The following is a 72089-nucleotide window of genomic DNA, read 5'->3' as shown; positions in this document are numbered from 1 at the left end:
ACAACTTCCTTGAGGTAGATATCTGCGAGAGTGGAGAACGTATCCGTTTCCTTAATAGCCAGGAAGTGTGCAGACTTGGTGAGTCGATCCACGATCACCCATATTGTGTCGTTCCCACGCTGAGATCTAGGTAGGCCTGTAACGAAATCCATGGAAATTTCTTCCCATTTCCACTGTGGTATCTTGGGTTGTTGAAGTAAATCTGAGGGTTTCTGGTATTCAACCTTGACTCTCGCACAGGTTAAGCATTTTCCAACATAGGTGGCGATGTGGGCTTTCATACTAGGCCACCAATAAGTAGCGCTGATGTCGTGGTACATTTTATCCGACCCTGGATGTACCGAATAGCGAGACTTGTGAGCTTCATCCATTACAAGCTCGCGTAAACCGCCATAAAGTGGGACCCAAATACGCCCCGTTACATAGTAAGCGCCGTCTTCCCTTTGTTCCATGCATTGCCTTGTGCCGCGTAAGGCTTCAGCTTTGACATTTTCGGGTTTCAGTGCTTCTAACTGAGCAGCTCGTATCCGTGCAGGAAGACTGGACTGAATAGTAAGCTGCAGCGCTCGCACGCGCTTAGGTAGAGTGTCTTTCCGGCTGAGGGCATCAGCCACAACATTGGCCTTGCCTGGATGATACTTGATGGCGCATTCGTAGTCGTTCAGTAACTCGACCCATCGTCTTTGATGCATATTCAAATCCTTCTGCTTAAGGATATGCTCGAGACTCCTGTGATCGGTGTAAATCGTGCACCTGGTACCGTACAGGTAGTGTCGCCATATCTTAAGCGCGAAAACAACAGCTCCCAGCTCTAAATCGTGCGTCGTGTAGTTGCGCTCGTGAACCTTGAGTTGACGAGAGGCGTAAGCGATAACCTTGTCGCGCTGCATTAACACACATCCCAGTCCCCGAATGGATGCATCACAATAAACCACGAAGTCGTCTGTGCCCTCTGGCAATGAGAGGATAGGTGCATTGCAAAGTCTATCCTTTAGGTGCTGAAAAGCAGTCTCCTGGGGCTCTCCCCAGCGATAGGTAACACCCTTCTGTGTCAGTAGCGTAAGTGGTTGCGTGATCTTTGAAAAGTCTCTAATAAACCGTCTGTAGTAACCTGCCAAACCCAAGAATTGGCGTATTTCTGTCGGTGTACGCGGTGCAGGCTAATTTCTGATCGAATCAACCTTGGATGGATCGACATGAATCCCATCCTTGTTCACCACATGGCCTAGAAAGTGGACTTCACGAAGCCAGAAGTCGCATTTTGAAAACTTTGCGTACAGTTGCTCTTTTCGAAGAAGTTCCAAGTTAAGACGTAAGTGCTGCTCGTGTTCCTCCCGACTCTTGGAGTAGATCATAATGGCGTCGATGAAGGCAATGACGAACTTGTCAAGGTAGGGTTTGCACACCCTGTTCATAAGATCCATGAAAAACTGCAGGCGAGCTCTGAAAGCTGTCTTGGAGACGTCCTCATCCCGGACTCTCAGCTGATGATAATCAGCCTGTAGATCAACCTTGGAGTAGTAACTCGACCCTTACAACTGGGCGAATAAGTCATTAATGCGTGGAAAAGGATAACGGTTCTTCACTGTGATCTTGTTCAATTCACGGTAATCAATTTCACATCCTGAAGGTGCCATCCTTCTTTTTCACCGATAATTGGTATCTAATAGTTCTTGTAGCTCCCAAGGCGAAGAGATAGGTCGGATAAATCCCATATCCAAGATTCCTGGTAGCTGTGTCGATAGTTCTTCCGATTCTAGTGGAGCTAAGCGATACGGTGCTCGAGCTATGGGTGCTGCTCCTGGAGCGAGCTCGATTTGAAATTCGTCCTGATGATGCGGCGGTAGACCAGGTAAATCCTTGCGAGACACCTGAGGAAAGTCGCGTACAACTGAATGGTCTTCGCCAAAGTTGCGGTGTGGCCCTTCCGCAAACATTCCTGAGCCTTCAAGAAAGAGGTGATGCCAACCACGGCACCACTCTTGTCGCCTTGAGCTTCGAGAGGTTCTTGACCAGAACGAGGAATGCGAACAATCTTTTCTTTGTATAGGATTCCTGCTTGCTGTTGCTGCTGGCGATTCCGGTGTGCAAGCCGTGGGCTCCTGAATTCCTTAGCTTCTGCTGTGCTCAGGCGATCACTATTCTTGTGCTGCTGTTGTGCTTGAGACCGAGCGGTAGCTGAACCCTTGCTGGAATACCCATCCCATTTCCGCTTGTTGTCACTAGGAGTAGCGGGAGTAGCAGAAGTGGTAGCGATAGTAATAGCGCTGATACAACTAGGTAGCCTGTTCTGTTCCACTGCCTGATCCGTGAGGCGATGAGCAAGACACTGAATGTCTTGGATTTTGTCGAGGTTAGCCGATGTAGCTTGGCTCTGAATCTCTGAGGCTAGACCCTTGAGGTACAATTCGATACGCTTGTTTGGAGGGTCCACCATGGTTGGACACAAGATGGCCAGTCCGTTCTATCGTTTCGTATGAGCTTCAATTTCTGACCCCATCATTTTCAAATGGTAAGGCTCCACTTCCAACTTGTGGATGTCATCACGCGTGTAGTATTCCCTTTTAATGTGTTCTTTGAATTCGTTCCAGGGGGTGGCGTTAGCAGCTGCCAACCCTAGTATCTGTACTTGCGCGTTCCACCTGGTTAGCGCGATTCCTACCAAAGTACCCGTGTCGTACTTGACCCTGCGAGCCTCAGGGCGTTCACACATGAAGTTCTTGAATGTGCCACTGAATGTGCTTGGACGACAGTCCATGATGTTCTGGAATGTGCAGAGAGGTTGATGTGCGTTCTGACCCGTTGCGTGAGAAAGATAGGTCAAGGTTAAGCGCGAGAGTTGGGTCACGAGAGTAGGATCTAACGACCTAGGATAGGTCTGGGATAGCAGGTTATACCTCCTGCTTGTGCGGCTGCAAGTGCCGCAGCAACTTGTTCGTTAATGAGAGCCGTCAACTGGGCTTGAGTCATGTCAACACGTCCAGACATGATCGAACAGTAAAGGTAGCATAAGTAAGAATGGTTCACGAATAGTGCGATGACAGAAGAGTGTAAGCACGTATGTGTTCTCAAGCAATAACAAGTTGTGAGCAAAGTAATGTAAGCATACTACGAGCAAAGTTCTATGCAGTTCTAGCAAGCAGGTAATAAACATAAACCTTATTACCTAGGATGTCGAGTCTTGCACGTGGAGCGAAGCGTCGTTGTGGATCGTTGAGAGCCCTGTTCTGGTTATAGTCTGGTTTTAATAAAAAACGTTTTTCCATATTAAAACCAAGTTCTCTATAACCAATGGCTCTGATACCAATCTGTCACACCCCCAAAAATCCACCTGCGGAGTATCACCGCTTGGGAGCGTGACTGACCAGGATCAAGCCACCAATCATACAGAACATTGTATAAAGTAAAAGTAATCACATTATAATCCAAACCATTTCCATATGAAAGGTGTTTCCAAAACATAAGTAAGTTAACATTATTTAGCGGAAGCGTATTATTGTAAAACCCATAGCAAATAAGTATCAGACATCAAAAGTGTTTAACAAGGTGATCACGATCCAAGCCCCACAACGACCAGCTCCTCCGTGTGCAAGCTCCAAGTACCTAACGATCAGCAAGGCATGTAACAGAATGATCAACAAACTAGTTGAGCGAGTTCACATAAAGGAAATGCGTAATAGTAAGTTCATTTGTATAGGTGGCTCTACTGGGCCGTTTGTATATTTTACTGTGGTGGTGTTCCACGTTTTCCTGTGGTGGTGTTCCACGTTTTCCTGTGGTGGTGTTCCACGTTTTCCTGTGGTGGTGTTCCACGTTTTCCTGTGGTGGTGTTCCACGTTACTGTGTGGTGGTGTTCCACGTTACTGTGTGGTGGTGTTCCACGTTACTGTGTGGTGGTGTTCCACGTTACTGTGTGGTGGTGTTCCACGTTACTGTGTGGTGGTGTTCCACGTTACTGTGTGGTGGTGTTCCACGTTACTGTGTGGTGGTGTTCCACGTTACTGTGTGGTGGTGTTCCACGTTACTGTGTGGTGGTGTTCCACGTTGTATAACCACTAGACTACTTGTAACTATAGGTATCCTTCACAACCGAGGATAGTAAAGTAGTAGTCTAGGCATAGTGTCAATAAAGTATCTAATCAACCTTTCAATCCCATTCCCAACACCCCGGGAATCCCATGCCTTGGTAAGAGTGTGAACTCACCTTGGTTTGCTCGGTATGCTAGATTATGCACTCACAAGTAATTAGTCACGTCCTATTGTATGCACGTATAACAAATCAGTTCATGTTCGCAATGATACGCATGCAATTTAATGTTCACATAACAGTCAGTTTGCATAACGGCACAACACGTATTACTTCACGTATACAAATGTTAACGTTCATCAAGCATGGCATGCCAAATAAATCAAACATATAATTCCATCTTTCAAAGTACATTCATAACCAAGCATCTTTCGATCCACCCTTCTCTTTCGACACATTAGTTATCTCAGTTATCTTTCGGACCGAAGGTTATGTTTCGAACCTATTGTCATCTTTCGATCACACACATATCTTTCGGTCAACATGTATCTTTCGGTCAACAGATATCTTTCGGTCACAACTATGTTTCGACTACAAGCATCTTTCGACAATAACTATGTTTCGAGTAGACAAGTATCTTTCGACATAAGCAGTTACGTTTTCATAATCAGTTACGCTTATCACGCAGCCAGTTACAGGAACAGAAACCCTAATCATCTACAGCCGTCATCATCAATCATGCATGCCCAAACAAATAACAACAAGTACCAAATCTTAACAGTACATCTACATAACGAGTATCATACGAGCACGATTCCATAATCAACATCATCACAATATATATCCGATTAGCATACACCTCCGATTAGCACCTATATCCGATTAACATTCATATTCAATTAACATACGTGTCTGGTTAACGTACAAACATATAGCAATACTATCATACATATCCGGTTATCATAGCCGATCCACAAAACATCATGAAAACAGGTACGATTGACACTACTAACAATATATTGCCAAACAATTTATTAATCACGAAATCAAGGCATCATAAACAACATCACATACTAACCGGAAATCTGGATTATGGGAGGAAATCCTTCGAACAGAGAGCAGGTCTGCTATATGCCGTCACACTCACACACAATGGAACTAGGGTTTGAAAATAATCTGCCGACTACATGCATCACGTATATAAATGGTTTCACAGGAATGGGCCAAGCCCATTAGAAAGGCTGGGCCGAAAGATGTCGAAGGATAGGATCCTTGGTCGAAGGATATGTTTCGAGATCCTTCGGACCGAAAGTTGATCCTTCGAATCGAAGGATATGTTTCGTGGTCCTTCGAATCCTTCGAACTGTGTGCCAGGTTTCGTGATCTAGACTAAGTGTATTAAATAATAATTTCTAATATTATCTTTTACAACAACAAGTAGTTACATGTATGCACAATGACAACACGTTTCATTAAAACACAACGCGTACAATTACAAGTCCAACAAGACAACTACTAAACAGTCAAAGTCAACGCGCATTTAATGCGAAAGTGAAAGTCAGAAACTCGAGTTGTCACACCTTTATTACACACTAGTATGGGAAGCCCCCACTAGCTATACTTATGCATTACATTATGAACTTACTTTCTGTGAACTCGCTCAACTAGTTTGTTGATTATTTGCTGCATGCCTTGCAGGACCTTAGGTATACTTGGAGCTTGCACCAGAGGAGAGGCGGGTTGTTGTGGACAAGAACTCGTGAATGCTTATTAAACACTTTTACATTCACACATTGATACTTATGTTTTTGGGTTTTACATTTAATGCTTCCGCTACATATACAACATTTGGTTTTGGAACATCAATCGTATCTTTGATTATTATTAAATGCTATGTTTGATATGATTGGTGGCTTGATCCTGGTCAGTCACGCTCCCAAGCGGTGGTATTCCGCGGGTGGATTTTGGGGGTGTGACAGATTGGTATCAGAGCCATTGGTTATAGAGAACTTGGTTTTAATATGGGAAAACGTTTTTTATTAAAACCGGACTATAACCAGTACAGTGCTCTCAACGATCCACAACGACGCTTCGCTCCACGTGCAAGACTCGACATACTAGGTAATAAGGTTTATGTTTATTGCCTGTTTGCTAGAACTGCTTAGAACTTTGCTCGCATTACGCTTAGATACACATGCTTTGATTTCATGAGAACGCCTATATGCCTACGCTTTTCTGTCATCGCCTTACTCGCGAACCATTCTTACGTATGTTACTTGTTACTATGAAGATCATGTCTGGACGAATCAATATGACACAAGCCCAGTTAGAGGCTCTTGTTCAAGCCCAAGTTGCTGCGGCAGTTGCAGCAGCTCAAGCAGGTAGTATATCCTGCAGTATAGGCACACACTAGGATCTTTAGATCCTACATTAACTCTCGTATTTAACTTCGTCCTATTCGTACACAATAGGTCAACACGCGCAGCAGCCAGTCTGCACTTTCAAGAATTTCATGGACTGTCGTCCAAACTCTTTCAGCGGCACAGAAGGAGCGGTTGGACTCCTCCACTGGTTCGAGAAGCTAGAATCAGTATTCGAAATGTGCGAGTGCCCTGAGGCTCGCAAGGTCAAGTTTGCCACCGGTACTTTGGAAGGAATAGCATTGACTTGGTGGAACGCCCAAGTTCAGATCTTAGGGTTGGCAGCTGCTAACGCCACCCCATGGAACGATTTCAAGGAACTCATCAAGCGTGAGTATTGCACGCGGGAAGATATTCACAAGCTGGAAGACGAGCTGTATAACTTGAAGATGGTTGGATCGGAAATCGAGGCGTATACTAAACGGTCTAATGAGCTGGCCGTTCTGTGTCCAACTATGGTGGACCCTCCCTACAAGCGCATTGAGTTGTATCTCAAGGGTTTGGCGCCAGAAATTCAGAGCCACGTGACGTCGGCTAATCTCGAAAACATCCAGGAAATCCAACGCCTAGCTCACCGCATCACTGATCAGGCAGTGGATCAGAATAAACTGCCCAAGCGTGTTAATGCTACTGCTAACGTCACCACCTCAGTTACTCCTGCTACATCTGGTGACAGTAAAAGAAAATGGGATGGGGATTCCAGCAAAGGTTCAGCATCTGTTCAGCCACAAGCTCAGCAACAGAAGATCGATCACTATCAGAGTCCCAGTCAGCAATCCTCTAGTGGTCACAGACAGAGGAGATATCAGGGTAGTCAACCCAGGTGCCACAACTGCAACAGGCATCACCACGGCCCATGTAACAAGGGTCGTTGTCAAAGGTGTCTTAAGATGGGTCACGAGGCCAAAGACTGCAGGAGCCCTCGTCCTGCGAATCAGAATCAGCAGCCTCAGCAACCAGCTCCACAGAACCAGCAGCAGCAGCAGCCACAGCGTGGAAACCGGGGGTGTTTCCAGTGTGGGGCTGAAGGTCATTTCAAACGCGATTGCCCTCAGTTGAACCAGAACCGCAACAACAACAACAACCAGGGCAATGGGCATAACAACGGGGGAAACAACAACAACAACGGCAATGAAGCTCGTGGTCGTGCTTTTGTGCTAGGTCGAGGCGACGCAGTGAACGATCCCAACGTTGTCATGGGTAAGTTTCTCCTTGACAATATTTACGTTACTGTTTTATTTGATTCGGGTGCGGATACAAGCTATATGTCTGTGAAAATGTGTCAACTGCTAAAACGTGCACCAACACTTTTACCCACCAAACATGTAGTAGAATTAGCTAACGGTAAAAGTCTAGAAGCCACGCACGTAGTTCAAGGTTGTAATCTTATCCTAGCTGGTCAAGCTTTCTCTGTCGATCTCATTCCCATAGTTTTGGGTAGCTTCGACGTCGTGATTGGGATGGATTGGTTATCCCAACACCAGGCAGAAATCTTATGCAGCGAAAAGGTTATTCGCATTCCTCGTTCGGGTCAGGAACCTCTAGAAGTTCAAGGCGACAAGAGTGGTGCTGTGGTTGGCATCATCTCTTTCTTGAAGGCTCAGACGTGCTTACGTAAAGGCCACGCAGCCATTCTGGCTCTCGTTACAGACGCATCAGCAAAGGAAAAGAAATTGGAGGATATTCCAATTGTACGCGATTACCCTCAGGTGTTTCCTGAAGACTTACCTGGCTTACCGCCTCATCGTCAGGTCGAATTTCAGATCGAGCTCGCTCCAGGAGCAGCACCCATAGCTCGCGCACCATATCGCCTAGCTCCATCGGAATTGGAGGAATTGTCAAAGCAATTACAAGAGCTCTTGGAAAAGGGTTTCATTCGACCAAGCTCTTCGCCTTGGGGAGCTCCAGTGCTTTTCGTGAAAAAGAAGGATGGTACGTTCAGGATGTGTATAGACTACAGGGAACTGAACAAGGTGACGGTGAAGAACCGTTATCCTCTTCCACGCATAGACGATTTATTCGACCAGTTGCAAGGGTCGTGTTACTACTCGAAGATAGACTTGAGGTCTGGTTACCATCAGCTGAGAGTCCGGGATGAGGACGTCTCCAAGACAGCTTTCAGAACTCGTTACGGTCACTACGAGTTTCTCGTCATGCCATTTGGGTTAACGAACGCGCCTGCTGTATTTATGGATCTTATGAACAGGGTGTGCAAACCCTATCTCGACAAGTTCGTCATAGTATTTATCGACGACATTCTGATTTACTCCAAGAGTCGGGAGGAACACGAGCAGCATCTTCGTCTTATTTTGGAACTCCTTCGGAAGGAACAGTTGTACGCCAAGCTTTCTAAATGCGACTTCTGGCTTCGTGAAGTCCACTTCTTAGGTCACGTAGTGAACAAGGATGGGATCCATGTCGATCCATCCAAGGTAGACTCGATCAGAAACTGGCCTGCACCACGTACGCCAACGGAAATACGCCAATTCTTGGGTCTGGCAGGTTACTACCGACGGTTTATTAGAGACTTTTCGAAGATTGCTCAGCCGCTTACGTTACTGACACAGAAGGGTGTTACCTACCGCTGGGGAGAGCCCCAGGAGACTGCTTTTCAGCACCTAAAGGATAGACTTTGCAGTGCACCTATCCTCTCATTGCCAGAAGGCACAGACGACTTCGTGGTTTATTGTGATGCATCCATTCGGGGACTGGGATGTGTGTTAATGCAGCGCGACAAGGTTATCGCTTACGCTTCTCGTCAACTCAAGGTTCACGAACGGAACTACACGACGCACGATTTAGAGCTGGGAGCTGTTGTTTTCGCGCTTAAGATATGGCGACACTACCTGTACGGTACCAGGTGCACGATTTACACCGATCACAGGAGTCTCGAGCATATTCTTAAGCAGAAGGATTTGAACATGCGTCAACGACGATGGGTCGAGTTACTTAATGACTACGAATGCGCTATCAAGTATCATCCAGGCAAAGCCAATGTCGTGGCTGATGCCCTTAGTCGAAAGGACACTTTACCGAAGCGCGTGCGAGCGCTACAGCTTACGATCCAGTCTAGCCTTCCTGCACAGATACGAAATGCTCAGACAGAAGCACTGAAGCCCGAAAACGTCAAGGCTGAAGTCTTACGCGGCTCACGACAACAGATGGAACAGAAGGCTGACGGTGCTTACTATGTAACGGGCCGGATTTGGGTCCCTCTCTATGGCGGTTTACGCGAACTTGTAATGGATGAAGCTCACAAGTCTCGCTATTCGGTACATCCAGGGTCGGATAAAATGTACCACGATATCAGCACTACTTATTGGTGGCCTAGTATGAAGGCCCACATCGCTACGTACGTTGGAAAGTGCTTGACCTGTGCAAGAGTCAAGGTCGAATATCAGAAACCAGCTGGCCTACTGCAGCAGCCTAAGATACCTCAGTGGAAATGGGAAGAAATTTCCATGGATTTTGTTACGGGTTTACCTAGATCCCAGCGTGGGAACGATACAATATGGGTCATAGTTGATCGACTCACCAAGTCTGCACACTTCCTGCCGATTAAGGAAACGGATAAGTTCTCCACTCTCGCAGACGTATATCTTAAAGAAGTTGTCTCGAGGCACGGGGTGCCCACATCTATCATTTCGGATCGCGATGCACGATTCACGTCAGAACTATGGCAAGCGATGCATAAATCTTTCGGCTCACGATTAGACATGAGCACAGCATACCACCCTCAGACGGATGGGCAGTCTGAGCGAACGATCCAAACGCTTGAAGACATGCTTCGGGCATGCGTTATCGATTTCGGCAACGGCTGGGAAAAGCATCTCCCTTTAGTGGAGTTCTCATACAATAATAGTTATCACACTAGCATCCAAGCCGCTCCATTCGAGGCATTGTACGGGCGTAAATGCCGGTCACCCCTCTGTTGGGCAGAGGTGGGGGATAGTCAGATTACGGGTCCAGAGATTGTAGTGGACGCCACAGAAAAGATTGCACAGATACGACAACGCATGGCGGCAGCACGCGACCGTCAGAAAGCCTACGCGGACAAGCGTAGAAAGCCATTGGAATTTGAGGTCGGGGACCGGGTCTTATTGAAAGTTTCACCCTGGAAGGGTGTGGTACGTTTTGGCAAACGGGGCAAACTGAATCCGCGGTACGTCGGACCATTCGAAATTATAGAAAAGATTGGCAAGGTAGCCTACAAGTTGAAACTACCAGCTGAACTCGGGGCAGTTCACAATGTCTTTCATGTATCGAACCTAAAGAAGTGCCTATCAGATGAAAATCTTATCATTCCTTTTAAGGAACTCACTATCGACGAGCGGTTGCAGTTCGTCGAGGAACCAGTTGAAATCACGGACCGGGATGTGAAGGTCCTCAAACACAAGAGAATCCCTCTTGTCCGAGTTCGTTGGAACTCCAAACGTGGCCCAGAGTACACCTGGGAACGCGAAGACAGGATGACAGAAAAGTACCCCCAGTTATTCGGGAACAAGGCAACCACTACTGAGGATGAAGCTACTACTTCGGAATTTCGGGACGAAATTCCAGATCAACGGGGGGAGGATGTGACACCCCAGGAAAATCAGTGAACAGTACAGTTTACCTAGCTTCCTCAGTGAGTGCATACCAAATTTCGGGACGAAATTTCCAATTAGTTGGGGATAATGTGACAACTCGAACTTTAGACTTGCTTTGATGTAACGTTTGTGCTCGATATGTGATTTTATAAACCCGAATGATTAATTGATTTCATGATACATGTTATGTTATATGCATTATGTGTGTATGTATGTCGTATGTTTGTGAACCGACCACACAAAGCCCTTTGGGCCACTCCTTGTTCTCGGGTCCATTAGACAACCGAGTGGGCTCGGCCCACTCCCCACTCGCAACACACAAAACCGGAACAAGGGACTTGTTTTACCACTTTTGCAAATCACAAACACACAAACCCTAGAAGCTTTGCTCTCTCCCTCTCGGCTTGCTTGGAACCCGACGGCACACACACATACACTTTGAAGCTTGTGAAACGAATCGATCCTCTACCTTCATCCGGTTAGTGATGATGTTATGTTATTTGTGATATTATGTGATTGCCATCATTCTGTTAGGTGATGTAACTAGGGTGTATGCTTGTAATAATGGTTAAATGTTGATGTTAATTGGATTGTTAATCGGTTCTCATGAATGATTAAGCTATACGGTTACTTGACATGAAATCGGTTATATGTATGTTTGGTGTTATGAGGAATAATTCGGATGGGTTAATAGCCTGAATGTATGCAAACCGGGTAGGATGCATGATAGCCAATGATTTATGATTCGGTATGTTTTTATAATAATCTGATTTTCTGTTCTTGATGTTAATATGAACATGCTTGATACTCATGATTTGAAGTTGAATGAAATCGGAATTAACTGTTGATTGATCGAAATTGTGAAACTGCCTAAGTTGTTTGCTAGAATCACGGATAAGTCAATGCAGGAATTATGGAAATCTGTTACAAACACGGTTGCGACTCGGTGTCACTCGTTGCGAGTCGGAACCCCACTCGAGACCAAACCGCACGGACCGCAACCACGGTTGCGAGTCAGATTACGACTCGTAACCGGACCATGATGAACCGAGACCGCCCATTGCGACTCGTAACCAGTCATTGCGACTCGCATTCAGCCGTTTCGACTCGAGATCCCCGTTGCGACTCGTAACCCGTTGCGAGTCGAGACCACCGTTGCACATTCACTGTTGGGCCTTCACTGTCACGGGCCCAATCTATTGAGCCCAACGATTTGAACTGTGGACTGTTTATTATTGGACTTGTTTGTGTTTGCTATTTGGGCCGATTGGGAATCTGGACTGTTTTGTTATTGGGCTGCTTATGTCATTGGGCCGGGTATGAATGGACTTAGACTATTGGATCCTCACATACTATGCCTTATCTGCTTATGTGCGTACATGTTTGCCATGATTATACGTGATTACTATATACGTGCTGTATACGAACCTGACCCGTATAATAACCATGATAGGACGTGAGTGACCATTTACTTGCTACTTATATTCCTTGTGTATCTGCCGAGCAAACCAAGGTGAGTTCACACAGCCAAGGCATGGGATTCCCGGGTTGGGAATTGGGTTGGATATGTTGGATATGGAATGATTACTCGTACTTACGCATATACCAGACTATAGACCATCGTCCTCAGGTTAGTCAGGACACGTTGCGTAAAGCCTACGCAACCCAGATTATTTGCCATATGTCTCCCGGGTCGGGAGGACACGTTACGTAAAGCCTACGTAACCCTATACCATTCACTGGCTTCCATGGTCGGAAGGCCACGCTGCGTAAAGCCTACGTAGCCCCCACGCGTACCACTGTCCTCGGGGAAGGGCACGTCACGTAAAGCCTACGTGACCCTGTACGTATACCTGTTCTCGGTAAAGAAGAACACATGGTCGGAAGTTAGTCTAGTAAGTACCGTTAATGAGAAGCCCTCATTAACCAGGATGAACATGGGAAGCCCCCACCTTTATTACACACTAGTATGGGAAGCCCCCACTAGCTATACTTATGCATTACATTATGAACTTACTTTCTGTGAACTCGCTCAACTAGTTTGTTGATTATTTGCTGCATGCCTTGCAGGACCTTAGGTATACTTGGAGCTTGCACCAGAGGAGAGGCGGGTTGTTGTGGACAAGAACTCGTGAATGCTTATTAAACACTTTTACATTCACACATTGATACTTATGTTTTTGGGTTTTACATTTAATGCTTCCGCTACATATACAACATTTGGTTTTGGAACATCAATCGTATCTTTGATTATTATTAAATGCTATGTTTGATATGATTGGTGGCTTGATCCTGGTCAGTCACGCTCCCAAGCGGTGGTATTCCGCGGGTGGATTTTGGGGGTGTGACAAGCAGGAATCACCCAAGCTCGGCCAGAGGCGGTTTGGAACTTAAGTTTAACGTTTAACCCGAAATCGGTATATCTCTCGGTAGAACCCGAATCTTGAACCATGTGTTTGTTTAGATTGATTTGTAAATCGGTTCAAGTCTCGTTTTCACCTTTTTGAGTGTAAAAGAGTTGAAAGATAGATGAAAACCCATCTTCCAATCCTTTTCCACCGTGAAATGTTAAGATCTTTGGAAGATTTTAGGTTATTTATGTGGAAATCGGTTAGATCTAAGTTATTCATGGTGGAATGATGCCAAAACTTAGTGTTCTTGAAGAACACTTGATGACATCACCCAAGAACACCTAGATCTTGGTGATTTCATGGATGAAATCCAAGTTTTGAAAGATAGAAAGATGTAGAATCGATTAATGAACAAAAACGTACAAGGATTAGAGCGAAATACTTACCGGTTTGAGAGAAATCTGAGATTTAGTGAGAAGAAGAGGCTGGTCGGTCAGAGCTTTTCCAAAAGTGGAAAGCTTGACAAGGACAGCCCTATTTATAGGCTTCCAAAAGTGGAAAGGGTCAGCTGATCGAACAGCATCCCTGATCGAGCAGCTGCCCGATCGAACAGCCTGTTCGATCGGCTAGCCTGTTCGATCAGGTTGCCCTGTTCGATCGGCTTGCCTGTTCGATCAGGTTGCCCTGTTCGATCGGCTTGCCTGTTCGATCAGGTTGCCCTGTTCGATCGGCTTGCCTGTTCGATCAGGTTGCCCTGTTCGATCGGCTTGCCTGGTTTAGAGTGTTTCGCGACGATTTTTGATATTTCGACTTCGATGAACGATGATTTGAGAATGATAGAATTCCTAATCAAATTACTTTTAGTCTCAACTACTATATCTAACATACGAGCATCCTTACAACCATTTCGGGTTCGATTTCCATTGAGTTTGGTTCACCTTTGAGTCTTGATTGATTTTGATTGATTCACCACACACTTTAACATAAAATAAGCATGCACAGTTAACACGTAAGGCACACACACACGTATAAAAACATTAAAATTATCCACACTCGAGTTCGATGATTGATTTGATTAGCTTGATTATTGATTGACTAGCTTTATTGCATTGTTACTTCCTATCATTCACAGTCGGTCGTTGATTCACAGTTCGATTATCGGCCGATTAGTTTGATTATACAACACTTACTCCAAATAATATGAAAATCAAAATGAACTAAAATGAAATTAATCTTTATTGATCTTTAATTCCAATAACAGTCAACTCTTGACTTTGACTTGACTTTTGGGAAAACACGGGGTGTTACAATATGATTCTCTCATTCTATTAGTTATATAAGAGCACCCTATTGAGCATGCTGACCTTGAATCATAACATGCTCCTTCAAAGGTATTGCTTTGTTAATCATGTAAAAACATTGAAATATTATGGAAGTCTCATGTTGTATTCATATTTTGATTGACAAGTACATTGTTATCAGGTGATTAACACTCATTTTGACAAGAAGTATTTAGCATACTCGTATTGTTTCACGTTAAACTTAGCGACTAACATGTTGTAGTGCACATGTCATCCATAGCTTATACCTCTCGATTATTTTCATATATAGGATGACGATTACGTTTACCAAAAATGCTTATTCACCAGGTATTATTCCATGTTTGAAATTCCATCTAAGAATTCAATTGCCAAAAAGGTTTAAGTTGTTGGATCTATTAGTGCTTTAAATACAAATCAAACAAAACTGTATATATGTTTTAACTAATAAAGTGTTGCATTTTTAGTATTCCATCTCATGCATCGGTGACAATGAAACACCAATTTCTGATGCCGGGGAGAGTCGACGGGTGTAGCACCTGGTGTAAGTCTTGGAGTGAGTTTCATGGGGCTATAATATTCTTAAAAGAAATGTTGTGTAGGGTATTTTGATATCTAGGTGTTGGGTGCAAGAGGTTCAGTCATATATAGTTGTTACTGTTGAAATATCAGTATAAATGTGCTTGTCCTTTGTTTATTAATTATTTTTTATAGTTTTATTTGTTATGTTCTAATAAATCCTTGTTTTTTTGTGAGCTTTGGGTTGGTCTTGCTGCTTTGGGCCGCTCCCCTCCTTAGTGTCGCTGGCCTGCCTCTCATATGGGCTTTTCTCTTGGGCTCCAGCTGTTTTGTAACACCCCAAAAACGGGTTTGGTAATCAAACCACGTTAATATTAATGACTTGGTAAAAAAATACCGTAAGTAGTGAAAATTTACCCGGTAAATAATAGGGTTTAAATAGATAAATAAACTGAGTCATAAATTCCCCGAACCCACTAAGTTAACTAGGAATGTTTAACCTAGTTAGTAAGTGAGAATATTGTTATTAGAATAGGAATGTTTAAAAATCGTCATTCTGCGTCACCTCAAGCGTCACCCGAACAAGAGGATCATAAGGTATGTAAAATCTTGATGTTTGATGAAGTTGTAAGAATTTGATAATCATCCTAATCGCGAATTAGGCATGGATTAGAGAAGCTATGGCTAGATTAGTAATGTATACTTGCTTAGGAACGAAACCCTAAGTGAAAATCATACATAACATGCTATGTATTGATGGATTTAGTGAATTAACACACTTAGATAAGTGGGTTTTGATGTTATGATGAAATAGATGATATAAATATGCTTAGAATCAACATGCATGATAACGAATAGAAGGTGTTTGAGTAAACCATGAAATTGGGTACAAGATCATACTTCTCACTAAATGGGTTTTTGTATGATATAAAAGAATTGATGTTAAGATTGTGATATAGATGCTTGAAATCAGGTTACCTAGTAGTTAGTGTGTAAAATTTGATTTCGTTAAGAGTTCGGATGAAATGCCTAAGTGAAATTCAATAGACCACATGTGCATTGAATAAGTCGATAAGTCGATTGACTTTAAAAAATCAAACCGACCAAGTGTATGATCGAATGATAGATTCGACATAAAAGCGTAGGATGGTTTAGTTGTAAATGATTATGACTAACCTAACCATCTTACAATTACAATGGTAGTTTGACGCTTGGCAAGTTAGGTGAAAGCTTGGGGAAGGAAGCGGGTCAAACGAATCAAGAATGAAGGAAAAAGCATATTCGGATGCAAGGTAAGTATATCTTACACTAGTCATATAATTTAGAATATTCTTTCGTCGTATTAGTTACGAAAAAGACAATATTGAGATGTTGTGTTCCGACGTGTAGTCGTACGGAACAAGATAATCAAATATGATAAGGAAACATAATGATGGCTAAAAATGAGTTAAATCTGAAATTCGATCATGTTATGACGAATGAAACATGTACTTTAATGGTTATCATATAAGTTAAATCATAATAACCATTAAGGGCAAAATGGTAATTTGACAATATTTGACAATTTGACGATGGTAATTGGCCATTTAGACCAAACAGGTCAAAAGGTGAAATTATCACCCTTTGACAATATCGACTAATGGGTTGTCAAGTTGTATGATTTTAGGAAATAAATAGCACATGGATGCTTACATCGCTATCACTTAGCAGCCACTAAAGAAAGGTATTGAAACGGGTCAATATATTGATCCGAGCCAGGTATGTATATTGATACAACTCATCATGTAGAAATTGGAGTTCTATAAGAGCTAGACAAGGTTAAAGTATAGATATTTGGTTATCTTTTAGATAAGCCGAATAAATTTAGTCATGATTATGACATTTTAGAAACATAATGGTTCCTAAACAAAACTATAGTTAGAAGTCGGACTTTTGGGTCAAACAAGTACTAAAAGTCCTTCGTCGTAAAAGAAGGACTAAAATTTACTAAAACGCCCTTGTAAGCGAATTTGAACAAACGAACCATGAAGGTTGTTTTGAAATAGGTGATAGGATGAAATAAATACCTTGAATAAGTATGAAAAGCGAAAGATGTAAAATATTGGTCAAATGACTCTATAAAGAGTTTTCGCCGTAAAATAATGATTTGAAGGGTAAAATTGAGAATATATAAAACACCACATTGAATCCACCACAAATATAGTTGTGGTGGGAGATCTTTTGATAAGAAATGTGGACATATGTATTTAGAAACGAATGAAAGCGATTTGTGCTTAAAATATGCTTAAATACCCCTAATGGGTCAAAATAAGCATATGAGTAAAAGTGGGTTTAAGAAGGTATATGAACCTGTAATTGGAACCTTTTATGTTAAACATCATTGAATTTTAATAGTTTATGAGAGATAAGGGTCAAACAAACTTGTTTGTTTGATAAAAATCGAACGGGTCAAAATTTGGTAAAAAGGGTAATAAGCCGAAGACTTAAAAGTTTAAAACTTTGTTGAACCGAATGTTGGATTTTAACTCCATAAGGTGGAGAATCAAATTACAATCACGTAGGAAGAAACGGTAGGTCAAACGGACAAGCGGATTGAAAGATACGAAAGTTTTCGTGTCAAAAAGGGCAAATTGGAAGAATCTGTTACAGGGGCCACCGTAACTTACGGTGGGCACCGTAAGTTACGGTGGAGACTGAAGATGTTACGGCAGTTATCTCCTGCCTTACGGTGGAGTATTTTGAAACAGGGGCTACCGTAAATTACGGTATCCACCGTAATTTACGGTGGACCCTGTACAAAAATGTATTTTAATTAGTTTTGTTTCCCGGACTCGATTAGATACGTTTTAAACCCTGTATGACTAAAGCATTTCATGTTTATGAAATGTAGGTACTTTTCGATGCCGGAAGACGATCAAGCTCAACGAGGAACCGAACACAATATAGATCACGCTTCCGCACATTACCTCGCCGTAAATTTTTAAACGAAGAACTCGATCACGTTATGTAGAATAACTGATGATTTGTAAAAGTTTTAATAAACCCGTATTTTATAGTATGTGTAGTCTTAGCTACACATCTAATTGTTGGTATTTACATATAAAACCGTTAATTAGTAACTAGGGTGTTACAAGTTGGTATCAGAGCCCTGGTTTAAGAGATTCGAGTATGGTGGGAAAACTATGCTTGGACTTAAACCTTATGCTCTTAATAAAGATTGGTGTTCGGTTCGATGCTTGATCGCAAATCCGGTAAGTGTATGTATGTTAATCTTTTAGCGTATTAAAGTGTTGTAAACAACACATAGGGTTATCGTGTAATACACGTTATCCCAATTAAATGATAGATATAGTTAACAACATTTCGTGCGTTGACACATATAGTACAAAAGTCTTGTATTATGATACGGGCATTTAGTAAATTGACATTACTAACTTTTGTGAATGTCTTGATTCAAGGACACTTGCATTTAAAGATGACAAAGGATAAACAAATTAAGGATGTGATAGAGGAACAGTCCGAGGCATGACAAGAGGAACATGCTCACTAAGGACTAAATCGCGTAAAGACCGCGAACAAGGTTAATGGCAAGAAACGCCCGTCGGGGCAAGCATTATCAGGTGCGTGCTTTTAAATATAATCGCGCAATTAGCAATATGCAACAAACATGTAAAGAATGATTGTCGCCTATGTAAATTAGAAACTTGGGAAACCTGAATAGAATACCTATCCAGGATATTATTTCCAAGAAAACTAAATAGAGGTGTTACTTACATGGGGTGTGATGTGAAAACTATAAAAAGGTCGTGTATGTCATGTGTTAATCGCTTACTCTGGCCAAGTAAGTAGTGGCATATGATACCATGAGTTTCTTATATCGGACACATTTACATCTGATGTAGTAAGGACGGGTAAATGGGACAAATTAAAAAGTACCCAAAAGAATCAAATGAGCAAAATATTTGATAATAATGTAAACGCACAGCCGAGTGATGGAGAGTGAAGGGACAAAGAAACACGTAAGGTGATCAGAATACGTATCGGGAGGGGGTGTACTTACACTCGAACCCGGAAAATGCAAACATGTAAAATAATGTAGACATGTATTGGGAGGGGTGTACTTACACTCGAACCCGAAGAATAGAAACATGTAAAATGATCGAGATATGCATTGGGAGGGAGTGTACTTACACTCGAACCCGGAAAATGCGAATATGTCTCTAAACGGGTCGTTTTAGTAAAACGCCAAACTCGGGGACAAAGTCAGAATATAAGAATGGAGCAAAGTCTTAATGCATACCGGAAGGGTTGCAATAATAACGACTTCGATAAAACACCCGGTTGATGGGTAGGAATTAAACACATGCGTAGACCGAGAAACGGGGACGCAGACGGAAAGTCAAAAAGACTCGGATTTCGAGTCATGACTAAAAGATGATAAGGTACTATAAATAGAAATTTTGATAAATTTCGTTCAACTATTTTAAAGTGGAACGATTCAAAAAAAAAAAGACCCTTGGGTCAGAAATAAAAAGAAACGAACTGAAGGGGGTTTTACCTTGGAAGGTGAAAATCTAAAGAAATAGCCTATGAGGCTAAGTGAAAGAACCTACGAGTCAATAGTGTAAAGCGAGGGAACTAGCTACGATTCCCCGTGTAAAACGAGAACGGAAAAGAATAAAATATTAGTTGTCAATTTCCTTGATATGGGTAATTGACGTAAGATAAAGAGGAAAACGTTTAACCAAAATACAGTATTTGTGAGAAACAACGCTTTAACAAACAAGAATAGTATGAAACGAATTTGGAAAATGGTTGATATCAAGGAATATGGGTTTTGACACCGGCAGGTGCAAAACGAAACATTCGAAAGAAAGAATTTCGATAATGAAAAGTTGAATTAAACTTAAAACGTGATGTGACACGCTCATGGACAAGAAAAGAAATATAGAAAATGATCACGTTGTAACGTGGGTTACGGGGTATGAAGTGACGGCGACTAATTAGTCTAGCCGGTAAAACTATTTAAAATTAAGAAAGCGTCATGACAAATATAAGCGCTTGTTAATATAACACAAGCGCGGGATAAACGTGTTAAAAGATAAGCGAGACTAAGTGGTCAAGTGACAACTCAGTCAATAAAGATAAAAGGATACAAGCTAAAAGTAACGGCCCGCGAGGCCTTACACATGGAAGACGTACGGGTCAATATAAACGAAAGCTTTAGATCCAAAAAGAAGGTATGAATGCCTAGAAAATGAAGCTAAGTTTGTTTAGTCTAAAACTAAAAGAACTACGTAAATAAGGTTTCGGGGACGAAACCTCTTTAAGGGGGGTAGACTTGTAACACCCCAAAAACGGGTTTGGTAATCAAACCACGTTAATATTAATGATTTGGTAAAAAAATACCGTAAGTAGTGAAAACTTACCCGGTAAATAATAGGGTTTAAATAGATAAATAAACTGAGTCATAAATTCCCCGAACCCACTAAGTTAACTAGGAATGTTTAACCTAGTTAGTAAGTGAGAATATTGTTATTAGAAATAAGTGGGCTGTGACCTACTTAATAACGAACCAAACATGAGGGGTTAAAGCGGAATAACTAGAAAAGTTATTTAATTAAATCAAACACAAACACACACACACACACACAGTGTGTGTTCTGGATCGAGCTCAGGGGGCTCCCATGGAGCCAAAAACCCTAATCTACATATAATCATCAAATTGAAAGATCAAATGAAGCCCAAATTCACAACCGAACGTGAATTAATGATCACCCGAACAAGAGGATCATAAGGTATGTAAAATCTTGATGTTTGGTGAAGTTTTAAGAATTTGATAATCATCCTAATCGCGAATTAGGCATGGATTAGAGAAGCTATGGCTAGATTAGTAATGTATACTTGCTTAGGAACGAAACCCTAAGTGAAAATCATACATAACATGCTACGTATTGATGGATTTGGTGAATTAACACACTTAGATAAGTGGGTTTTGATGTTATGATGAAATAGATGATATAGATATGCTTAGAATCAACATGCATGATAACGAATAGAAGGTGTTTGAGTAAACCATGAAATTGGGTACAAGATCATACTTCTCACTAAATGGGTTTTTGTATGATATAAAAGAATTGATGTTAAGATTGTGATATAGATGCTTGAAATCAGGTTACCTAGTAGTTAGTGTGTAAAATTTGATTTTGTTAAGAGTTCGGATGAAATGCCTAAGTGAAATTCAATAGACCACATGTGCATTGAATAAGTCGATAAGTCGATTGACTTTAAAAAGTCAAACCGACCAAGTGTATGATCGAATGATAGATTCGACATAAAAGCGTAGGATGGTTTAGTTGTAAATGATTAAGACTAACCTAACCATCTTACAATTACAATGGTAGTTCGACGCTTGGCAAGTTAGGTGAAAGCTTGGGGAAGGAAGCGGGTCAAACGAATCAAGAATGAAGGAAAAAGCATATTCGGATGCAAGGTAAGTATATCTTACACTAGTCATATAATTTAGAATATTCTTTCATCGTATTAGTTACGAAAAAGACAAATACTTAATTGAGATGTGGTGTTCCGACGTGTAGTCGTACGGAACAAGATAATCAAATATGATAAGGAAACATAATGATGGCTAAAAATGAGTTAAATCTGAAATTCGATCATGTTATGACGAATGAAACATGTACTTTAATGGTTATCATATAAGTTAAATCATAATAACCATTAAGGGCAAAATGATAATTTGACAATATTTGACAATTTGACGATGGTAATAGGCCATTTAGACCAAACAGGTCAAAAGGTAAAATTATCACCCTTTGACAATATCGACTAATGGGTTGTCAAGTTGTATGATTTTAGGAAATAAATAGCACATGGATGCTTACATCGCTATCACTTAGCAGCCACTAAAGAAAGGTATTGAAACGGGTCAATATATTAATCCGAGCCAGGTAAGTATATTAATACAACTCATCATGTAGAAATTGGAGTTCTATAAGAGCTAGACAAGGTTAAAGTATAGATATTTGGTTATCTTTTAGGTAAGCCGAATAAATTTAGTCATGATTATGACATTTTAGAAACATAATGGTTCCTAAACAAAACTATAGTTAGAAGTCGGACTTTTGGGTCAAACAAGTACTAAAAGTCCTTCGTCGTAAAAGAAGGACTAAAATGTACTAAAACGCCCTTGTAAGCGAATTTGAACAAACGAACCATAAAGGTTGTTTTGAAATAGGTGATAGGATGAAATAAATACCTTGAATAAGTATGAAAAGAGAAAGATGTAAAATTATTGGTCAAATGACTCTATAAAGAGTTTTCGCCGTAAAATAATGATTTGAAGGGTAAAATTTAGAATATATAAAACACCACATTGAATCCACCACAAATATAGTTCTGGTAGGAGATCTTTTGATAAGAAATGTGGACATATGTATTTAGAAATGAATGAAAGCGATTTTTGCTTAAAATATGCTTAAATACCCCTAACGGGTCAAAATAAGCATATGAGTAAAAATGGGTTTAAGAAGGTATATGAACCTGTAATTGGAACCTTTTATGTTAAACATCATTGAAATTTAATAGGTTTATGAGAGATAAGGGTCAAACAAACTTGTTTGTTTGATAAAAATCGAATGGGTCAAAATTTGGTAAAAAGGGTAATAAGCCGAAGACTTAAAAGTCTAAAACTTTGTTGAACCGAATGTTGGATTTTAACTCCATAAGGTGGAGAATCAAATTACAATCACGTAGGAAGAAACGGTAGGTCAAACGGACAAGCGGATTGAAAGATACGAAAGTTTTCGTGTCAAAAACGGCAAATTGGAAGAATCTGTTACAGGGGCCACCGTAACTTACGGTGGGCACCGTAAGTTACGGTGGAGACTGAAGATGTTACGGTAGTTATCTCCTGCCTTACGGTGGAGTATTTTGAAACAGGGGCTACCGTAAATTATGGTATCCACCGTAATTTACGGTGGACCCTGTACAAAAATGTATTTTAATTAGTTTTGTTTCCCGGAATCGATTAGATACGCTTTAAACCCTGTATGACTAAAACATTTCATGTTTATGAAATGTAGATACTTTTGGATGCCGGAAGACGATCAAGCTCAACGAGGAACCGAACACAATATAGATCACGCTTCCGCACATTGCCTCGCCGTAAATTTTTAAACGACGAACTCGATCACGTTATGTAGAATAACTGATGATTTGTAAAAGTTTTAATAAACCCGTATTTTATAGTATGTGTAGTCTTAGCTACACATCTAATTGTTAGTATTTACATATAAAACCGTTAATTAGTAACTAGGGTGTTACATGTTTCTCTTGGGCTCCAGCTGTATCGTGTATGCTAGGGTTATTTTTCCCCTTTTAAGGTGTTGATTGTTGTTGCTATTGTCATCGAGAATCACAAGCTCTCTTCCTGCATTTGGTGCACTTTGTCTTCCTCGTTTCTCACAAGTAAAATACGTGAGAAGTCTTAGGGTTCTATTGTTGCTGTTTGTTCTTGTTGAACCTCTTGTATCACCAGTCAATCTGTAATGACTGGTTGATTGCTTCATTGTAACCTTTTGATTGCTTTGAATAAATTGGTGGTGTGTTTTTGAATCTAAGTTTGTGACATGGTATCAGAGCCCCAAGGTTGACTCGGGCTCTGGCTCTTCTTCCGCTGCGGTACAAAGTTCCGATTGTCCTTCTCTCGTCCGATCTAGGGTTTCTTCCATTGACGGCATCCTGTGGTCTGGTCCCTGTTTCCGGAGTGATTTCTTGCTCAGGGGAGACGGTGCAGATCTAGAGGTGTGAAACCCTATGTTCTAGGGTTTGGGGTTTTTCATTGGTTCTTGGCTTCCGGTGACGGCGCTGCTGTGGAAACCCTATTTTTGGGGGTTTTTTCTGCCTTTATTGAAGAAGAAGATCCTCGCTGGTCCCGTTAGGGCAAACCAACAGGAACTTTCTCCGGTTTTCTGACCTGTGTCTTGCAACCCTAAGCGAAGGTTGCAGTCCTGGTCCCCTGTACTGCTGGCACCCACTGTGAGATCGTTCCTTTCCCTGTCTCTTTATTTTTTGTTTTGCATCACTATGTCTTGAGTCCAGGCATCCTTGATACCGGGTTTTAGGCAAGACCGGTTTGATTATTGGGACACAGAGAGGGTTCACTCTGTTGCATTGTGTCTGATTTGGTCTGTTTAGTTGTGGCTCCCTGGTCATTGTCTGCAGAGGCACCTTGGGTGATGAACCTCTGATCGGACCTCTGTCCAGGCTTCGCCGGTGTCTGTTTGGTACTCTTTGTTTGCTTATCTGTTTGGTTCATTTGTTTTCTTATCTATTTGGTTCATTTGTCTGCTTATCTGTTTGTTGACTGTTCTGTTCTGTGTTTCCTTATCTTGCTGTTATGACTGATAAAACTGAGTCTGCTGTGACCTTGATTAGCAAATTGGATGCTAGTGACCCATTATATCTCCATGCTAGTGACTCTAGTGGGCTCACAATAGTTAGCATAAAACTAAAAGGAATTGAAAACTATGTGGTCTGGTCTAATGCTATGAAACTTGCTCTAATGGCTAAAAATAAATTAGGCTTTATTGATGGAACTTGTGTTAAATCTAAAGACAATGATGTGCTTGTTAGTCAGTGGGATCGATGTAATTCTATTGTGCTCACCTGGATTCGGAACTCTGTTTCTGATGAATTATATGTTAGTCAAGTCTATTCTAAACTTGCTTCAGAAGTGTGGGATAATTTAAAAGATACCTATGATAAAGTTGACGGGTCTATTGTGTTTAGTCTATATAATCAACTCTGTTAGTCAAAATGGCTCTAGTGTGTCTGAGTATTACCATAAAATCAACACTATGTGGAAATAGTTTGATGCCATGCTACAACTGCCTTCTTGCACCTGTAATGCTTCTACTAAATTCAATGAGTTCAGTCAGTTAATTAAACTTATGCAATTCTTAATGGGTCTTGATGATATTTACCAACCTGTTAGAACAAATCTGTTAACTAGGGATCCTCTACCAACTATCAAAACTGCCTTCTCTATCATTTCTAGAGAAGAATCACATAGAGGATCTAGTGGTGGGTCAAAAATTCCTAATGTTTGATTTGCTGCTAAGTCAAGCAATTTTAATGACAACAAGAAAAGATTTAACAAGGGTCCCAACCCTAACCTTAAATGCACTCATTGCAATAAAATTGGGCATACTATTGACAAATGTTTTGAACTGCATGGCTATCCCACCAATTATAGACAAAAGCCTAATCAAAATGGTCAATGGTCTAAGTCTAACAATTCTACTAATAACAGCAATAGCCCTTCTGTGAACAACTCTATGTGTGATAAAAGTGCTAGTTCTTTGAATTCTCTGTCTGCTGATCAATTTTCTAAGTTGCTAGGTTTGCTGAATGAAAATAAAACTGAAGACACCAATAAGTCCAATGTAGGAAGTAAATTCTTTAACTCATTCTCTACTCTAGGTGGTTACAAAAACTCCTTTTATTTCAACTCTATAGGCTTTTTTGATCTGGATCATTGACTCTGGTGCAAACCAGCATATGGTCATGACCAGTGAAAACATGTTTAACTTAGTTGATGTCTCTGAATACAATATAACAATTAAACATCCAAATGGGACAGATGCTAAAGTTACAAAAATTGGATGTTTTAAGCTATCTGACTCTGTGATCTTAAAAGATGTCTTTGTTGTGCCTGAATATTATGTGAATCTCATCTCTGTGTATAAGCTTGCTAAAGACAACAAACTTAGATTTATTTTTGATGAAAATACTTGCTATATTCAGGATTCCTGCACAAAGAAAACCCTGGTGACTGGTAGACAAACTGAGGGTTTGTACTTTTGTGGTAATCCTTTAGGCACTAATTTTTCTTGCTTAAGTAAAACTGAAAATATAAAGCTCTGGCACTCAAGACTGGGTCACCCAGCTGAACAAGTGTTAAAGGTCTTACAAATTAAAACTGAGTCAAATGACACCAAACCCTGTGACATCTGCCATAAGGCCAAACAACACAAGGTACCCTTTCCTCTAATTGACCACAGGTCAACTAAAGTAGGGGATCTGGTTCACTTGGACGTTTGGGGTCCTTACAAGGTTACTAGTATAGATGGGTACAAATATTTTCTAACCGTTGTAGATGACTTCACCAGATCCGTATGGGTCTATCTAATGAAATCTAAATCTGAAGTGTTTGAGAACATACAAAGCTTTTATAATCTGGTCAAAACCCAATTTGAAGTTAATGTCAAGATTTTTAGGAGTGATAACGGATCTGAATTCATTAACTCACAGATGACTACATTTGTTAAAATAAACGGTATCATCCATCAAACCTCGTGCACTTATACTCCACAACAAAACGGTGTTATGGAAAGAAAACACAGACACTTGCTAAATGTTGCAAGAGCTTTATTATTTTAGTCTAAAGTCCATCTTAAATACTGGTCTGAATGTGTGCTTACTGCTTCCTACTTGATTAACAGGCTTCCCTCTTCTGTGTTGCATGGTAGTTCCCCTTATGAGAAGCTTTTTGGCTTTAAACCTTCTCTTGATCACTTGAAAGTTTTTGGTTGCCTTTGTTTTTTTACTGCTTTGGATAACATTGATAAACTAGAAGAACGGGCTGAAAAATGTGTTTTTATGGGGTACTCTAACTATAAAAAAAGGCTACAAGGTCTGGAGTTTAGATCAAAAGAAATTCATCTTCTCTAGAGATGTCAATTTTCATGAAACCATTTTTCCTTTTGAAAATAAAAACAACTCTCCAGATCAAGTCAATACAAATGTTTTAAACCAAATCAATTTTTTTGACAACATTGAAACTTCAAGTGATACAAATCCCTATGATGAAGAGAAGGACATTCCTGATTCTCCTGTTGAGACACAGCAACACAGTGACGAGGCTGAGCACACTGCTGATCAGCGGTCATTAGGATCTAATGATGTGGATGACAATCATGAGTCCACTAGTGCTGGACCTGGTCCTGTGAGGGTTGAGTCGAGCAGTTCTAATGATGAATCAAACCTTCCTGAGGGTACCCAAACTGTTAGGAGGTCGTCTAGATCTGTGTCTGCCCATAAGAAGTTTAATGACTTTGTTGTTGGGCATGCCAAGTATAGTTATGATAAAGTAGTAAATTACTCCAACTTGCCTAGGGAAAATATCTGTTTAGCTGCCAATGTTAACAAAACCATCGAACCATCCACCTATAAAGAAGCCATCAAGGACAAAAGGTGGATTGATGCGATGAATTAAGAGCTATCAGCTCTTCACAGAAACAACACCTGGGATATAGTAGACCTACCTAGTGGAAAAAAACCCATTGGCTGTAAATGGGTTTTTAAGGTCAAATATAAATCCACAGTTGACATTGATAGATTTAAAGCTAGACTCGTTGCCAAAGGTTATAACCAACGAGAAGGTATAGACTTTGAGGAAACATTCTCACCTGTGGTTAAAATGGTTACTGTCAGATGTGTCATTAGTTTGTCTATCCAAAATAACTGGCCTATGTACCAACTTGATGTCAATAATGCTTTTCTTTATGGACACCTTAAGGAAGAAGTTTATATGAGTCTTCCGGATGGTCTAGGTGTTAAACATCAAACCAAAGTTTGCAAATTGAACAAGTCCTTATAAGGCCTCAACCAGGCCCCACACATGTGGAATGAAAGACTTGTTCAGGCTCTTGTTAAATTTGGTTTCATTCAGTCCAAGTGTGATCATTCTATGTTAATCATGTCCAAAAAGGACATCTTTATTATCTTGCTTGTCTACGTAGATGATATTGTTCTAACTGGAAACAATGAAGGGAAAGTGACTGAAGTGAAAAATTTCTTAAAAACTGAATTTCTAATTAAGGACCTTGGGCACTTAAAATTTTTTCTTGGCATTGAGGTCATAAAAACTAGTGATGGGGTGTGTCTCTCACAAAGAAAATATTGCATGGACCTTCTCAATGAATATGGGATGAGTGGTAGCAAACCCATTGGTTGTCCTATTGACCAGAATCATGTTCTAACAAATTTAATGAAAAAGGAAACCAATTCGGTTGATGTTACCCAATATCAAAAACTAATTGGTAAGTTGATTTATTTATCACATACTCGACCAGATATAGCGTATTCAGTGCATTATTTGTCTCAATTTATGCATCAACCAACTGAAGCCCACACTAAGATTGCCTTCAAGGTATTACGATACCTCAAAGGGGCACCTGGAACTTGGATTATGTTTAAAAGAACCGATTCCTTCCATTTAACTGCCTATTCCGATTCGGACTGGGCAAAATGCACTGAAAGTAGAAGGTCAGTTACCGGTTTCTGTATCTTTCTTGGGGGCTCCTTGGTCTCTTGGAAAAGCAAAAAACAGAGCGTTGTGTCCAGGTCGTCTGCCGAGGCAGAGTACAGATCAATGTGCAGCGCTACATGTGAGGTGTATGGCTGATCAACATTCTTAGAGAGCTAAATGTGGAAGTTACCATTCCTGTTACTCTAAAGTGTGACAGCTCTGCTGCCTTGTCCATTGCTGCTAACCCTGTGTTTCATGACAAGACCAAGCATTTTGAAGTTGACTTGTTCTTTTTACGAGAAAAAATAGCTTCGGGACAAATCAAGACTTGCGGTATAAAGACTGAACATCAGCTCGCTGACCTGTTTACCAAAGGCCTTTTACCTACAGCTCATGCTCAAATGTGTAAGTCCATTGGTCTTATTAACCTATTTGCACATTTAAACTGAGGGGGGAGGGGGTGTTGAAATATCAGTATAAATGTGCTTGTCCTTTGTTTATTAATTATTTGTTATAGTTTTATTTGTTATGTTCTAATAAATCCTTGTTTTTTGTGAGGTTTGGGTTGGTCTTGCTGCTTTGGGCCGCTCCCCTCCTTAGTGTCGCTGGCCTGCCTCTCATATGGGCTCTTCTATTGGGCTCCAGCTGTATCGTGTATGCTAGGGTTATTTTTCCCCTTTTAAGGTGTTGATTGTTGCTGCTCTTGTCATCGAGAATCACAAGCTCTCTTCCTGCATTTGGTGCACTTTGTCTTCCTCATTTCTCACAAGTAAAATACGTGAGAAGTCTTAGGGTTCTATTGTTGCTGTTTGTTCTTGTTGAACCTCTTGTATCACCAGTCAATCTGTGATGACTGGTTGATTGCTTCATTGTAACCTTTTGATTGCTTTGAATAAGTTGGTGATGTGTTTTTGAATCTAAGTTTGTGACAGTTACATGTTGGTTTTTCGTGTTGTTCAGTTCTGAGTTGGAGTTTTACTTCAGGTTTTTTGAAAGTATAAAGTGATCACACTATCTGTCTTGAGGTCTAATGGGAGAGGTTGCGCGAAATGAATGCATGTGTAAGAAGGATTGGGCCATAAGATTCAATCGGTTGTGTTCGCGGCCCATGATCTGCTGCACTTCATGAATGTGGAGGTGGGGCAGGAACAAGTTCATTCATATATGTCTAAAAGGGTAGTGGGAGTGGATGATAAAGATTCGATTCACTTGCAAATGAGATGTGATTTATATTTATTAGAAGTGAAGAGTTTTGGTGCAACTCTAATGCTTTAGTAAAAAGATAAAGAAGTTTCAAAAATAGTTCAAGCAAAGATGGTGTTGGTTGGTAGCAACCCAGACGAGTAAAATCCATGAGGTTAGAAGAGATGATGATTTGCTTCGAATGATTTCAATGGAGTTATTCCTTAACTGGAGAGTCTGTGAGGAGTTAGCACTGGAATGGTAGATTAAAGGTAGGCTCTCACTATCTGCACACCGAGTTTGCCTATCTGCACACTTAGGGTTTACATACGCTGCGTATTGACCAATACGCAGCGTATAGGGTTACATCCATACGCTGCGTATTGACCTCTACGTAGCGTATGTAAGTGGTAGGTACACAACCAGACAGTCAAACCTAGTACCATGTCAAATCAGTCTGACATACGCAACGTAGAGACCTATACGCTGCGTATACTGCTAACACTATACGCTGCGTAGAGGTCTCTACGCAGCGTATGTCAGACTGATTTGACAATGATACGATGTTGTCCAGGCACGTGAATAAAGCAATACGGGGAGTAGAGATCAATACGCTGCCTATTTGAGTAAATTTAAAAGTCTATTTAGCTCTGCTTTCTTTTCATCATTCGAACAAGCACTTCTTCTTCTATTCTTCTGTGTTTCATAGTCTTCTTCAGTAGAGAATTTACACCCCAAACCAAAATCATTTGTTCTGTTTTTTGTTCAATCTTGTTAAAATGTCATCATTTTGGAACGATAATTATTTTGGTAATCGTTATTCTAACGACACATGGGGAGCAAATGCTGCCAATGAGGAGGAGGAGGTTGTGTCTGGAGTCCCTGTTGATCAAAAAACACAGTTGCCAGACTTGAACAAGACTCCCACTCCACCTGTTGATGAACCAAATTACCCGGCGCATCAAGTGTGTGCAGATTACGGATACGGGTATGAATCTCCGTACGTGCAACAAAGTGGATACGGTGCTGAGAATGCACCTGTTGATGAACCATATTACCCGACACAGCAATCGTATCCGGGTTATGGGGTATACGGGGATGAAGGTGGATACGGAAGTTACAGTGGATACGGTGGTGAAGGTGGATACGGGGGTGAAGGTGGTTACAGTGAATATGGGGGCTACGGTAGATACAGTGGATACGATAGATATGGGGGTGACGGTGGTTACAGTGGATACGGGGGCTACAGTGGATACGATAGATCTGGGGGTGAAGGTGGATACGGTGGATACGGAGGCTACGGTGGATACGAAGAACATGGTGGATATGGTTATGAGCCCCGTAACACATCACTTTATGAACCATCTACCCCGGGCAATCCATTTCAAGTAAATGAGGTATCACATTAAAACAATTATTATTATTATTGTTAAAAATATTGTAATTATAATTATAATTATTATTATTATTGTTAAAAATAATATAATTATAATAATTATTATTATTGTTATTATTGTTAAAATACTATAATTATTATTATTATTATTATTATTACTATTATTGTTAAAATACTATAATTATTATTATTATTATTATTATTATTATTATTATTAATATTGTTAAAAATAATATACTTATAACAATTATTATTATTGTTATTATTGTTAAAATACTATAATTATAATTATAATTGTTATTATTATTATTATTGTTATTATTATTATAATTATAATTGTTATTATTATTATTATAAACTATTTATTTTTAAATAATTAAATTAATAAAAAAAAATTTAAATAAATTAGTATTGTAAATAAATAAAAGAATCATGAAATTGATTTTTAGTTAAAATGGTTAGTTTAAACCTAACTTAGTTAGTTAAATCATAGTTATATGCTAACTAGGTTAGCATTTAATACAAGGGACCACTAACTGAGTTAGAGAACTCAGTTAGTCCAGTTAAGTGCCAAAAATAGAAAAAACGGGGGTTCCTCTTTAAGGAACCGGCCCCTAACCGGATTCGAACTCACGACCTTTCGCACACAAAGCAACGCATTAACCACTCGGCCGGGAATGCCACATCCGTTTATTTACGGAAACAATTACAATTTATGCTCGATTTCGCATCCTTCCATTTATTGACACATCATATTTACACTTTGGTCCCTGAAGTTTCGAATTTTACAAAAATAGTCCCTGAAGTTTAAAAAATTGACACAAATGGTCCCTGAAGTTTTTAAAATTGACACAAATGGTCCCTGAAGTTTCGAAAATTGACATAAATGGTCCCTGAAGTTTCGAAAATTGGCACAAATGGTCCCTGAAGTTTCAAAAATTGACACAAATGGTCCCTGAAGTTTCAAAAATTGGCACAAATGGTCCCCTGAAGTTTCAAAAATTGACACAAATGGTCCCTATACTGTTCAGTTAAGTATGCTAACTGAGTTAGTGTTTAAAGAAGAAATCTTTATATGAAAGTTAACCTTGTTAAACCATTCAGTTAAAATAGTTTCAATAATTACCATATTAATCCCTAAAGTTTGAGTTTCAATTATATTTTACTTATTATTATTATTATTATTATTAACGTAACTTTTTTTTAGCGTTTCATGTCTCTAACTGATTTGAAGAATTGGGTACAAGAAACGGGAAAGGAGTATGGTTACGTAATTGTTACCCGCCGATCAAAAAATATTGGCGGTACTACTGGGATGGTATGGCTTGTGTGCGATCGTAGTGGTGAGCACCGTAGTAAAGCAACAGTTAGGAAAGCCGGTAGCAAAAAAAATCGGTTGCCCATTTTCATTACTCGTTATCCGGGACGTGACGAATGACACGTGGGAGTTAAAAGTGGACTGTGCGAACCATAACCACGAACCTACGACGAGTCTGTTGGGCCACGCTTTTGTGCGAAGATTTACTAAAGCCGAATACAAGCTAGTGGAGCAGCTAACTGCTCAAAACATGGAGCCACGTATCATATTTCAAACCCTAAGAAAGCAGTTCCCCGACAGCCTGCACGTTCAGAAAGACGTGCAAAATGCGGTACAAAAAATTAGAGCGACAATAATGGACGGAAAGAATCCTATTCAGGCACTGGAAAGCCTGCTGCATGACCGCCGATTCATTTACGACACCCGACAGGATCCCAAAACAGATGTCGTAACAGAGATTTTCTTTGTTCATCCTTATTCAATCACTATGTGGCGTGCATTCCCGCACGTGATGTTGATCGACGCGACCTACAAAACAAACCTCTACAATATGCCATTTGTCCAGGTTGTGGGTATGACGTCGACTGGGAAGTCTTTTTGTATCGCACACGCCGTTATTTGTAAAGAACGAAGTGGTAACTACGTGTGGGTGCTTGAGCGGATCAAGTCAATATTGCATGAATGTATGATGCCGCGTGTAATAGTCACGGATAGGGAGCTTGCCCTAATTAACGCGTGTTCTAAAGTATTCCCAAACGCAACCAGGCTTCTATGCCACTTTCACATCCAACAAAATATAGCTAGAAAGTGCAAGAAAGGGTTCGATAAAGAAGATTGGGGGAAATTTATGTCGTACTGGCGGAGATTGTGCGAATCTTCATCAGAGCCCATGTACAAGTACAACTTGGAGAAAATGTATAACCGACTCGTGGTTGCCAACCGAGAAAGTAAGTGTTCCTTCAACAAACGACTCACCCAATCTATTATATTTTACACACGCTTTTACATTTCATTATTTTATTTTTGCAGGTGTCTATGATTACGTCTACGAAAACTGGCTCAAAGACTATAAAGAAATGTTCGTTTATGCGTGGACCGATAAGTGTCGCAACTTTGGTCAGCGCACCACCAACAGAGTTGAGAGCCAGCACGCAAATTTAAAAAGATACATTACGCGCGGGAGTTCATTGGAGCGAATAGCAAGATGCATCATTGATATAGTTGAAACTCAGTACGATGAAATACAAAAAAGTTTCACTGAGAGCATCGAAAAAATGATGAACCACCACAGACACCGAATATTGGACAACCTACGTGGAAAGGTTTCCCATGAAGCACTTGATTTGCTGGAAAAAGAGCTACTGAGGAAGATGGATGTGTTGCGGAAACTTAACGCATCATGTGGTTGCCATATGTGGCTTAGCAAAGGATTGCCGTGTGCTTGTAGGCTGGAAAACTACAAATGTACAGGTAAAAAATATTAAAACTACAAACCTTTTGTTATTTTGTACGATTTAGCTGTTTCTCACACCGTATTAACTTAACTGTGCAGGGCGTATAATACAACTCGACGACATAGATGTATTCTGGCGTAAGCTTGACTTGCTCCCGTGTAAACTGGTAGACGAGGAGGTCGATGTTGTAGCAGAGCTAACTAATGTGCGGCAACATTTAGAGGCGCAGTCCCCCGTTCAGCAAAAGAGTTTGCTTTCAAAGATAAAAGCGGTCTTCAACCCTAAATCGTCAACCAAGAAACCACCGATCGTCCAGCAAAATACCCGCGGTCGGCCTACATCAAAGAAAGTACAAGAAAGGCTAGATGAAGCTGCGAGGTTAGACGAAGCTGCGAGACACAGCTCCTATGGCGAGGACAGCAACGTATATACCGCTTCCCCCAAACATAGGTACGATTTACCCCGACACAGCTCATACGTACCGTCAGAGGGCTCTCGTGGAACCGGTTCGGTTATAAAGTCTGAAAAACCTAAAATGCAACGAAACAGTTCAACGAGTTATAAAAACAAGGAGACGCGGGATGATAAGGGTTTTCCATTAATGAAGGGGGATGAGCACTTGTTAAGCATTCAGAGCTTTAAGGATCAAATTCCCTCAGAGTTTCACTCTTACATATCGCGTATACAAGATGTGACCCCAGACGGTCATTGTGGGTACAGGGCTGTGGCTGTCGGGTTAGGTTTTTCGGAACACGCATGGTCCAATATTCGAAGAGATTTACTACTGGAGATTGACCATAACAAGGCGCGTTGGAAGCATATATTCGAAACATATAACAAAGGAGACTTTGAACGAATACGTAAGAGCATCGAATGGCATTCATTGAAAGCGTGCGGTCCAAGTCACTGGATGGAAATGCCCCAGGTAGGGCTTCTCGTAGCGCAAAGGTATAATATTGTCCTCCACGTGCTAAGCATCGAATGGAGCACTACCATCTTCCCATTAACGGATGCCCCACTAGATCCACGACCTCAAGCGATAACGCTCGTACATGTTGACAGGGGACACTTCATACATGCTAAGTTGGAAGGAGACTACCCCATGCCTTTAGCGACCCCGTTGTGGTTGATACATCGATCAATAGCTGCGGAACGGTGGGAAGAAATGTATAGACCGCGGTTACAACACTACTACGAGTTAATCAATCCTAAAGCAGACAAAGACAGAGAACCGAGTATAAATGAAATCGAAGATTAACCGGAAACTTGTATTTTTGTAAATTGTAGAATTTTTTTAATTTATAAAGTTTGTATCATTTTCAATTTTTATAATTTATTCATAATTTTTGTATTATTTATCAAAGGAAAACAAAAAAAAAATTAAAAAATGGAACTTTATATACGCTGCGTAGGGATCCCTATGCAGCGTATGTAGTGCAAAGGACAAAAAAGCCCCTGTTTTTGGCTCCGTATTGCCTCAACACAAGGGCAAAACAGTAAAATGAGCATTGTCAGAGGCAGCGTATGGATCCATACGCTGCGTATGTAAAAGGCGGACAATTTCCCCCCAAACCAAAATTTCAAAACCTATACATGTTAAACTACTATTTTGCCCTTGTGTTTGGGGCAATACGAGGCTAACTGTAAGGGTAAAAATGTCATTTTACAACCTTTGTCTATGCTGCGTATGGAGCTCTACGCAGCCACTGTAAGTTTCAGGATAATAATAATAATAATAATAATAATAATAACAACAACAACAACAACAACAACAACAACAACAACAACAACAACAACAACAACAACAACAACAACAACAACAATAATAATAATAATAGTAGTACAAGGCAGCGTAGAGATCCATACGCAACTTCGATGGCCTTCGTAAATGACTTTTTTACCCTTATTGTCAGCCTCGTATTGCCCCAAAATAGAAGGGTAAAATGGTAAACTGGTTATTCTTATACGCTCCGTAGGGATCCCTACGCTGCGTAGAGGTACTGATTTAAATCAGGGAAATACCTACGCAGCTCTGTTCTTCCCCAAATCTTAATACACACAAAAACGCACAAAGAAGAGAGGCGACCAGGCTTATTCGACCGTATACGACCCGAATTCGAAGTATAAAACAGGTATTTGGTCAACCTATTCAAGTAATTATGATTTTTTTTGTATTTTATCCGTAAATTAGAAGTTTTTTTAGGTAAGTTAGGGTTTGGTTAGTGATTAGGGTTTGGTTAAGCTTCTGTATGTATGATTTGTAATGGTATAGAGTTAATTGAAGGGTTTGTATATGGTAGGGGTTTGTATTATGAATCTGCTGGGTGGTGATGCCAATTGGAGGGTTTGTATATGCTGGGTGGTGATGCCGATTGGAGGGTTTGTATAGAAATGTGTTAGATGTTGATTTTATTATTGGGCGAGTCTTTGATGTCGGTCCTTTTATAGGTTTTCCTTTTGATTGTTATGTCTTTTCTTTTCCAAGCGAGACACTGGGTTGTTTTAATGAAAACTTAAGCAGTGCCTCTTCAATATATAGAAAAAATATATATTTCCCTTTTGTTTCAGTGCCCTATAAAAAATTTAAATGTTTTGAAAATACGTCTTCATGTACGTGTATAAGCTATTATTCTTGTCACTTAAAGTATTTAAATTAATAACTCAAAATAAACGAACTTATATCAAACAAGACTCATATAAAACATAAACAATTTATATAAGAATAAACTATTTAATTGACAATATTGTATACCTTACACCCATTAATGTTCTATGTAGTTTTGCTTAAAAATTATACTTGCAAAATATATTAGTTCACAGGTAACTAACCTAGTGTATGTATATAAGATGCTAGTTTGTTTGTTTGCTAAATGTTTCATCTCTAATTGTAGAGTAAACTGCCAAAACGGTCTCTGAGGTTTGGTCATTTTTACCACTTTAGTTCAAAACTCAAATCTTGGTCCCTGTTGTTTCAATTTTGTTGCCATTTTCTTCCAAAAGCAAAATCTGGTCAAATTTTTCAGTTAACATCCAGTTTTTTTTTTTTTTTTTTTGTCTTTTTCTCCCTTTTAATGAAGGGCAAAATGGTCAGATTTTTTAATTTGTTATAATAAAACGTTAAAAGATCATTTTGCCCTTCATTAAAAGGGAGAAAAAGACAAAAAAAATCGGATGTTAACTGAAAAATCTAAACAGATTTTGATTTTGAATGAAAATGACAATAAAATTGAAACCACATAGACACAAATTTAAAAAATTTTGAGTTTTGAACTAAAGTTGCAAAAATGACTAAATCTCATGGACCATTTGACAGTTTACTCTTTGTAAAGAGTAAAATGCATGGATAGTCCCTGTGGTTTGGTAAAATTTGACCTTTAGTTCTCAACTTTTCAAAATTACACTCTTAGTCCCTGTGGTTTGACAAGTTGTTACTCAGATAGTCCCCAAAGCGGATGGAGGTTAGTTTTTCTGGTTAAGTGGGTGTGAAATGACAAGGACTATCTGATGTAGCGTGTGAAATGATAATGAAGATCAAACACGTTGATTCTGCGAATACCCGTGTAGCTCTTCCCCAACCCCCAATATTCAACCCAAAGGGCACAGAATTTGAAGTGAAAAATGAGTTAATCCAAAATTTAAGTCTGATCTTTCAAAATACTAGAGAAACATATAAATAGAAACATAAATTCGAAATTGGCCTCAAAAAGACAATGGACCAAACACAAGCCCAAAAACAAAATGCCCAAAATACTTCAAAAAAACATAAAAACGTAAATAACTAATAGAAATAAGCGTTTTTTGGCCCAGACGATGACCCAAACCGCCTTAGGCTGTTTGCAGCAAGATGGAGCTCGTTCTCACGTTCGTTTCGCCTGGTCGCACGCCCCAGACGGACACCTGTAGCCCAAGTTAGAGCCATTTAAGCCCCTTTTGTCACGCGATCTTGGGCCTCCAAATACAAGATGGCCCGCTCCTCCACACTTGGGCCCACATCACTATCCGAGTAACAACTTGTCAAACCATAGGGACTATCCGAGTAACAACTTATCAAACCACAGGGACTATCCGAGTAACCTTCATCCGTTTTAGGGACTATCCGAGTAACAACTTGTCAAACCACAGGGACTAAGAGTGTAATTCTAAAAAGTTGGGGACTAAAGGTGAAATTTCACCAAACCACAGGGACTATCCGTGCATTTTACTCCTGTGTAAATGTGTTCTATTTTACTGGAGAAAAATGCTCGGATAGTCCCTGTGGTTTGTTCATTTTTCATCTTTGGTCCCCAACTTTCTAAAATTACAGCTATAGTCCCCAACTTTTGCAAAATCCTTCCCGGATAGTACCTGAAGAGGATGGAGGTTAGTTTTTTGTGTTAAGTGGGTATAAAATGACAAGATTGCCCTTACTATAAAATATTAATAATAATAATAATAATAATAATAATAATAATAATAATAATAATAATAATAATAATAATAATAATAATAATAATAGGACCCACTTTTACCTACCCCACTCCACCCTTTTTCTCTCTTTGTTGTTTGTGGCTCCACCAAAGCACCACCACCACACCTAAATCTCAACCACCACCACCCTCAAATGCCAACTACCGCCACCACCTCGCCCCATCATAATCGGCAGACCACTACTTCCAGACAAACCCACCCCAAGTCAATGAATCTACTAATAAATTTTAAGTCAATGAATGATAACATCAAATGTAAATAAGCAAGAAGGGAAATTAATATTAATACTAATGGAGTAGTGAGTACCTAGTGGAGGAAGAGTGTGATTGAAGCAAAGTGAGACCCAAAGGAGAGCGTGAACAATGCATAATAAGAGAAAAGTGAATGCAGGAGTCAGAATATTAGGGGACATCGCGCTGACTAAGGAGACGAAGGGTTTTGGAATATTTTGCGGCCTACATTTTCGGGGATGTGTCGCGTCTCGACTAAGTGGTGATCAACATGTGGAATTAAAAACAGAGTAAGGAGAAATAGAGGGTTAAGAAAATCTAAAATTGGGTAGGTTTGTCTGGAATTGGTGGTCTGACGGTTATGATGGGGTGAGGAGGTGGCGGCAGCTGTCTAATGATGAGGTGAGGTGGTGGCAGTAGTTGGGATTTGAGGGTGGTGGTGGTTGAGATTTAAGTGTGATGGTGGTGTTTTGGTCTGAATATGGATGGAGCCATAAACAACAAAGAGAGAAAAAGGGTGGAGTGGGATGGGTAAAAGTGGGTCTCATTATTATTATTATTATTATTGTTATTGTTATTGTTATTGTTATTGTTATTGTTATTGTTATTGTTATTATTATTATTATTATTATTATTATTATTATTAGATAATTAATATTATTTTTATTAATATTTTATTAGTAAGGTCAATTTTATCATTTCACACCCACTTAACACAAAAAACAACAACCATACGTTTCAGAGACTATCCGGGAACGAAATTGCAAAAAATGGGGACTATAGCTGTAATTTTAGAAAGTTAGAGACTAAAGGTGAAAAATAGACAAACCACAGGGACTATCCGGGCATTTTTCTCATTTTACCGTGTCTTCGTCAATTTATACATCTATCGTCGGGTGCCAAATTTTACACTTGAGATCGATGATTTCTCTAATTTCACTTTCTTTAAAATATATATATATATATATATATATATATATATATATATATATATATATATAATTATAGTTTAAGAGTATATATGTTGGTTTGATCATTTCTTTTCAAGAGCAAGTAGTAAATGGAGAGGGGATGTAAAGGATTAATAATATTAAGAGTTGTTATAATAAAACGTTAAAAGAATATTTTGCCCTTCATTAAAAGGGAGAAAAAAGATATAAAAAATTGGATGTTAACTGAAAAATCTGAACAGATTTTGATTTTGAATGAAAATGACAACAAAATTAAACTACATGGACACAAATTTAAAAAATTTTGAGTTTTTAACTAAAGTTGAAAAAAATATGACTAAATCTCATGGAACATTTTGCCAGTTTACTCTTTGTAAATGTGTTCTATTTTACCGTGTCTCCGTCAATTTACACATCCATCGTCTGGTGCCAAATTTTACACTTGAGATCGATGATTTCTCTAATTTCACTTTCTTTAAAAAAATATAATTATAGAAGTATATATGTTGGTTTGATCATAAGTAGTAAATGGAGAGGGGATGTAAAGGATTAATAATATTAAGAGTTGGTAATTAATATACATGAAGTATGGTTGAAACCAAGATGTTAATTAACCCCATCCCATCATCAATCACTCTGGTACTGGTAGGCTGGTTCACAGAATTCTCCTCCAAGATCATCGCAGGCCTCTGCAATAAACACCCTGTAGAAAACAACATTTCATCAACAAGAGATGGAATGAATACATCTATATATATATATAATTGAAAACCAGATGGATATTACGTTTTGGGACTGTCGTACTGGAGATACTCTCTGTCAGTAGTAGTAACCTTGTGCTTGGAGGAGGCGGTGTTAGCTTCTTTTGGTTTGGTCTCGGGGAACATTTCAACATCACAAGCCACGCCACCCAAAATCTCGCATGCTTCTGCCGGGAAAACACTAAAACAAGAATAGATAATATTAATCATGAACAAGAAGATTTGAGCAAAGATTTTAGTGCATGCTTACGAGGACTTCATGGAGCTGTAATCCACTTCAGCTGCTTTGATGGCGATAGAATAAGAAGAAGAAGTTGATGATGATGATGTTTTAATACGGTGTTTAGCAGGAAATAAGAAAGTTGAGGTTAATTTGGTAGAGAGGAAAGGTACTGATGAACAAGGCAAGTAGATCGAAGTCTGCATTTTCTGTTTGATTGTTGATGGGTTTTTTTTTAATTCCAATTATTAATATAGGCAAAAACCTTAACTAAGAGATAAGGTGTGTTGGATAAGGATCAGGTTTGGTTTGGCTTCATGTGGAAGATATTTTTTCACTGGTCCCCTCACCTTAATCATGTTTTTTAGATTGAAAACTAACAAGTAAATCGAGAAAATTTGTGTTTATAACTTGATACAATAACACAAACTAGACATTTGTACTAGTTAGACAAGGGAAACATTGCATAAAAGACCCGAACTTAGAACGGGCATAACTCTAAGTATGATTGGAGTTACGGGGATCGTGACCAGTGTCGAAGCTTGAGATTTCTGACCAAGGGTCGAAAACGTATATACCTAAAAAAATTTATAAAACCGGGGATCGAAAACGTATATACCTAAAAAGTTCTAAACGAAAACTAGATACCGTACACTACTAAACGAAAACTACATACCATACAAATTTAGAAAACACCTATAAAAGTGTACCTCCCTATTGTATTAGTTTAAACATTCAAAAATCTATCCAGAATTATTCCTCGTGTTAAGTAACTTAAGTTCGCTTCCACTCTGCTGCATTAGGTTCCATCTTTAGATATAGTGTATATATGGTTATATCGTATGTATTTTGGTGCTCCCGGCTATAGCACCTTGCTAAAGCAATGTTTATAATTAATACAAACTAGTATTAAACCATCACCGCGTTGCGGCGGGGGCGTAAAGACATGCCAAGTAGCACTAATGCTACACCACTGTCGATGATCACTAACACTGGAAAAGATCGTTAAAACACCAAACGAAAAGCAAAGTAAAATCTTTGAACCACGTACGCCCATTACGGCATGTTAATGCGAAGAAATTTGATCGAAACGTAAAACATAGAAAAAAAACTAAGTTAGAACCAACAATGCCAAGAATTATTACAAATTTATAGTATATAATTTATCAAAGTGTACAACCTCAACACATAAAGGTACAACAAAACTAAACATGAAACACCATTAATGCAAAAGTTATAACCACTTAAAACTATATTACAAATTGATATTATATAAATTTCTACCAACATTCGGCTACAAGAGACTCTGGACATAATAGTACCTTTTTCGTTGCCAGAAACTCCGCCATGCATTGACATCCAACTAGCCAAGTAAATTTTTGTCATTTTCCCTAATTGGTCTAAAAAAATCTTGTCTAGAACTATTATCATTAAGACAAGTTTTTGATACGGGTCACAACCATATAAAGCGATATACTAGCAGATTAACCATCATCACACATGGCCCTTCGCATTGATCGTGGGCATAAGAGGCCCTCTTCCTAGCCTACGCCCTTATAACACAGGCATTCACATATGTCACCTTAAGACATTGGCGTAGCATAGTGGGAGCGAGGAGGGGCGCCCGACCCCCCGAATTTTTCGCTCAGTAGTGTGCGGTATGTAGTTTTCGTATAGAATTTTTTAGGTATATACGTTTTCGACCCCCTGGTTTTATAATTTTTTTAGGTATCTACGTCTTCGACCCCCAGTCGAAAATCTCAAGCTTCGCCACTGCCTTAAGTTTTGGGTCAGTTAGGGTGGTATGTGGATGCTAGAGCCATGATACATGTCACTTCGCACGAAGATACTAGCCCAAATTAAGTCAATATGTTCAGTGGCGGAGCTTGGCAAAAGTTCCGGAGATTGGAGTCATGGGACCCAATTTATATATTATAGAGTAAATTACGTTTTTGGCCCCTGTGGTTATATCACTTTTACTATATTAGCCCAAAATAAGATTTTTTAACATATGTGCCCACATGGTCTCTATAACTAACTATTTAGGCCCCTGAGTCTAACTCAACCCCAAACTCTAGTTAATTATTTGTCACATGGCAGGCACATGATGGGTATAATGGTAATTTCTCCTCCCTTTTAAATCTAACCCAGATCTTCAAGAACATCATCATCTTCTAACCCAGATCTTCAAGAACATGACCACCTTCAACCATCATCATCATCCCCAGATCTTCAGTTAAATTTCCAGATCTTTAACGTATATTCATTTCCCACACTTACTGATCAGACCTACTACCAAAAGCTCAAAATCATTTCAGATTAACAAATTATCTCTTAATCTTCAATCTCAAATCCTACTATAACAAAAACACCAATCCACAGCTGACATTCACAATTTCACATCAATCTAAAACAATATCTTCAACTCAAAATACAATTAAGAAAAAAAACAGATTCAGTAAACGAATTCATCGCACTTTCACAAACTTCAAATTAAACTACAACGAGGATTTCCATAGCCTTTAAACATAGAACTTTGACTTCAGATCCTTCTAATGGTTCACAGTTCTTGAGCTTCTCAATTTGCTTGTCTGCTGAAATCAACAACAAACACAATCAAATCATAAAAAACTGAAATCAACAATCACCTTAAACATAAATGGAAGATCAACGCCCCACTTCCCAACAACCAAATCACCCGAAACCTCCGGATTCTCCGAAACCCATGATTTCAAACTCACATTTCCGATCCCCTTTTCCCCGACAACATACGACGGTCCAGAATCATGAGTCCCCATCCAAAGTTCAGCACAATGTTTGCTTTCCTCAATTTCACAATCACAGTTGCCTGAAAAGGTTCTTGTGACTAGTGATTCGTTGCCAATTATGCTCCAATCGTAGTTTTGAACCCAACACTTGAGCCTTATTAGATCCCCTTCGTGCTTGTTGTTGTTGATCTCCATCATCATTGTACGATGGAGTTATTATGACGGTGAAATTGTAGAGATACCACCGTGGTTATAAGTTGGAAGGTGATAGGTGTGTAGGGATGGCAATCAAACCCGAACCCGATGGGTAAACCCGAAACCCGACACATTTGGGACGGGTTTGGGGTCGGTTAATCGGGTTTGGGACAGGTTTGGGAATAGTTTTTATTTTTTTCGCGGGTTTGGGACGGGTTTGGGATTTAGTGATATATCCGTTTACCCGACCCAATTACCCGATAAAGTGTACCCGTTTACCCGATTGTATACCCGATATAATTTCTTTTATATTATTAATATGTATATATATGATACATTCATTTTTTACACATATAGGTATTCTATTCCGTATACATTATAGTTATTTGATATATATTTTTATAATAACAATACAAAATGTAACCGGTTAGTAGTTACCCGATAGATACCCAATGGGTTTTAAGATGAGTATACCCAACGAGTAATCTTTTTAAATTAACGGGTTTACCCGAAACCCGCGGGTATACCCGATGGGTATTTACCTGCTAGAAACCCGACGGGTTTTGGGACGGGTTTGGGACAAGCTTACCTAATCGGGTTTGGGTTTGGGATTACCTAAACCCGTCCCAAACCCGACCCATTGCCATCCCTATAGGTGTGCGTGTGTCGGTGAAGGGGTAGCAATAGCGCCTTTAAATCTGCAAAAATCACGAGGTGTTGTGTTGGTGGAACCAGAGTGAAGAGGGGAAGGATAAAGAGATGAAGATGATGGTGTGTTCTTGAAGATAAGGTGCGTGTGATTTGCAGATGATATGATAGAAATTAGATTTAAAGGGGATGAGAAATTACCATTATACTCATCATGTGTGTGCCATGTGACTAATAATTAACCAGAGTTTGGGGTTTGTTTAGACTCAGGGGGCAAAATAGTTGTTATAGAGACCATGGGGACACATATGTTAAAAAATCTTATTTTGGGCTAATATAGTAAAAGTGACATAACCACAGGGGCGAAAACGTAATTTACTCTATATTATATAAATATTTAGCCAAAATAATTGTGGGTCGATCTTATATAATTTTAAAATTTTCGAACGAAAAATCGAAAATTTTACACTTCTAACTGAAACTTTGGGGGGCGGGTGCACCCCCCCCCCCCCCCCCGGTTCCCACTAAGCTCCTTCCCTGAATATGTTCTTCTAGGTACCAGTTATACACATGGGATAAAAATTTGTGATCAAATTTGTTTGTGAGGTAGTGTGCTATCAGTGTTTGCAAAAAATGTGTCAAGTTGGTTGTTTAAGAAAACAGCTTCAGGATATAGTTTGAGGATATCAGACTATACCAACAATCAAACAATGAGCAGAAAATGTAAAAGTGGACACGGGATGTACGAGGAAAGCCCTTGATCAATCTAGATCTCCGGTATAAAACTTCGGGAGCTGACAATCATCGGCTGCCTTGTTCTTCTTATTGCTTGAATACCAGGATACAGTGTAGGATAATGCTCAGATCGCTACTAAGTGTTGCAATGATTGCAAGTGATGAGTGTTAATGTGTGATTGCAAGAAAGAAATGTGTACGAGTCAGAGAGCTTGAAGTGAAGTGAGTGTCTTACGATCTGGCCATCCATTTATATAGTTACATCAATAAACAAATTTTCCTATAAACTAGGGATTCTTCCGCATATTCCCTCTTGACCGTTGAAAACCTATTCCTCCGGCTTCAACGTCCATTTCCCAACAATATTGAGCGAGTCTTTAGGGGAATAAGTCCTCATGAACGTTATGGGCCTGTAGTCATAATCTACGAACAAATTGTTAGTTATTATCAGGATACTGCCTCAGGATGTTACCAATATCCTGATGCGGTATCCTGACCATAAACAGCTGATATAAAATCAAGATAGAGTGTCAGGATATGGGCTCAGAATTTCACTCATAACAATTGTCCCCAAAAATATACTTGTTGGGATTCCGAATTCAAACGGGTATATTTTTCATGCACGTTACCCGAGTTTCATAATGGTATGCAGAACTTGAAAAGACTTGGTGCAACTTCCAACGCGCTTTTCACTCGATGCCTATCTATCTCGCCCCTATATCTTCTCACTTTCTTTTTGAAAATTAGCCATCCTCAGAATTTCCAAGTACAATTTCTCCTTCTTTCTCTCGTAATTCTTTCTGTTTATCTCTCTCGATGGCTACAAGAACTCAATCCCATTCTGGCGAATCTACTTCGTCTTTTACCAACCAAAATCTCCTCAAGAACCCCGAGAAGGAGGTGTGTTCCTTCGACAACGCTGATATCGCTGCATTGAGGGCCTCCGGTGCCTTTCCTGATGGAGCGGTGATCCGACCTTATTATTATTACTTCCATCAAATAAGAAAGGCCTTGTTTTTATTTCAATTCAATATTTCTCTTATATTTGTTTTTTTTTTTAATTTATATTCCAAAACATCAAATGAGGCTCCTGGTTACCGTGATGGTGAATCAACATAGCAATGGACCCATATCCCACATGGTAAAGCGTGACCTAACCCACGACCCTCGTACCCCCCGTGTAGCCTAAGAAAATCATTAACATAAAACAGGTCGGTATTTACTTGGTCTACAAACTTAAATTTCTAGAAATATATAAAGAAAAACCCAAGTAATGGCATAAAAAGATGTAAAAGATAAAAGAATGAGTTAAAAGGGAAGGAACCGGAGAGAGAGAAGTTTTAACTTTTTGTTGAAGGTATAATAGCCTATTTTATTCATAATATAAAATGTGATTATAAATTTTTCTAATGCAGTTACTTCTTTTAACATAAAATTTAATAAATGATTGTCAGAATGATTCAAAAAACAGCTACACTAGTAACACAAAAAACAGCTACACTCTAACACGATATGTCATTACAAATTACAAATATAAAGAAGCAACGTTTTAAGGGTTATACTCATTATTCATTTCTACATGTTTATTATAACATTCATAACCACATAATAAAACTATTTTTTGGTGGTATCATTTACAAAAATGTACTTCTTACCCTTACCCTCCTTAAATACTAATCTAGCTTTACTATTGGTGAGATTTACTAAGCAAAATGATTTATAAAAATGTAACTAGACATATGTCAACATGAAATGATGGATTATATAACAAAAGGAAGTTTATACAACATAAATCACTCCTTGTACACACTAGCTTGATTTAGTGTTATATAAGCAATAAAAAGTAATAGCCTAAAATCCTATTGATTTAGAAGTCAAAATTTCACTAGATTTTGAATCCAAAACAATGTACATACAAGCCCTCACCCAAATCTCAAACACAAACAAATACAAGTCTCCAAAACCAACCACCACCTCTCACCCTTAACTTTAACATCCACATGCTACTTACATTATAAAATTACACATATGCATGCATGCATCTCCTCCCCTGACCCTGACCCTGACCCTCCTTCCAACTTTGATTCTTGACTTGACTAATTACACTCTTTCCATCTATATATACCCTTCAACCACCCCGTTACCCATTCGAATCTGATATCAGACTCAACACCTCGCTATCCCTAAACTTCGATTCAACTGCAACCTCCATGGCTGTTTTACCCGCACCATTTACAGCTTGTGGGTCCGCCCCTCTGCATTTTATAAACAAACACAATTATTATTGTCTTTTTTTTTTGAGTTAATTGCCATTTTAGTCCCTGTGGTTTGGGTCATTTTGCCAGTTTAGTCCAAAGGTTTCATTTTTAACATCTGAATCCAAAAAGGTTTCATCGTTGCCATTTTGGTCCAACTGGCTTAACTCCATCCATATATGTTAAGTCTGCCAAGGGTATTTTAGTCATTTCATTTTTCTTTTTATTAACCCTTTATGGCTAAAATGACTAAAATGCCCTTGGCAGACTTAACAAACATGGATGGAGTTAAGTCAGTTGAACCAAAATGGCAACGATGAAACATTTTTGGATCCAGATGTTAAAAATGAAACCTTTGGACTAAACTGGCAAAATGGGCCAAACCACAGGGACTAAAATGGCAATTAACTCTTTTTTTTTTTGAGAAGCATGCAATCATTGATAAGCAAGATTTACCTTGAAAGGAGCAGCTTTGCACATGCAGCCTTGCCTCTGAGGATGCAATGATGAAGTGGTGTGTGGCCTCTGGAACTGGTGACGTTTATGGCGGCCCCATATTGTAAAAGTAGCTCAATCATACCAACATCCGCAGTTTCACAAGCAAGATGGAGAAGGGTGCACCCATCCAAAGCATCTCCATGAGCTTCACTGGTACCTGCTTCCATTGAACGATCACCCGTGGGCTCTTGCAACAACATTGCTTTGGCTAGGGTTAGTGAAGAATTACATGATCCACGTTCATATACACGATTCACGTCAGCTTCAAAGTTTACAATCAGACGGTATACAGATTTCTTGTCATTTGCACCAACCGCTTCCCATATATGTTGTGCCACTAAGCTATGATCCTTTGGCTTTCTAACAAATGCTTTTAGAGCATACTGCACACAATTACAAACAGTTTTTCAGGTTTTATTTTAATCCCACCACAAATTCAATTTATTACAAAACTAGGTTTGAATCCCGTGTATTACACGGACTGTATAAATGTCTTCTCGTTAATAGAAAAAATGGATGTAGTTAACCCAGTGGATTAAAATAGCAACGGTGAAACCTTTTTGAACCCACGGATAAAAAATGAAATCTTTGGACTAAACTGGTAAAATAACTCAAATCACAAGGACTAAAATGACATTTACCTCAACATATAATATAAAGATTGTTACTTATCTTGAACCCATTTTAATATAGTTTACTCTTAAAAAAAGTAAAACGAATTAATTTTTTGAATTTCTTATTTTCAAAATTGTGATCACATATCCGTTATATAGTATTTTCAAATAGTAAAATATTTATGTCTAAAATTATTATTATTATTATTATTATTATTATTATTATTATTATTATTATTATTATTATTATTATTATTTAATATAAGAGATAAATAGTAAAATAAGATGAGAAAGCACCAGAAAGTGACATGTGTCCATAAAAGATTTTCATTTATTAGTATCGGAAGATATAGCATTAAGCAAAACCTTTGCATGAATGAACTTCTCCTTGACAGCTATTGAGTCAGAATGACTAGGTTTGGAGAAACAAAGGAGCTGGGGCTTATCCGACTTGTACAACCTTCAAGAAAATTGAAAAAAAAAAAAAAAAAAAATTATACACATTTTCATATTGGTGAGAAAAAAGAAAATGAATTTTACCCTGCGGGAACAAGTTCCGTCTTTTTGGAGTGCAACAGTTCCTCCCAAACTGAATTAGCGAAGGCATTCCCCAAAGACTGAAACAAGGTAATCACAGATGGTTCCCATACTTTAACATCAAGCGTCAATGACCGCACCTGCAATCAAACGGTTCCATCAAGTCATTACTTTAATCTCATGAAACCTAATGTAAGTTAAATGCCATTTTAGTCCCTGTGGTCTGTGGTTTGAGTCATTTTGCCAGTTTAGTCCAAAGGTTTCATTTTTAACCTGTGGGTCCAAAAAGGTTTCACAGTTGCCATTTTAGTCCACTGGGTTAACTTCATCCATTTTTTCTGTTAACGCGAAGGCCAATTCGGTCATTTTATATGGCTGAATTGCCCTTTTAGTTAATAGAATTACATACAAAATGACCGAATTGGCCTTCTCGTTAACAGAAAAAATGGATGAAGTTAACCAAGCGGACTAAAATGGCAACTGTGAAACCTTTTTGGACCCACAGGTTAAAAATGACACCTTTGGACTAAACTGGCAAAATGGCCCAAAACACAGGGACTAAAATGGCATTTAACTCCTAAATAAAAGTTTTTACCTTTGATATGTGAACACCGAGATTACGGTGCACCCCAGAACATTCAATACAGACAAGAACTCCTAGATTTAAACAAGCCCAATCTGGGTCAGGGGCCCCACAGTCAGCACACTTGTCGTTTCCACAGACCCTACGGAGCACGTCTATGGGTTTCGGAGCGGGTTGTAGGTGATGTGAAATTCTTGATAGGCGGCCCGGATTAGGGTAGGCAGGTCTCTCGGATGTGTGATTGTGATATTCCTCAACAGCTGAGTTGTTGTGATCAAAATCAGAACTTTCAAATGAACTGCTATCACTCGCGGATCGGTGATGGCTGCTCCCCATTGGACTACCAGATAAACACTAAAATAAACCAAACGTCACTTTCAAGAACAATTAATATAAACCAAACGATTAACCGATTCCGATTACTCTTACCCTCTCAGTAACCTGAGAGCTTAACAATGAGGCAATAACCCCCGTTATCTTCTCTATCCAATCCATTTGATCCAGGGTGCTTTCCGCCTGCAAGTCATCAGACAGTTAAAAGGTGCTATTTGATATCAACATCAGTGAGATAATATTATTAAGGAAAAATTACAAGTTTTGTCCTTTATCTTTCTACCATTTTTCAGGCGGTGTCCTTTTTAACGAATGTTGACAGACGGTGTCCTTTACTAGGTATTTTGTTGCAAGTTTAGTCCTTTACACCCAACCCAGTTAAAAAACCCTGTTAATTGTTGGGTGTAAAGGACTAAACTTGCAACAAAATACCTAGGTAAAGGACTAAACTTGCAACAAAATACCTAGTAAAGGACACCGCCTGTCAACAATTAACAGGGTTTTTTAACTGAGTTGGGTGTAAAGGACTAAACTTGCAACAAAATACCTAGTAAAGGACACCGCCTGTGAACATTCGTTAAAAAGGACACCGCCTGAAAAGTGGTATAAAGATAAAGGACAAAACTTGTAATTTTTCCTATTATTAACTAGCAGGGGAGGTCACCTGCAAAGTGTAATTTTTTGTCGGTGAAATAATGCGGAAGCAAAATCTGAGGTCAGATTGGTCGGCATCCACTTTTATTGTTGACGTTAAGAGGTTAACGGTGTGATGAGCAACGGATTTCTCATCATGTACTCCACTGCCACCATGGTGGTGAGAAGAAAGCCAACGGCTCAACAGCCCGTGACCCAGTTCAGAACTATTTCTCTGAGCAGAAATTTGAGTGCCAGAACCCTAAAAATTAAATGAAATATTAATAACAAATTAACAAGGCAGCATAAAATCAAAGCCAGACATAGGGCTGTAAACGAACCGAACGAACGCGAACAAGGCCTTGTTCGTGTTCGTTCGTTAAGGAAATAAATGTGTTCACGAACGGTTCATGAACACTTACCAAACGAGATTTTATGTTCGTGTTCGTTCATTAAGGAAATGAGTGTGTTCGCGAACGGTTCACGAACACAAACGTACATAACTAAATTTGGCGAACGCGTCGAAGGATAAAGATAGATGGCCCAGAGAGTAGCACTCGAACTTGAATCCCTTATTATGGAACGGAGGATAATTGTATTCGTGGATGTAAATAGTGAGAAATGAAAGGGAAATGATGCATAAACAAGGTGAAAGTGGGTTTCCTAGTTTAATTTTTAGGGAAATAAAATAAATAAAAGTTCAATAATTTAAAAAGTACAAATAAAATATAAGAAAGTATAAAGATCTTCAATTAAAACACAAACATACGAACATAAACGAACGCAAATCAATGAATGTTCACGAACACCTTACCGAACGTTCACGAACACAATCGAACAAACGAGACCTCTGTTCATGTTCGTTCATTTAACTAATCGAACGAAATTTCTTGTTCATGTTCGTTCGTTTATTAAACGAACGAACATAAACGAACTTCCCGCCGAACGGTTCACGAACTGTTCGCTGAACGTTCGGTTCGTATACAGCCACATGAACATGAACATAGTCATACTTAGTTACTTACAGAGGGTTTGCTGCTTTGTTTGCGATAGTAGTACAACATTCCTCTGCTATCGAGAACAAAAAACCTTCTTTTCCAGTCCCCCCTCAAGTTAGAGGAGCGTTTCGAAAGATATCCTTGCCGTATTGTTTGAACCTTTCCTTTGGAAGCAGATTGCATGACAGCCTCTATCATTTTATGGGAGCTTCTACCAATCGCTTGAATCCCATCTCCATTTGGAGATCCATTTGACCCGTTTGAAGACCATCTGCTTTCTCTATCAATCTGTCTTTTATACTCTTGCATTCTTTCATTTAAGGCTGCTTGCTCGTAGTTTGATCTTTCTCGAGATTGATGTGCGTATGTTAACACCTGATTTATATACGGCTCCATCTGATGCAAAAGCTCATATCCCTAGACAAACAAAATCGGATGTCATTAACGAAGCATAGTAAAAATCTATGCAGTTAATGCGGTAAAATATCGGATATCGGTAAAGGACCGATATTTGAAATATAGGTTATCTCAGTGGGATATCGGTAATTTTAATATAGTGCAGAATTTATATATATAGCAATTTAACACCAATAATTCAGTGATATATCAGTGATATATCGGTTATATCGGTGATATATCGGTTATATCGGTCAAATATCGGTCAATATCGCCGATAATATCGGTACCGATATTTTGACCGATATTTGACACCGATATTTTACTAAGGGACCGATATGACCGATATAACCGATATATCACCGATATTAACTGCATAGGTAAAAATAACATCTTTTTAACCGATCTCAAGAGTCTTTCACCTGTTTAAAGTAGCGAAGATGAGCGTCCATGGTGCCACTAACTGCTTCCAGAAATTCAAATCTTTTTTTTGCTTCGACGTTGGAAAGTGCAGTAACCTGTGTGTATAAATCTTAACTATAAAAAAAAAAAAAAAAAAAAAAACTTGTATATATTGCTAGCTAGCAAAGTATGAGTAGCTTCGAAGATTCTAACCAGATTGAATCGAGCTTGCTCAAAAGAAGCCCTAGCATTATGAAGATCCTCCTCCAAAACTATAGCTATATCACTTTTGGTGCCTTTTTTCAAGGACAGAAATTTCTCCCGAGCCTGTCATCAAAGAAAATAACAATAAATGCTTAATGCTTTAATCACCTACGATAGTATAAGTCAATGTTAAATCCATAACCACTATCGAAAACAAGATAAACGAACCTGGTCATATAAAAGACTGGCCTTGTCAAACCGCTTCCGTGCCTCCTGTACAAATTAATCAACGTTCATAAAAGTTCAAATTGAACTATAAAACCGATATCTAGAGAGCAAAACTGTATCAAGTCATGAATGACTTGTGAACACAAGATGCATGCCTAACAACGGTATGTAAGGCATAGTTGTTAAAAGCCATCGCCTCTTGCGCCTAGGCCCATTTTTCAGGCGAGGCGAGGCAGTTGCGCTTTAAGTCGAGGAAATTGCGCTTTAACTCTCCAGATGGTGTTTCAGGCGCACATTCCGGCAAGATTCCTAGATTCCGGAGAGTTTCCGGCTAAATTCCGACAAGATTCTAGCAAAATTTCTACTTTTAATCAAGGAAAAATACACTAATATTTTGGTACTAGTTAGATGATATAAAGTGTTACATAATAGTCTTTGTTTATTTTATTTGAAGAATAGTATTCTTTTTCTAATACATAATATATTTTTTAAATTTGTTCATTATGCGCTTTATTTTTCTCAGGCCCTCGCTTTTTTTGCGCTTTGCGCCTAGGCCCCAGGCGAGCCCTATGAGCCTTGAGTGCGCCTAGTGCCTTTAATAACTATGATGTAGAGAAACATCCTAGAGATCTACGTAACCTCTATGGCACTTGATTGCATTACCTGCTATGCTAATGGCTACCAGCATAAGATCTACGTAAATAAACATCCTAAAAGAGAGACATGTGTAGAGAACTAAGCAGTCAATAGCGGTGCTATAGCGGTTAGCGGACCTCAGGGTGTGTAGCGATCCAAATAGCGGTGGCCTATAGCGGTTCCGCTATTAGCGGCGCTAAATACCGCTATAGCGGTTATAGCAGTAACGGTGTTTGATTGTGTTAATTCTTAAATTAAATACTTCAAAGTTACTATTAGTATTTGATTTGCAACAGGTTTTTGATAATGAAATGATATTACTATGAATTTTGATATTACTATTAATATTTTTCAAAGATATATTAATATATATAAAAAATACATAAATTATGCATGGTATAAAAATTACCGCTATATCACTGCTATACCACCGCTATAACCTATATATCATATAGCGGACCTTGACCGCTATTCGATTTTGGACCACTTTAACTGCATAGGTAGAGAAACAATTTACCTTGACGTCAAGCATGTCTATATTGACAAATTGTAGTAATCGGTCATTCAGTATATGCTCCACCTGTTCGTCCAATAAAAATCGTAAGAATGAGATAAAAATGTCAACTTAAACATACATACGTAGCTAGCTAGCTTGCTTGCATAAAGGACCGGATATTTTTATTTGGTCAATATCTATTAATGAACTTGAGAAGAAATAATAAAAAGCACGAATAACCATATCAGCAAATGATGACTGCGTAGTTGACTAGTTGTTATATTGACCAAGTATTGTGCTTAGGAAGACAAAAATGACCTGAGATCGAAGAACTTCCTTATATGTTCCAATCTCCCGTAGTGCAATTGTAAATTTCGTCATAACAGGACCTGCAAGTAGATACCACGTCAGCAACGGAATTAAAATAAAAATCTTGGCTGCTAAAGATACTAAACAAATTTGTACAAACGAAGGCAAGATAAAACTTCACTCCAACCATTTGTAAATTATTTGCTTAAACTTCTCACATAGAAGCTTGGTTTTAAATTGCGTGATGCGCTCCGATGCGTTTCGTCTAAAAATCTGATGCGTGATGCGTGAAGCGCGATGCGAGCGCATCACATCTTTATAAAAAAATATTAAAAAATTATTTATACATAAAAACGTGTGAAAATATACTTGAAGTAAAACAAATGACGCAATAAGAAGATAAAAGTTGTGCTTTTTGGTTCAAATCAAGCATACTAAGATATTAATTATTGAAAAAACCGAACCCAGTTCATAAAATCTGGAAAAAAAAACACAAGAAACAATGTTGTGTGCATCAGAGTGCATTATGCGATGAGCGCATCATGCGAAATGCGCGCAATACACTCGCATCACGTAAACGCCACGCATCAGTTGCGGCGATGCGCTCTCATCAGCGCATCACGCATTATGCGCGCATTTTAAAACCAAGCATAGAAGTATGAAAAGCACATGTAAATGTTTATAATCATGCAAAACAGATGCTTAATGTTAATGACATTACAAAAGGTAGGTTACAGAAGCAGGTACCTCCAAAGGCGACGCTAATGGGATCGTTATGTCCTCCACCAAAAGTTTCAAGAGTACTGGCAAAAGCAATGTCTCCATCATATCCCTCACCGAGGCCTTCACTGGACATATACATAGACGTACCCGAAATAAGAATAAGAAAAGAAAAACACAGAACAGTTAACAACAACAACAACTCACGTGTATTTTCGACATCCTTTGTAGAACTTCAAACTTCTTTCCCTCAACAATTCAGCACTCTCCTCTAAACTCTGCATCTGTTGGTGAAATTTCGCATTAGCATAAGTAGAAAGACACAGGCTTTCGAGCAACATAAACCATTAGAAAAAAAAAAAAAAAAAAAAAAAAAAACATGAAAAGGGCAATCACATTGAAATTCATAATAGTGTGAGAAAACTAACAAGGAATGGTCCTGCTGGTTCAAAAGACTAATTAGGGTTCAGTCTTAATCCATAAAGTGTTTGGAATTAGCAAATTGCCACAAACCCTAGTTTCTCTGTGAGACCAAAACAAAATTAAAAGAAGAAAAAAAATCTATAATTGAGGCAAAGGGGCCCTGATATACCAAAGGGGAGAAGCTGTATTTTAGCCAAAACAAAACAATACAATCTTATGGTATGTTTGGGGGGAGGGGGGGGGGGGGTGTTTACTTTACCAAAATCAAACAAGAGCAAACCTGTTTCCGGAACATCGGAGAGTCATCGAGCTTTGCGAAATGCATGATTACTTGTGGGTAGAAACAAAAGAAAAGAAAAAATTCAATCTTGATTCACACAAGAACAGGGGTTGGAGTGAAAAAGGCAAGAAAGATGGTTCATTGTGATCTAGGTCTGGATCAGAAGAAGAAGAAGATGAGTGAAGTGGAAAACCCTAAACAACACGGACAGACAAACAAGGTCGGATGGATGGAAGGATGTTTTTACTTGAAAGCAAGCAGATCAATTTCTCTCTTTCATTGAAATTCCATCACTCATGTGTTTGTGTGCAACCAAAGACACAGACAGACATTTCATTATGGCTGGTTATTTACCATTAAATTAAATTAAATTAAATTAATAATAAAGGGAAAAGAGCCCGTCCGTCCGTCAGTCAGTCACACTGCTTGCTTTTTCTACAGTATTCCTTTACCTTTATTCACCTCTTTTTTGATTTTTTTAAAAATGTGCGTCCATTGGGGATGGATGGATGTATTTTTTTAATTTTTTAATATTTGAGGAAAGAAAAAGGGTGGAGTTGTAAGCATTATGATTAGATAGAATTAGAGTTATTCAACAATGGACCCTCCCACAGGAAGATGACAGTACCCGAGACATTAAAACACCCAGGTCCACTCACACTTTCAATAATATCATCATCCTCCCCAATTGCATTTTTTTATATAAACCCCCCTCCCCCAGCTACCTAGGTGTATATGTCTCACCAATAAATAAAACTTTACCTGAATATCCTTTTAAGAAAGAATCATACTATGATGTGATTATGTTCTTACTAGACTTGACTTGTTGACTTGGGTATGAAATATAATTGCCTCAACTATGTTGTAAACTCACGAATAGCATGCACTGTGTATTATGTGATGTAAAAAGGTAGTGAACTGAAAAGGGTTGGTGAGTGAAACCTGTTGAATCCCTTCGCTCCGGTTGGAGGTTAATGAGACTCGTTAACGCTCTGATGGGCCTTCCTTTTGACCTATAAAACAGAACACCGTTAGCCTTTATTGACGAGGCCATTAAAACCCTGAAACTGTCCAACATCCCACCATTCTTCTCCTACTTTCAGTCATCTCTTCTTCTAATTTATCTCCTATACTCGTAATTCTTTCCACCATGAGTAGAAAAGGTTGAGCTTCTATTCGTTCGTTGCTTCCTATCGCATTCCACCGGAGCTTTCTCCGAGTCTCCCTGGCCCCAATGATCCGGCAACCTGTTCGCCGGAGAAGATTGTGATTTATACTCTTTCCTTTTCCTTTTGTGTTGTTCGCTACCCATTGTCATCTTTCAAGATGAGCCTTTTGAAGCACTATGGGATCCACTTCTCCCAGTTACACTCTATGGCTTTGTTGAGGATCGTCCATTTGAACTGTCCTGTGCTTCCTTTGTTGGTGATCCATCGGTACCGTTGTTTCGACGGTTCTATCGACTACGATCTGATGGTGACTGGTTCACCTTCGAAAAAAGGAAGGACAGCATATCGCTCCCTGGTTATTCCTTTATGCCGACCTTCACTTACCCCAAAGAGTAGAAGAACAGGTTTATCTTTGTTTCTCCTTCAATGTTATCTGAGCCCCTTCCCATAAGAGACCCTGCCTCCGTTTTAGCGGATGGCGTCCCTCCCTTGTCGGCTACCAAGGATGTGTTATGGAGGCGAATGTACGAGCATTCCACTCGTGCTTTTAACTTTCCGGGGGGTATTTTGGCAATGGGGGGCTTGAGCCCCTTCTACCCGACTCGTCCCAAAGCTTTCTATGAAGGCAGAGGTAAGTTTTTCCTTTTTGTGGTGGTTTTGGTTGGGCCTTGTTTACTTAGAACTTTTGGCATTGCTTGCTTAGTTATTTTTGTGTTTATTACTTCGTGCAGAGATGTCCTTGTGGAGTTTGTTACAGGCTAATTGTAGAGGCATATGTTATGTTGTTGAGGGTGTGGTAAATCAAGAGATGGGTGGCGTTCTTGGGGGAGGTGCCCCTAATGTTGAAGGTTTAAATGCAGAGTTGGTTCTTGGGGAGGGGACTCCTTCCCTCGAGGGGGCTTCCCACAAGGGATCGGAGGGTTTACAGAACTCTCCCCGGGTGGAGAATGTAAGATGTGATGATGAAGACTTGGAAACCCGATTGTCTCGAAAGCGTAAACCTGGTCCAACCATAGGCACCAGTGATGTAGTCCCTGAGGTTCGAAACATCTGATCGAGGTTGCAGAGCGCCGACAGCAAGAAACCCCAGCTAGACCATGTCCTAAGCTCTTCCAGTTAACACCAAAGTTTCCTTGTCCAAACTTCTGAAGACCCTTCGACCGTCTTCGAGCCTTACTTCTAGACCTCTTCTTGTAAATTAGTTGCAGTATTCTTTTTTTTTTTTTACTTTTATGCAGTTCTGGGTTTCTTACTCTCTTTCTCCCCCTCCCTCTCTCTCTCTCTCTTTTTGTATTTACATTGCAGGGGAGTTCGAAAGCTCCTAGTACAATTCCAGCAACTCTTGTTGAATCACAGGCCAAAGGGAAGGGTCCGGAGAGAAGTGCAGTACCCATCGAGCCTGTAGTTCCTACTTCACCCACCTAGGCCACCGGCCAGAGCAGGTTTTAGCTTCCTGCTTGATTTCGGGCTCGAACCCCTTTGGCCCCTTTATTTGCTGAGGGTTGTCCCCCTCCTTACATTCCCCATTGGAAGATAACTCTTTCAACTGTTGTCAATACTCCTGAGACTACCCACGACTTTATGTCCCACGCTCTCCCTCCCTCAAATAGGTTTATGAACTTTGCCTTAGACCTAGAGATCTTTGATAATCAATATAGTATGTCCGTTTGTGAGGGTTTTTTCAGAAGTGCGGGCATGTTGCAGCGTGTCCAATCATTGAGGGATGAGAATGAGGGATTGGCGGGTGAGCTGAAGGCTTCTCAGACTACCGCTGCTGAACTTCAGTGTCGATGGTGAATGATGAACGGAATCTTTTGGATAAGGAGGTACGTTCCCTTTTTCTTCTTTTTTCTCTCTTCTCCCCCCTCTTTTTTTTATTTTATTTTTTGTGTGTATCTTCTTATGGTTCCTCTTGTTTAGAATGCTGGGGCTCTTTTGAAGGAGAAGGAAGAGCGAGTTGGATGGATGGTGGAGAGGGAACGGCTGGTTGAGGTTGTCAAGCATTACAAGGCGGCTGCTTCAGTGTCAGGTTTAGATGTTGACACTTTATATGCTGAGTTGGGGATCTTTCAGGAGGACAATCAGAAATTGGCTGCAGAGCGCCATTGGCTATTGTCTCAGGGATTTGGGTGCTTTCTTTCTGCTTTCACCCAATCCCCAGACTTCAAAAGAAGCTTGGTTTTAAATTGCGTGATGAGGCAATTAAAACCTTGAAACTGTCTATCATCCCACCATTCTTCTCCTACTTTCAGTCATCTCTTCTTCTAATTTATCTCCTATACTCATAATTCTTTCCACCATGGGTAGAAAAGGTAGACCTTCTATTCGTTCGTTGCTTCCTATCGCATTCCACCGGAGCTTTCTCCGAGTCTCCCTGGCCCCAATGATCCTGCAACTTGTTCACCGGAGAAGATTGTGATTTATACTCTTTCCTTTTCCTTTTGCGCTGTTCGCTACCCGTTCTCATCTTTCAAGATGAGCCTTTTTAAGCACTATGGGATCCACTTCTCCCAGTTACAACCTATGGCTTTCTTGAGGATCGTCCATTTTGAACTGTCCTGTGCTTCCTTTGTTGGTGATCCATCGGTACCGTTGTTTCGACGTTTCTATCGGCTACGATCTGATGGTGACTGATTCACTTTCGAAAAAAGGATGGACAGCGTATCGCTCCCTTGCTATTCCTTTATGCCGACCTCCACTTACCCCAAATAGTAGAAGAACAGGTTTATCTTTGTCTCTCCTTCAATGTTATATGAGCCCCTTCCCATAAGAGACCCTGCCTTCGTTTTAGAGGATGGTGTCCCTCCCTTGTCGGCTACCAAGGACGTGTTGTGGAGGCGAATGTACGAGCATTCCACTCGTGCTTTTAACTTTCTGGAGGGTATTTTGGCAATGGGGGGCTTGAGTCCCTTCTACCTGACTCGTCCCAAAGCTTTTTATAAAGGCAGAGGTAAGTTTTTCCTTTCTGTGGTGGTTTTGGTTGGGCCTTGTTTACTTAGAACTTTTGGCACTGCTTGCTTAGTTATTTCTGCGTTTATTACTTCGTGTAGTGATGTCCTTGTGGAGTTTGTTACAGGCTAATTATAGAGGCGTATCTTATGTTGTTCAGGGTGTGGTAAATCAAGAGATGGGTGGCGTTCTTGGGGGAGGTGCCCCTAATGTTGAAGGTTTAAATGCAGAGTTGGCTCTTGGGGAGGGGACTCCTTCCCTCGAGGGGGCTTCCCACAAGGGATTAGAGGGTTCACAGAACTCTCCCCAGGTGGAGAATGTAAGCTGTGATGATGAAGACTTGGAGTATTCTTTTTTCTACTTTTATGCAGTTCTGGGTTTCTTACTCTCTTTCTCCCCCTCTCTCTCTTTTTTTGTATTTACATTGCAAGGGAGTTCGAAAGCTCCTAGTACAATTCCAGCAGGTCCTGTTGAATTACAGGCTAAAGGGAAGGGTCCGAAGACAAGTGCAGCACCCATCGAGCCTGTAGTTCCTACTTCTCCCACCCAGGCCACCAGCCACAGCAGGTTTTAGCTTCCTGCCTGATTTCGGGCTCAGACCCCTTTGGCCCCTTTATATGCTGAGGGTTGTCCCCCTCCTTATATTCCCCGTAGGAAGATAACTCCTTCAACTGTTGTCAATACTCCTAAGACTACCCAGGACTTTATGTCCCACGCTCTCCCTCCCTCAAATAGGTTTATGAACTTTGCCTTAGACCCAGATATCTTTGATGATCAATATAATATGTCCGTTTGTGAGGGTTTTTTCAGAAGTGCGGGCATGTTGCAGCGTGTCCAGTCATTGAGTGTCACACCCCGATTTCCACGTGTCTCACCGGTGGGCCCGGTGGGGGATTACCGTGACGATGTTGGCAACAATATAGTCAAACCACACAATTATATAATGCACAGCGGAAGCATAAGATAAATATGTATATTTCAACCTCTGGTGATAATATCAATGTATTACAGAAGTTGAATATCCACAGTGGATCGTAAATAAAGATAAAGTATTGTTCCATTAGATACTGCAATCAAGCTTGCGAGGCTTATCCCGACGCTAGGGAGCTAATACCAGCCAATTACGTTTAGGTACCTGCACTTAATCTTTTTGGGGAAAATACGTCAGTTTACACTGGTAAATACATTCAACTGACACATTTGAAAATGTTTATTAAAATTGATTTGAATGCACAAGGCACAAACTCTTTTATAACTTGGGAAAATTCATAATGATCTTGTGAACGTTTTACATGTTCTTTTATGCGTTCAGTAGCCCGGGTCGTGCCGGGTTAAAGATTTATAGACACACCACGTTTGCGTAAAACCGTAGTACAGAAACCAACGGCTACGTCTTTTAGTTTTAATGTCGACACTTTATACCGGGTGTACGCCTACACCGGGATGTCGATAGTCGTGGCCATTTCGTAAAATGATGCCAAGGATATCCGGGACAACGGTCATTAAACCCCCCAAAGGCTTATAAGCAACAAAACTGTTTAAATGAGCCAATCATATTTAATCAATTAACCACCTAAGCGATGGAAGTATATAATGCTCAATCAAGCGGTATTAATATACCGTAACCCAAGCCCATATAGGGGAAATAAGTCAAAAGTATTTACCTTTGCAAGTATTAATCCTTAATTTAGATCAAGTCACCGATAGCTTTTACTGGGGCTCCTAATCTGGAACGAAGGTTTTAATTAACCTCTTGGAATCCTAACGGTCCTTGTATTAGCCGTAGCTTAAACCGGTTGATTCCGATATATATGGATATGGTTAATTCGCACGAAAAGGCGAAAACCGAGAATGGAGTATGATTTGGACCCAACAAGTTCAGAGACTTGTTTTATATGGGTTTATAGTTCATACTCTGGATTTTGGGGTTCAAATAATATAATTTGACCCATATCGGCTATTGCACGAAAACTAGTTCCATGAGCCGTACCGTGTGCGCAAATAGGCGAAACGGTTAACCATAAGAGTCGTACGCTTATTTCCTAAGTCAATATGCCTTAAAAGTATTCTGGTATCAGTAGGATACCTTCCGTAATGCCCGTAACGAGTTTAAGTTAATATTATGCCCCGTAGGGGCTTTTCGGTCATTTTAAAGACTTTAAAAGGGATTTTCGAGTTCTACAGGAAATCTGAGTTTCCCGAACAGTTTATAAAGCTTAAAATACTTTATTTATTATTTAAAATCAGTAGCAACTGGAATCGGGTCAAAAGACCTTGTAGAACTCCTGTTTTGGCCAAAAAGGGCATATTCGGTATTTACCGAACCGTAGCCATAACCGCAGGTTATGAGCAAGGTAAAAATTATTAAAAATCTTTATAATTCCCAAAATATTATTTTACCACAGTGGGTAAAAGTTTTGGTGACGAAAACTTGGGTTAGATGGGCGTTATGCTAATTGCGCCGTTAATTACAAAACTTTCTTAAAAGTGCGCCTTTTAGCATAACTCTCATTCTAGACCTCGGATTGACGTGAAACTTTAAGGACATGCTTATAATTTAATAAGCAAGGTTTTGGTCCGTTCACGTGTTCGAAATACTCGTTTTAATTTTAAAAGGCCGTTACGGTCAACTTTTAGGCGAATGACGGAAATACATAAAAGACTCGGGTAACTCATGAACCGACCACAGAGGCTTATACCAACATGTGACCTGGTCCTAAGAGAGTCCTAAGGTATCTTTATACCTCACTAAAACGGGTCAGAACTGAAGTCAAAGCAAAAGTCAAACTTTTGCGACATTCGGCTCCGAACCGGTTCTATATAGTAAATGATCGATTCAAACGAGCGCAAACATGTTTATATACTTATTATCATGTTTTATGATTGTCAAAACAGGTTCCATAACATATATATTACAGATTATGCATAAATCGCCAAAATAGCTTTCTGTTGACTTTTTAACCGCACGTTTGACTCGATATTTGACATAGTTAGAGTGGTGATCAGGGGGAACCATTTTAGAGGTTTAATACCCACATAAATACCAACTCATAACCACTTTTGATTCGTCATAAGACTGAACCATTTGCAAGATATTGCAATGACAACCGTTAGTTACGACGGTTGCGTTTATTAGCTATAACTATGGAAATGCAAGGCCAAATTGGTTATGAACGACTTACAGAAGCTAACTCTTGATTGGAGAACAGAAGAGAATGCTTGGAAGCACTTATAATGATCAGAGAGGTGAGTTTGAGTTGTTGTGAATGTTATGCACACAAAGGTGCTATTTATAGCCAAAAACAAGCTCCTATGATCATTACAACTACCACAACAGGTCAGGGGTGATGGGTAGATGTCCCCTAAGTGTTATGGGTCAAATGTAGGGTGCCCATGCTCCATTAAGTGGTGTTTGATCGTTCAAAGGTTCCAAAAGCCAAGTAGTTACAAGGTTTCTGCATCTGGGCACTTTACGCGGCCCGCATGGACATTCCATGCTTCTTTTACGCGGGTCGCCTAAAGTTCATATAACAGACGCGTTATTTAAGAGGCTCGCGGCCCGCCTCAACTAATGCTTAAACTTCACGTGGGTCGCCTAAGGTTAAGAATTCAGGATTTTTAAATTTTTTTGTAATTATTACAGAATCTGGCCATTAATAACGAAATCTTTCGTAATGATTTGCCTGACCTTTCGGTTTTGAAGGGGTAACTTTGCGGTTTGGCCCTCGGTTATTTACCGATAGGGGCCTCGTGTTAATTACCCGCGCTATTAAGTCCCCGGTTTATTTATTATTTATATTGGAAAGCCTTAACCTTCACTGTTGACGCTCTTAACCTTTCTTCTACGAATTCGATCGTAACTTTCTCGTTTCATATCGAAACTTCGCGAAATTCATATATATTATTTTAGTGAGGGTATAATACCGTTACAAAGTCTTTGGAACGTTAAAGGGTCACTCAGAGGTATTATTAAACATGTTGACACAGTTAACCCCTGTAGTTTGTAATCTCTCACTTTCCTCCGCGTTTTATTTTTGTACGATCTGTAATTTATTCGATTGAAGGTTTAAGCGTTATTTAGGGATACTATACAGTATATTTACCCTTGTTGACATTTATAACCCTCGAATTTACATACTTTCAAGGTTTGTCAAAATTAGTCCTTTATTTATTATAGATGCCACGTGTAAACAAATGACACGTGTTAACACATCATTGGACACAAAAATTCGAGGTGTTACATCCTCACCCCCTTAAAATAAATCTCGACCCGAGATTTACTCAAATAAATAGGGGTATTTTTCTTTCATTGTAGCTTCGACTTCCCACGTATATTCAGGACCTCTACGAGCATCCCATTTGACTTTTACAATCGTTACGTGCTTTCTGCGAAGCTTCTTCACCTGTCGATCTTCAATCGACAAAGGTTTTTCTATAAACTTTAAGCTCTCATCTATATGCACATCTGTGTGTGGAATCACCAACGATTCGTCGGCGAAGCACTTTTTGAGATTGCAGATGTGGAACACATTGTGAATTCCATTGAGCTCTTCAGGCAAGTTTAGTTTATAGGCAACTGATCCGACTCGTTCAATGACCTCAAAAGGTCCTATGTATCTCGGACTCAATTTGCCCTTCTTGCCGAAACGCATCACCCCCTTCCAGGGTGACACCTTAAGTAATACTTTTTCACCCACTTCGAAGTGAAAATCCTTACGCTTTGGATCAGCGTAGCTCTTCTGCCTATCGCGGGCAGCCTTGAGACGTTCCCGAATCTGGACAATCTTGTCCGTCGTCTGGAAAACAATCTCTGGTCCCGATAATTGGACCTCTCCTACTTCCGCCCAACAAACAGGCGATCTGCATTTCCTACCATATAATGCCTCAAAAGGCGCAGCCTTTATGCTGGTGTGGTAGCTATTATTGTAGGAGAATTCGATCAGGGGTAGGTTTTTATCCCAGTTACCACCTAAATCGATCGCACATGCACGAAGCATATCTTCTAGCGTTTGTATAGTACGCTCACTTTGACCGTCCGTCTGTGGATGGTAAGCCGTACTAAAATTTAAACGCGTGCCCAAAGATTGCTGGAAACTCTTCCAGAAGTGAGATGTGTATCTAGTATCCCTGTCGGAGATAATAGACACAGGTATGCCGTGTAAGGCTACAATCTTATCAACGTAAAGTTGGGCTAACATATCGGAGCTATACGTCTCCTTGATGGGTAGAAAATGGGCTGATTTAGTCAGCCTATCAACTATGACCCATATTGTATCGTTTCCTTTCCTGGTCTTGGGTAACTTGGTTATGAAGTCCATAGTTATGCATTCCCACTTCCACTCGGGAAGTTCAGGCTGTTGTAGCAAGCCAGACGGCTTTTGGTGCTCGGCTTTGACTTGAGCACAAGTCAAGCACTTTGCTACATGGGCGGCCACAGACTTTTTCAAGCCTATCCACCAATAATTTGCCTTTAAGTCTTGGTACATTTTATCAGCACCAGGATGGACTGAGTATTTGGAACTATGGGCTTCCTGGAGAACAACATCTCGTAGTCCCCCATAAATCGGAACCCATATACGTCCATTCAGCCTAAGAATTCCATCCTTGCTAAGAGTCAACTGCTCCGCAGTTACTCCCAGCTTTTCATTAGGATAATTAGCTTCCAACACAGCCTCTCGCTGTGCAGCCAAAATCCTTTCAATCAAATTATTTTTAACTTCAATGCTCTTGGCATTGATTCGAATGGGTTTTTCCCTTTCTTTTCTGCTCAATGCATCGGCGACTACATTCGCCTTGCCGGGATGGTACCTGATTTCGCAGTCATAATCATTCAGGGTTTCCATCCAACGGCGCTGTCTCATGTTCAACTCTTTCTGGTTGAACAGGTGCTGAAGGCTTTTGTGATCCGAATAAATCACAAATTTAATACCATAAAGGTAGTGCCTCCACAACTTTAGTGCAAATACAACGGCACCCAACTCTAAATCATGGGTGGTGTAATTCTTTTCATGCACCTTTAATTGCCTTGAAGCATAGGCAATCACCTTGCCCTTCTGCATAAGCACACACCCCATGCCCGTGTGTGATGCATCGCAGTAAACTACGAATTCATCTGTACCCTCAGGTAAGGTCAACACAGGTGCGTTGCTTAGCTTTTGCTTCAGTATTTCAAAGGACTCTTGCTGCTTCGGGCCCCAAATGTACTTTTCTTTCTTCTTGGTCAAGGAAGTCAAGGGCGCAGCAATCCTTGAAAAATTTTCAATAAATCTCCGGTAGTATCCTGCTAATCCCAGGAAACTACGAATCTCGGTAGGCGTCTTTGGCTCTTGCCAGTTCATGACTGCCTCTACCTTAGCGGGATCCACTTGGATACCACGCTCACTTACAACGTGTCCTAAAAACTGAACTTCTCTTAGCCAGAACTCACATTTCGAGAATTTGGCGTAGAGTTTCTCACGCTGTAGTAATTCAAGAATGCAACGGAGATGCTTCTCATGGTCATCTTGGCTTTTAGAATAGATCAGGATATCGTCTATGAAGACTATGACGAATTTATCTAAATACGGCTTGCACACGCGATTCATGAGATCCATGAACGCAGCCGGTGCATTTGTGAGCCCAAAAGGCATCACTAGGAACTCGTAATGACCATAGCGAGTCCTAAATGCAGTCTTGTGTACATCTTCATCTCTGACCCTTAGTTGATGATAGCCCGACCTTAAGTCGATCTTGGAGAAGTAGCTTGCTCCTTGCAGCTGGTCGAACAGATCATCGATCCTTGGTAAAGGATATCTGTTCTTTATGGTAACTTTATTCAGCTCTCTATAGTCGATGCACAACCGCATCGATCCGTCCTTCTTCTTTACAAATAGGACAGGAGCTCCCCAGGGAGATGAACTAGGTTTGATAAAACCTTTCGCCAGCAGTTCATCCAACTGGGTCCTCAGTTCTTTCATTTCCGTCGGAGCTAATCTGTAAGGTGCTCTTGCTATCGGAGCTGCTCCAGGAATGATGTCAATTCTGAACTCCACTTGTCTATCTGGTGGCAAACCAGGTAGTTCTTCAGGAAAAACCTCGGGGTATTCAGAAATGACAGGAAGATCCTCGATCTTCGGCTTTGGTTCTTCTATTATCACCTGAGCCATGTAAATTACACAGCCTCTGTTCAAACACCTTGAAGCTTTCAGCATAGATACGTCTTCGGGCAATCCGTAATGCGTATCTCCTCGAATGGTAAGAGATTCACCACTCGGAGTCTTTAAAACTATTTGCCTCTTGCCGCAAATGATTTGGGCCCGGTTATGGGATAACCAGTCCATGCCTAGCACGATGTCAAAACCCGCAAGTTTGAAAGGAAGTAGAGATAAAGGAAAAGAATGGTTCCTAATGGATATTTCACATCCTTCTAGAATGGTAGAGACGGTTTCTATCGTACCGTCTGCCAACTCTACTTCGTATTTCACGTCAAGGGTTTTGATTGGCATATTTAGTAGTTGGCAAAATTTCTGGTCTACAAAGGATTTATCAGCGCCAGAATCGAACAGTACTCTTGCAAATATATTATTTACGAGAAAAGTACCTGTAAGCACATTGTCGTCCTTGACCGCTTCCTTCGCATCCAAGCGAAAAACTCTCGCATTTGATTTCTTTGTTTCTTCCGCCTTCTTGGCATACTTCGGGCAATTACTCTTTATGTGCCCCTTTTCATTACAATTATAGCAGGTTGCGTCCTTTATCTTTTTGCACTCCACTGTCTTGTGATCCTTGGACTTGCATAGTCCACAAGGTGGAGTCCTTTGTTGCGACTGTGAACCAGACGCAAACCTACACTTCCCGGAGTGAGGTTTCTTGCAGACCTTGCAGTGAGGTCTCCCATCAGATTGCCCCTCCTTCCTTGCCTCCGACCCTTTCTTGCCCTCACCGTTTCCACGGTGCTTTTTACCGGACTTTCGTGAGGTATCATCCTCACGCTTTCGCTTTTCAGCCTCCTTGCTCCTTTGTGCCCTCAGACGGACAGCATCAAGTGTAAGAGACAAGGAGAGGTCAGTAACTGACCTGAAGGTCGTTGGCCTAGAGGCCTTTACACTGGCCTTAATCGCCGGTTCTAAGCCCCCAATGAATCGGGCAATTCTTCGTGGTTCTGGTGTCACAAGATATGGCACCAGGCGTGACATAGTGTTAAAGCTTGTCAGATAAGCTTGACAATCCAGGTTTGTCATCACTAGTGAGACAAAATCTGCCTCAATCTTCTCAACCTCGTGCTGAGGGCAGTAGTTTTCTTTTATGAGGGTAATAAACCCCCCCCCCCATGACATTTTGTACAAGGCAGACTTACCTGAAGCCTGCACCAGAGCTCTCCACCACGCCAGGGCCTCGCCCTTGAATGACTGGGACACAAATTTAACCACGTCCCTCTCAGCGCACCCGCTGATGTCCACAATCGTGTCCATCTCGTCCAGCCAGGTGATACAATCAACCGCACCTTTTTCCCCTGTAAATTCACGGGGCTTGCATGATACAAAGTATTTATAGGTGCAACCCTTAGCACTGGACGCATCAGTATATTCTCTATCGCGGTGAACGCTGTGCTCAGTAGACGAATGCTTGTCGTCATCTTTCTTGGGTTCAGAGGGTGGTTTGGAGCGTGTCTTTGGTTTAGAGGGTGGTTTTGACACAGTTCTGCCTTGAGACTCAGTATTTTGACGATCAATAGCTGCCTGGACAGCATTGTTGATCAGAGCCTTCAGCTGTGCGCCTGTCAAATGTACTGACGCATTGTCATAGTCATCTTCATTCGTGTGGCTGTTCTCTCCATTGGGATCCGCCATTGTAACTTGAATCTGTTACAGAAGATAACAAAATTTTAATTCAGGAGATTATTATATGATTGTCTTTTATGACAATTTGTCAACCATGGTACAGAGACCATATTTGGTTAACTTTTTATTTCATTAAATATTAGGATCTGAATATATCCTATTCTAACTATATAAATAGTATTGGCGGCATAAAGCCTAATCACGATGATGTTTTATAATACTGGCCGAGATTCCAGAGAATCAAAGGCATAGAGAGTTGAACCGTAGTTCTTTTATCTCTTTCTGACAGAGAGTCATAGACTACCACTGCCTTTTGTCTTATAAGACAATTATTATGGCCCATAGGCACTACACCTCTAATGGATGTCTTAATATGGTTGGCCCGTAGGCACTACATCACTAATGGATGTTTTAATAATACTGGCCCGTAGGCATTGCATCACTAATGGATGTCTTTGTAATACTGGCCCGTAGGCATTGCATCACTAATGGATGTTTTTATAATATTGGCCCGTAGGCATTGCATCACTAAATGGATGTCTTTATAGTACTGGCCCGTAGGCATTGCATCACTAAATGGATGTCTTTATAATACTGGCCCGTAGGCATTGCATCACTAATGGATGTCTTTATAGTATTGATCACCTTTATTGGTGATTTAACCCACGATTTATAAATCATTTAGTTGGGTTTGAAATCCTTTAAAGGATTATTGTATAAGAATGACGTGCGTGATTTTAACGAATCACATCTGCCATGAATGTTAACATGCGTACAGAGGTTAACAGGGAATCAGAATCTTTTCAGCTAGGTCGTACCATCTTGACTGATCTTTAAAAGACCCCAAGCTAGGTTTCACCCCCTTAAGATTCTTTATTTAGGCAGATCAATATAAAAGGAATGGTTTTGATTTATTTTTATATCTATTAAAACAAAACTCATAACATACATTCCAAAATCTCAAATACAATTACATATTGCCCTAAACGGGTCTTTCAAATAATACATACCTCCATAGAGGTTTTAAAATAAGTGACAAGTCCACGCAGGGACTAATATACGATAGGTGTCCATGCAAGGACTAAAGGTAAGTCCGCGTAGGGACTGAAATACGATAAGTTGTCCACACAGGGACTTATTTCAAAATAGAAATTACATTTGTACTACTATTAAGGGCTAGTGGTCACGTTTCTTCTTTTTGCCCTTTAGCAGATTCGCCAAGCCCTTGAGAAATCCTCGGTGGCTTTTCTTTTCTTCCTCGAACTCTCTCTCCACACGATCTAGTCGATGGAGTATTTCTTCCTGTTCAGGAGGAGAAAATCGTGGTTGTGGCGCTTGATGCGGAACTGGAGGTCTGGGAGGTATTGGATACCCATGAGCTGAGTAGTCCGGTGGTCCCATGTTTCCATGTGCTCCGTCAGGGTAGCGCGCATTATATCTAGCCGACACCACATATGGGTCGCGCTCATAGCCGTAGTTGTATTGTGCTTGTGACGGTTCAAACGGGTTGTAAGCCGTTGGACCTGTGTAAGCTGGTATGGGTTGGTCATACCCAAATGGTGGCGAATTTCGTGCAGTAGGTGCGGAATTCGCTTCTTGTATAGGACTTGAAGGTCCTTCTTCATGTAGTGGCGGATAGTGGCTACTACTAGAATGTCGAGGAGTGCTGAAGTGGTTACCCCCTCCTCCTCGTGTAGACATACGAGCATTGGTCCTCCTACGCCTCGGCGGATCAGGTATAACTGGTTGTGCCGGTGGCGGAGGTGGTGGCGTAACTGCCTCAAAGCGTGAATCCTCAGAGGGATCCTGTGGATGTCTCGGTTGCGATGTCTGATGAGATGGTGTGTTGTACCACTCATGTCGGTCAAACAAGGCCATAAAGCTGTCTGGGCCTTGATACTGCGGACCATGATATGAAGATCCATCAGATACTTCTATCGGATGCGTGGGCGTACCACGAGCTGGTTCAGTTGGATCCTCATCTTCCTCCATGGGATCTTCAGAAAAATGGTCTTGTGGCCCTAGTGGAACAAAACCTGAAGGTTCCTGTATGTAGTCAGCCGGATTAAACTGAGCTACGTAGTATGGACTAGGGTCGTCGTAGTTTCGGTGCGATACCGAACGTTGTAGAGGTATGAAGGAAGGTTGTGGGTTGTTGGGATTATTTTCTGAATCTGGCCCAAAGGAGTGTCGGTAGGATGGCGTCGAGCTGTGCGAAGTGGAATGCCTCGCTGGTTCGTAAAGATCTCTTCGTCGTTGTGGCTCTTCGCTCCTTGTCATCGAAGGATGTCTTGTACCAGATGGTCCAGCTTCTTGATCGTGATGTGTCACGATTTCTCCTCGGCCTCTACGTCCCCTTCCTCTTCCTCGGAATATAACAGGTGGCATTTTCCTGCTCCAAAACTTATTAAAAATCAAATCGAAAATAAAGACAAAAAGGAGTATTAATCCGAATTTGTCCTAAGTTCTTGTCTAGACTCAAGTATGTGCAATTGTGTCACTGAGATTAAACACTTTAGGATAGTGTTTAATTCACTCAATGTTGGCTCTGATACCAACCTGTCACACCCCGATTTCCACGTGTCTCACCGGTGGGCCCGGTGGGGGATTACCGTGACGATGTTGGCAACAATATAGTCAAACCACACAATTATATAATGCACAGCGGAAGCATAAGATAAATATGTATATTTCAACCTCTGGTGATAATATCAATGTATTACAGAAGTTGAATATCCACAGTGGATCGTAAATAAAGATAAAGTATTGTTCCATTAGATACTGCAATCAAGCTTGCGAGGCTTATCCCGACGCTAGGGAGCTAATACCAGCCAATTACGTTTAGGTACCTGCACTTAATCTTTTTGGGGAAAATACGTCAGTTTACACTGGTAAATACATTCAACTGACACATTTGAAAATGTTTATTAAAATTGATTTGAATGCACAAGGCACAAACTCTTTTATAACTTGGGAAAATTCATAATGATCTTGTGAACGTTTTACATGTTCTTTTATGCGTTCAGTAGCCCGGGTCGTGCCGGGTTAAAGATTTATAGACACACCACGTTTGCGTAAAACCGTAGTACAGAAACCAACGGCTACGTCTTTTAGTTTTAATGTCGACACTTTATACCGGGTGTACGCCTACACCGGGATGTCGATGGTCGTGGCCATTTCGTAAAATGATGCCAAGGATATCCGGGACAACGGTCATTAAACCCCCCAAAGGCTTATAAGCAACAAAACTGTTTAAATGAGCCAATCATATTTAATCAATTAACCACCTAAGCGATGGAAGTATATAATGCTCAATCAAGCGGTATTAATATACCGTAACCCAAGCCCATATAGGGGAAATAAGTCAAAAGTATTTACCTTTGCAAGTATTAATCCTTAATTTAGATCAAGTCACCGATAGCTTTTACTGGGGCTCCTAATCTGGAACGAAGGTTTTAATTAACCTCTTGGAATCCTAACGGTCCTTGTATTAGCCGTAGCTTAAACCGGTTGATTCCGATATATATGGATATGGTTAATTCGCACGAAAAGGCGAAAACCGAGAATGGAGTATGATTTGGACCCAACAAGTTCAGAGACTTGTTTTATATGGGTTTATAGTTCATACTCTGGATTTTGGGGTTCAAATAATATAATTTGACCCATATCGGCTATTGCACGAAAACTAGTTCCATGAGCCGTACCGTGTGCGCAAATAGGCGAAACGG

The 72089-nt window shown here is 40.0% G+C and overlaps 3 protein-coding genes across 4 annotated transcripts; 1 reads left to right on the top strand and 2 right to left on the bottom strand.

Annotated features, from left to right (window-relative positions):
- Positions 1 to 28003: 28003 nt before the first annotated feature.
- On the top strand, positions 28004 to 35163 carry LOC110918857. Its single transcript, XM_022163139.2, has 5 exons — positions 28004 to 28346; positions 30713 to 31012; positions 32475 to 33398; positions 33481 to 33921; positions 34004 to 35163. Exons 1-5 carry the CDS (start codon positions 28004 to 28006, stop codon positions 35161 to 35163), a joined length of 3168 nt encoding a protein of 1055 aa, XP_022018831.2.
- A 4926-nt stretch (positions 35164 to 40089) lies between these two features.
- On the bottom strand, positions 40090 to 40772 carry LOC110916399 (light-regulated protein, chloroplastic). Its single transcript, XM_022161151.2, has 3 exons — positions 40564 to 40772; positions 40339 to 40494; positions 40090 to 40255 (listed from the first exon to the last, which is right to left on the bottom strand). Exons 1-3 carry the CDS (start codon positions 40737 to 40739, stop codon positions 40180 to 40182), a joined length of 408 nt encoding a protein of 135 aa, XP_022016843.1. The 5' UTR covers positions 40740 to 40772; the 3' UTR covers positions 40090 to 40179.
- Positions 40773 to 46726: 5954 nt separating this feature from the next.
- LOC110917344 (ADP-ribosylation factor GTPase-activating protein AGD3) lies at positions 46727 to 55915 on the bottom strand. 2 transcript variants are annotated; one of them, XM_022161918.2, is made up of 17 exons: positions 55425 to 55755; positions 55150 to 55244; positions 54929 to 55005; positions 54749 to 54849; positions 54011 to 54081; positions 53714 to 53776; positions 52561 to 52605; positions 52342 to 52455; positions 52149 to 52244; positions 51358 to 51747; positions 50364 to 50594; positions 49796 to 49882; positions 49379 to 49720; positions 48787 to 48923; positions 48613 to 48706; positions 47591 to 48015; positions 46727 to 47134 (listed from the first exon to the last, which is right to left on the bottom strand). In XM_022161918.2, the coding sequence occupies exons 3-17, from the start codon at positions 55003 to 55005 to the stop codon at positions 47020 to 47022; spliced, it is 2388 nt and encodes a 795-aa protein (XP_022017610.1). In that variant the 5' UTR covers positions 55150 to 55244; positions 55425 to 55755; the 3' UTR covers positions 46727 to 47019. The 2 variants fall into 2 exon arrangements, with proteins under 2 accessions (XP_022017610.1, XP_022017609.1); XM_022161917.2 differs by lacking the exon at positions 55150 to 55244 and having other exon boundaries at positions 55425 to 55915.
- Between the last annotated feature and the right edge of the window lie 16174 nt (positions 55916 to 72089).

This window comes from Helianthus annuus, chromosome 17 (genome assembly GCF_002127325.2).
Source record: "Helianthus annuus cultivar XRQ/B chromosome 17, HanXRQr2.0-SUNRISE, whole genome shotgun sequence".
NCBI lineage: Eukaryota > Viridiplantae > Streptophyta > Magnoliopsida > Asterales > Asteraceae > Helianthus > Helianthus annuus.
This window is presented reverse-complemented; position numbering and strand designations above follow the sequence as displayed.

Bases quoted from the DNA above. Each gene is read 5' to 3' on its own strand.
- LOC110917344 (XM_022161917.2), bottom strand. From the start codon at position 55,469: ATGCATTTCGCAAAGCTCGATGACTCTCCGATGTTCCGGAAACAG. The intron at 53,777-54,010 runs GTCATTTTTGTC...TTGGACGAACAG, and splicing joins AGGAAGTTCTTCGATCTCAG to GTGGAGCATATACTGAATGA. The intron at 49,721-49,795 runs GTAAGAGTAATC...GGTTTATTTTAG, and splicing joins GCTCTCAGGTTACTGAGAGG to TGTTTATCTGGTAGTCCAAT.
- LOC110918857 (XM_022163139.2), top strand. From the start codon at position 28,004: ATGTCCAAAAAGGACATCTTTATTATCTTGCTTGTCTACGTAGATGAT. The intron at 31,013-32,474 runs GTGGATACGGTG...GTGCGATCGTAG, and splicing joins CGATAGATCTGGGGGTGAAG to TGGTGAGCACCGTAGTAAAG. The intron at 33,922-34,003 runs GTAAAAAATATT...TTAACTGTGCAG, and splicing joins GGAAAACTACAAATGTACAG to GGCGTATAATACAACTCGAC.
- LOC110916399 (XM_022161151.2), bottom strand. From the start codon at position 40,739: ATGCAGACTTCGATCTACTTGCCTTGTTCATCAGTACCTTTCCTCTCT. The intron at 40,495-40,563 runs GTAAGCATGCAC...TTCTTGTTTTAG, and splicing joins TACAGCTCCATGAAGTCCTC to TGTTTTCCCGGCAGAAGCAT. The intron at 40,256-40,338 runs GTAATATCCATC...TGTTTTCTACAG, and splicing joins CAGTACGACAGTCCCAAAAC to GGTGTTTATTGCAGAGGCCT.